Here is a 72,089-nt window from a genome sequence, read left to right as displayed (position 1 = left end):
AATCCTCTGCATTTTCTCACAACACAAACACATTTTTTAAAAACAACACAAAGAATTTACGAAACACGCTGCAATTTCTCACAAAGCAAACCATTTATGAAACGCGCTGCATTTTCTCACAATCCAAACAATTTACGAAACGCACTGCATTTTCTCACAAAGCAAACCATTTACGAAACGCGCTGCATTTTTTCAGAATGCAAACAATTTACGAAACGCGCTGCATTTTCTCACAATCCAAACAATTTACGAAACGCAATGCATTTTCTCACAAAGCAAACAATTTATGAAACGCATTGCACTTTTTCACAACACAAACAATTTACGAAACGCACTGCATTTTCTCACAAAGCAAACCATTTACGTAACGCGCTGCATTTTTTCAGAATGCAAACAATTTACGAAACGCGCTGCATTTTCTCACAATCCAAACAATTTACGAAACGCGATGCATTTTCTCACAAAGCAAACAATTTATGAAACGCATTGCACTTTTTCACAACACAAACAATTTACGAAACGCTCTGCATTTTCTCACAAAGCAAACCATTTACGTAACGCGATGCATTTTCTCACAAAGCAAACAATTTACGGAACGTGCTGCAATTTTTTTTACAAAGCAATTTACGAAACTCGCTGCATTTTCTCACAACGCAATCAATTTGCGAAACGCACTGCATTTTCCCACAATGCAAACAATTTATAAAACGCGCTGCATTTTCTCACAACGCAAACAATTTACGAAACGCGCTGCATTTTCTCACAAAGCAAACAATTTACGGAACGCGATGGATTTTTTTTTACGAAGCAATTTACGAAACTCGCTGCATTTTCTCACAACGCAAACAATTTACGAAACGCGCTGCATTTTTTTTTACGAAGCAATTTACGAAACTCGCTGCATTTTCTCACAACGCAATCAATTTACGAAACTCGCTGCATTTTCTCACAACGCAATCAATTTACGAAACGCTCTGCATTTTCCCACAATGCAAACAATTTAGAAAACGCGCTGCATTTTCTCCCAACGCAAACAATTTACAAAACTTGCTGCATTTTCCCACAACACAAACAATTTACCAAACTTGCTGCATTTTCCCACAACGCAAACAATTTACGAAACGAGTTGCATTTTTTCACAAAGCAAAGAATTTACAAAATGTGCTATATTTTTTCATAATGCAAACAATTTATGAAACACGCTGCATTTTCTCCCAACACAAACAATTTACGAAACGCACTGCATTTTCTCACAACGCAAACAATTTACGAAACTCGCTGCATTTTCTCACAACACTTTGATATGGGTCTGATATAGTGTTAGCTATATATACTATCAGATTATTTTTCATTATTACTACGATAAGATATGTGCAACCAGGATAATATAAGTAGACAAAACAAACTGTTTTGAGAAATGTTTTTTTTTTCTTGCACGTGGTCTTCCTTTTTAATGAATGCCAGTTACTTGTGCGTGAGAACTGTAATCAGGTATTTTGAATCAGTAAAAATGCACGAGTATAGGTGCACCATAACTGTGCACAGGAAGTACAGCATCTGATAGTAAACCACCTCCATCAGCCACTTATCTCCTCCATCTCCTTCTGCTACTTCAGCAACTAATAGTCATCAGTTCCCGTCAACACTTCTCTTTTTGTAACACTTGAACACTATTGAGCATACTAATGGATTTGTGTGTCAAACTGAGGATGTCCGTTCAGATAGGGATCATTGGTCATCATATTGTAACTCACAAGGTAACTTGTTATTTCACTTATTATAAAAACGTGTGCACTCTTGGCCCTACCCTATTATGAGGGAAATAGCTAACACATTACCCACTCATTTCTCAGTTGTCTGCATCTACAACAACACACTCAATAAAATATGTGATTATTAATGGTGGCTGAGATTAAATGAATCACACACGTTTTAAACAACAGGTGGCGCTGTGGCATTATTTTGTGACTCTAGTGTATACAGGTTGACAGCAGCAAGCACAGTATAGCATTGCATCGTATCAAATCATGGTTGCAGAAAGTGTGAATGTTGATTTTGAGGATTTGAATCATTATGTGAGGTAAAAATGTCTTTTCAGTGCACGCCTTTTACATTTGCAGTTAGAGAGCCACTGTACTGAGTGCATGTTTGGCTAGAAATTATATTTGTCAATAGACACTCATGAGCCAGTTGTATTACTGCTTTGACGTGTCTAAAAAAGTTAGCCACCAGTTTTTCTTTTTTCAAGGCTGACCAAAGATTTATGAGATGATGACCATCCTTCGGGGACTTTGATTATACATAGACATCATCTTTTTGGAAGGATACTATATGGTGTATAACTACAGGTTAACTGTGTGTATATATGCTGTCCACCCTAAACACAACTCCTTAACTTTTCTGATTTTAACTGAAATGTAATTATGTGCATCTTCTGTAAAGTTGCTTTGGAACGATAGCTATTGTGAAAAGTGCTAACAAAAAATGTTCAGTTTTGAGTCAGAAATAATAAAAGGGCGATTTTCATTAATTATTAATCAAGAGGAAAAACTCATAACCCATGTAGCACCATAATTTGAGTGAATCGCACACAGCGCGGTGATAAATACTTGCAAAAAATTAATAATAATATTAAATTAGATAATGTGACAAATAAAAGAAAACTAAAATGCATAGGTCACCCCAAAATGAAAGTTCCATCCTATTTACTTGACCCTTATGTTGTTTTAAAAATGTGATTTACAGACATGAAATAAATATTGGAGAATGTTGCTAATAAAAACAGTTTAGGTTACCATTGACTTAAGTGGGCAAACAAATACTGGCATTTCTCACATAATTATGTTTTATGTTCCATAATTTATGCTGTTGTGATGTATGCTGAAACAATATACATATACATACATACATACATACATACATACATACATACATACATACATACATACATACATACATACATACATACATACATACATACATACATACATACATACATACATACAGAGAGAGAGAGAGAGAGAGAGACGTTGTTATACTCTGGATAGACTATGTATATATTTTGGACAAAGATTAGCATTAAATTGAGCTAAACTAATCTCGCCGCTTTCTGACTTTGAGAGTGAAGCTTAATTTTCTCTTTTACTGCAGTGCCATCTAGTGGTCATAGATTATACTGTCAGTTGGCAAATCTGTAAAAATGCTGTAAAAAAAGGATCTCAAAACTGACAGAATACTTAAGAACGTGTTAGTTAAATTTAAAGACTTAATAAATTCTATGTTAGTTCTTGCAGCATTGTTACTGCTGTTATTAACACTTAAAGATCTAAGATTTGACTGTTTCTCATCATGTAGCAAATCATACAGCTCCAAGAGAGAAATGAAAAACACTTTAAGATCAAACTACAACTGTCTAAACCACCTAGATTTCTGAACGACTTAGAGCCCACCTAAAGATGACATAACCAACCAGAACAACTTAGCAACCACATAGAAACACTGTAACCAATCACAGTTAAATCACCTATAACACCTTAGCAACCTCTTTTGCCAAAACAACACCCTAGCAACCATCTAAAATGTTCTAATAATAACTTAATAACCCATAACACACTAGCAACCACATTTTGTTGGGCTACGCTGTTCAGGAAAATCTGAAAATCATGTTTTTTATTGTTAGTTTGTTTGTTTAAATAGATATAGTGCTCAAATAGTCAGTTAAACAAAGTAATGTTGTGACCCAATTTTATTTGCTGCAATATTTTTAAACAAATCTTATGATATAATTTGCTATATTATTATTATTATTATTATTATTATTATTATTATTATTATTATTATTATTATTATTATTATTATAACTATTATTATTATTAGTTATTTTATCATAATCTGTTCTAATCAATGGATCAACAGTCAATATTGTGTTTTTAGTGGACGAAACACTCATTTCTCTTCATATACACCAGACACTTTACTAGTAGCACTCTGTTGCAAGAACTCAATAGGGATAATAATATATATATATATATATATATATATATATATATATATATATATATATATATATATATATATAGAATTTTTTATTTATTTATTTTTTTTAAATAATGTTTAACAGAGCAAGGTAATTTTCACAGTATGTCTGGTAATGTTTTTTCTTCTGGAGAAAGTCTTATTTGTTTTATTTTGGCTAGAATAAAAGCAGTTTTTAATTTTTTTAAACCATTTTAAGGTCAAAATTATTAGCCCCTTTCTATGGTCTACAGAACAAACCATCATTATACAATAACTTGCCTAAGTTAACCTAATGAACCTAGTTAAGCCTTTAAATGTCACTTTAAACTGTATAGAAGTGTCTTGAAAATATCTAGTAAAATGTTATTTACTGTTATTATGGCAAAGATAAAATAAATTAGTTATTAGAAATGAGTTATTAAAGCTAATATGGTTAGAAATGTGTTGAAAAAAATCCTCACAGGGTCCGCTAATAATTCATGTATATATATATATATATATATATATATATATATATATATATATATATATATATATATATATATATATATATATATATATATATATATAGGTGCATTTAAACAAAACATATATATTAAACATATATATTTATTAAAATAATATTTAGGCCCCCGAACATCTTCAGAAATATAAAAACACTACATTTATATTCAAGTGAAATATTGGGAAAGAAAATTACAAACTACAGAATTTTAACAAACTTTATAAAATTTTAGTTTCACTTGAATTTGACTCTTTTTTTTTTTTTAATTCATTAAATATTTTTCCTTGTTGTCCTAAATAGGTTAACTAGGCAGGTTAGGTTAGTTAGGCAAGTTATTGTATAAGGATGGTTTGTTCTTTAGACAACAGAAAGACATAGCTTAAAAGGGCTAAAAAAAATTTTAAAATATATTAAAAAAGGGAAAAAAATCAAAGGGGGCTAATAATTCTGACTTCAACTGTACACACACATATCTATATATATATATATATATATATATATATATATATATATATATATATATATATATATATATATATATATATATTTTTTTTTTTTTTTTTTTTTTTTTCTCCCTAATATATGATTTTGGGTATACTAATTTTAGACAAAATTGTTTGTAAGTTATTTTGTTACATTAGCTCCAAATTTGGCTGTAGTACTGACTAATCCAATGTATATGTATGAATATGATATTGTGAAGCTCTCTATTAAGACTATTAATCGAAATGAGATTTGTTATATACAAATTATAAATATTACATATATATATATATATATATATATATATATATATATATATATATATATATATATATATTATTTATTTATTTATTTATTTTTTATGCTATATATCTATATATTGCTGCTCTTTGGTGATTTGAAGTGCTTCTTTTATCCCATTTGTAAGTCCCTTTGGATAAGAGCATCTGCTAAATAAATTAATGTAAATGAAATGTTAACAAAATTCAGTGACAAATCTATCTTATTATCGGCTGCTGTTATGAAGCGGACAGGAGACAGAGGTAAGGAAACGTTAGGGTGTTTATTAAATGACAACAAGGAGCACATGAAGGATAGCCAGGAGGATCAGGAATGATGTTGGGGTCTTTTCCTCCGTGGCTGGGTAACAGGAATACACGAGGATGGACAGCACACACCAGATACAGCTGACAGAGGATGACACAGACTTGGAAGGACTGGAAGACAGGACGATTCGGGTGGACCAGGAAGACTAGGAGGAATACAAAGAGAACAGGTAAGTAAAGCGTTTGTTTTAGCTGAGGATGACTACGCTGAGTGGTCGCTCAGTTGTCCGCTTTCGTCGAGACGAGCCCGGACAATGAGCGACTGGAGTGCTGTGCTTTTATCTGGTGCTCGTGAATGTGATGCAGCTGTGTGCTCATTAGAAGTCAGGTGATGGTGATCTTCGTGAGTGGGGATCGTGAGAGCCTGACCAATCCGTGACAGTACCCCCCTCCCCAGGGCCCGCTCCTGAGGGCCGACACCTCCGACGCCGTGGTGGTCTCCCTCTGCCTCTAGGCGCTGGGAACTCAGGGTGGCTCTCATGAACTCCACCATGAGACTAGGATCGAGAATATCAGCTCTGGGAACCCATGTCCTTTCTTCGGGGCCGTACCCTTCCCAGTCCACCAGGTACTCCAACTGGCCACCACGACGTCGGGAACGCAAGATCTCCTTCACTGCGTAGACGGCTCCTTCTTCTAGGAGCAGTGGAGGAGGGGGTTCCTCTTCGTGGTCAGGCTCTGTGGAGGGAAGAACAGGATCGTGATAGGGTTTCAGGAGTGATACGTGGAATGTAGGGTGAATACGGTAGTGAGAGGGTAATTGTAGTTTGTAGGTGACGGGGTTAACCTGTTCCACGATGGTGAAGGGACCAACAAATCGGGGACTTAACTTGCGAGAGGGCAGTCGCATGCGTATGTCCCGGGTGGATAGCCACACCTTTTGTCCGGGTGTGTATCTGGGTTCTTCAGACCTTCTTCTATCGGCGGTTACCTTGCTTCGACGGACTGCCCTCTGCAGATGTTGATGAGCCTCGTCCCAGACTCTCTCGCTCTCCCGGAACCAGTGATCCACTGCGGGGACATCAGATGGTTCGCCATCCCAGGGAAAGAGCGGTGGTTGGAAGCCCAGGACGCACTGGAATGGCGTGAGTCCGGTGGAGGGTTGCCGCAGTGAATTTTGGGCATATTCTGCCCAGCCCAAATACTGGCTCCAGGAGCTCTGGTGACCACTGCAGAAGGTCCTCAGGAACCGTCCCACCTCCTGAATCTTCCTCTCTGTCTGCCCGTTGGTTTGGGGATGATATCCAGAAGAGAGGCTGACGGCCACACCTAGGCGCTTGAAGAAGGCTTTCCATAGACGTGAGATGAACTGTGGACCTCTGTCCGACACAATATCTTCTGGAATACCAAATGACCTGAAGACTTGATTAAAGATATTGTCGGCTGTTTCAAAGGCTGTGGGAAGACCTTTCAGAGGGATTAGTTTGACAAACTTTGAGAATCTATCTACGATGACTAGAATACAGGTATTACCTTCTGACGAGGGGAGGTCAGTGATAAAGTCCACTCCTAGGTGTGACCAGGGACGGTTCGGAATCGGCAAGGGATGGAGCTTTCCAGCGGGTAGATGACGTGGGCTCTTGGATTGGGCACAGTCCTTACAGCCCTGAACATATTGCCTCACATCCCTTGCCATGTTTGGCCACCAGAATCGTTGGGATACTAGCGAGAGAGTATTGTTGATCCCTGGATGTCCAGTGCCTAGCGAGGTATGTAAGGAGTGGATCAGATCTACCCGGTGTTCAGGTGGTATGAACTGCCGATGAGGAGGGCATCCCGGCGGAGCAGGGGCTTCCGGAGTGGCAACGACTGGAGGAGCGTTCCAGGTGATCGGACAAATGGAGATGTGTTCGGGAAGAATCTTCGTTGGGAGTTCTTCATGATCGTGATGCTCGTGTAAACGAGAGAGAGCGTCTGCTCTTAGATTCTTGGGTCCTGGACGATAGGAAATGGAGAAATCAAAACGTGAGAAGAAAAGTGACCATCTGGCTTGACGTGGACATAGTCTCTTGGCCTCTTTGATATATTGGAGGTTTTTGTGATCTGTGATCACCTGGAACGGATGTTTGGCTCCCTCCAACCAGTGACGCCACTCCTCCAAGGCTAGCTTGATTGCTAGAAGCTCCCTGTCTCCTATGCTGTAATTCTGCTCCGCCGGGCTCAACTTCCGAGAGAAATAGGCACAGGGATGCAGTCGGGGCGGTGTATCATGATGTTGGGATAATACTGCCCCGACGCCGGTGGTGGATGCGTCCACTTCCACCACGAAAGGAAGATTTGGGTCAGGATGAGTCAGGAGTGGGGCCCTTGTGAACTCCTTCTTAAGAAGGCGGAAGGCTGCGGCTGCTTCTTTGGTCCACTCCAGTCCTTTGGGTTTACCCTTGAGGAGATTAGTGAGAGGTGATGTAATCCTGCTGTAGTCCTTGATAAACCGTCTATAAAAGTTAGCAAACCCAAGAAACCTCTGGAGCTCCTTAATGGAAGTGGGTTCTGACCAGGATAGAACAGCCTCAATTTTCTTCCCATCCATACGTATACCGGTTTGGTCAATGATGTATCCCAAGAAATGAATCGACTTCTGGTGGAATGAGCATTTCTCCGCTTTGAGGTAGAGGTGATGTTCTCTCAATGTGTGTAGGACCTCCGCAACGTGTTGGCGATGTTCGGCCTCACTCCGGGAGTAAATGAGGATGTCATCTATGTACACTATTACAAAGTGGTGAAGAAACTCCCGGAGGACTTCATGAATGAAGTTTTGGAATACGGAGGGGGCGTTGACCAGACCGTAAGGCATGACCTCATATTCATAGTGGCCAGTAGGGGTCACGAATGCTGTCTTCCATTGGTCCCCCTCACGTATTCTTATCAGATTATACGCGCTGCGGAGGTCCAATTTAGTGAAGACTTTAGCTTCTCGGAGCTGTTCCAAAGCGGCTGGTACCAGAGGAAGGGGATATCGGTATTTTACTGTACCGTTATTTAGGACCCTGTAGTCGATGCATGGACGCAGCCCTCCGTCCTTCTTGGCCACAAAGAAGAAGCTTGAGGCGGCTGGTGATTTTGAGTGACGTATGTACCCCTGACTCAGAGCCTCCCTTATGTAATCTTCCATTGCCTGATTCTCTGGAAGCGAGAGCGGGTAGATCCTACCTCTTGGCAACTGGGCATCTGGAACTAGGTCGATCGCGCAGTCCCATGGCCGATGCGGCGGTAGCTGGGAAGCTCTCTTGGGGCAGAAGACATCATGAAAGGAGCTGTACTCCTTAGGAATGTGGATAGACTGCTTCTCAGGAGGACTCTCGACCGATGTTGTAAACAAAGAAATGGGGTTCCGACCTTGAAGAGGGAGATTTGGAAAACAGGTAGGTGTACATCCAGATCCCCATTTCTTTATCTCTCCTGTGCCCCAAGAGATGATGGGATCGTGCTTCACCAGCCACGGGCGCCCTAGAATGATGTCCATATTTGCACCCTCCAGAACCAGAAATTGAATCCTCTCTTGATGTAACAACCCCACTTGAAGAAGGATGTCTTCGCATTGTCGATGGATACGGGTCGAAGATCGAGTGCACTGGGTTATCGGTTGTATCTGGTATATATGCGAGGACGCCTCTGTACGTAGGTGGAGTTGACGACAGAGGGATTGGGAGATGAAGTTCCCTGCTGACCCGGAGTCGATGAGGGCTGTGACAAGGAGAGAAATAGAGGCAGTAGTTATTTGTACGGTGGTAGTAAGTGGTTTACATTGTTCAATATTCGTACTGAATACACTCACTGAAGTCCGAATGGGACGAAGGGGACACTCCATACGGGTGTGTCCACTGACACCGCAGTATAGACACAGACCCCGGGTCAGCCTCCTCTGTCGTTCCGCTGATGTCAGTCTTCCAGACTCTATTATCATGGGTTCTGGTTCTGGAGAGGCTGTTGACTCAGGCGATTGGAGGAGTGCAGACGAGGGGGTGATGGTGTCCTGTTGATAGGAACGGAGACGATCGGAACATCGGAGAGAATGTTGGATGAATCTCTCCAGACCCATAGTATCATCTAATGTGGCCAGCTGGATTCGGAGAGTGGGTTCCAAGCCGAGCCGGTACGTGGTCAACAACGATCTCTCATTCCATCCACTTGCAGCTGCTAGAGTGCGAAACCGGAGAGCATATTCCTGTGTAGATAGAGTACCTTGCTTTAGATGATACAGCTGCTCTCCAGCGGCTACTTCCCCATCAGAACGTCCAAACACCTCTTTGAAATACTCCGTGAAGGTAGTGATGGAATTCATGACCGGCCCGGCTTGGTTCCAGATCGTCTCAGCCCATTTAAGTGCAGGCCCAGAGAGTAGTGATACGATGTAGGCGATCTTTGACTTATCTGTGGGATATAGAGAAGGTTGCATTTCGAATATGAGGGAACATTGTAACAGAAAACCATTGCACTCCCCCGCTCCGCCTGAGTAGGGCGCTGGTCGGGCCATGGGACTGGAAGGAAGGGCCGAAGAAGAAACTGTGGAGGCGGAAGTGCTCGGTGCTGGTGGTGCGTTGGAAAGTGGAGCTGGTGGCTGTAGAATCCGCTTCAACTGGTCCACCAGCTCTTGAAAGTGATCGGGGGTGCTCATGTTGTCGTCGTTATTGGTCCGGGCTTCTGTTATGAAGCGGACAGGAGACAGAGGTAAGGAAACGTTAGGGTGTTTATTAAATGACAACAAGGAGCACATGAAGGATAGCCAGGAGGATCAGGAATGATGTTGGGGTCTTTTCCTCCGTGGCTGGGTAACAGGAATACACGAGGATGGACAGCACACACCAGATACAGCTGACAGAGGATGACACAGACTTGGAAGGACTGGAAGACAGGACGATTCGGGTGGACCAGGAAGACTAGGAGGAATACAAAGAGAACAGGTAAGTAAAGCGTTTGTTTTAGCTGAGGATGACTACGCTGAGTGGTCGCTCAGTTGTCCGCTTTCGTCGAGACGAGCCCGGACAATGAGCGACTGGAGTGCTGTGCTTTTATCTGGTGCTCGTGAATGTGATGCAGCTGTGTGCTCATTAGAAGTCAGGTGATGGTGATCTTCGTGAGTGGGGATCGTGAGAGCCTGACCAATCCGTGACAGCTGCATGTCAACACCTATAGTTACAACATTCATTTGAAGTGTTAAATTGCTTTCAAAGGGTCATTTTGATCCCAGGATAGACATCAGTGTTAATATCCCAACTATGAACTGTTATCCCATTACTTCTGAGACAGTCTGAATGTTTGTAACAGAAATAATGATGATAAAAAGACAGAAGCTGTTTGATAACCGTTCATCATGACGACTGCTCTCTATGAGTCAAACACAGACTTGAAAGTACTGCTGTGACTGTCAAAGCTTTAATCAACATATGCAAATCATGACAATTTCAAGCTATGATTGTGTGTTTGAATTAAGATTGAGATCTTTAACCAGCAACTGTGCAGCTTTACTAAAAACGTCAAAACAACTAGCCAGAAAATCCTTACAGTGACCCAAATACACCATAGACAGCCAAAACATCCTAACAAAGTAAAAATAAGCAGAATAGCCAGAGTACCATTGAAAACACCCAGAAACCCCATAACAACCAGCCAAAGCACTGTAGCAACAACACAGAAACATCACATCAACCAGACAGAAGACCCTATAGCAACCACCTAAAGACATCGCAACAATCAGTCAGAACACCATAGCAACAATCTAGAAATGTCATAACCAGAAAACACACTATAGCCACCAACAAAAAATGCCATAAGGTCCAGAACCTAGCAACCAACTTACAATTAAATAAGCAGCCAGAACACCCTAGAAACAACACAAACAATCATAACATCACATGGGACCACATAAAAAAGCATATAACAACTAGCTAGAACACTAAGCACATATTACAAATAAATAATGCACAATAAGCCAGACCACTTCAGCAACTGAATGATATTAGTAAAAATTGGCACTGCAATACTTTTTTGCTGTATATATTGCAATATGAAATATATTTGATCAGATGGCTTGGGGTGATTTTGTACTGCATAAATCATTACACTCTAAATATACTGAGTTATTGTAACCCAGTGTTGGGTCAAAATGGACACACTCAAACATAAGCTCAAAAAAATCTTACATTTAAAAATTTTATCATTTAAATTTAATTGAAAATATAGAAATTTACCCAATGTTGGGTTTGTCCATATTTGACCCAATGTTGGGTGAGCCAACCCAGCAAATTTCAGAGTATATGAAACTAACGAATTAAACGAATTTAATTTAACCATAATCTGGTGTAAGAAAAAAATTCTGGGAAGTCTTAACAGTAAAACGTAAAATGACATTTCACAGTATTTATTATATAAATGAAATGCATCTTTTTTTAAAAAAAAAGCTTCTATTTTACCCCTTTAACAAGATAGTGTCTGTAAAGTTTTAGCTCAAACTACCAATCAGATTGTTTACAATGCAGAATATGCCCATTTTGTAGCCTGTGTCTTTAAATTCAAATGAGCTGGTTCTCCCTGCCCATCATTCCTACGTGCGTGTCTGCTTCTCCTGCATTAGGTCAGATAAACAGCAGTCAGTGACAGAGGCAGACACAGATAAAGCAGAAATACAGCTCATTATTCAAAAATACCAAGTACAGTTAACAATTTCCTATAGAATCTACTGTAACTTACTGGCAGCAGTTTGCCAGTAACTTACTGTAAATCAATTACAGCAAAAAAACTGTATTTACATTTACATCACTATTTATCTTGCTGTATATATGTATTTAGAATAATGTATATATTTACTGTAAATATACAATAATTTTCACTGTGCAGCTTTAAGATACAGTAGCATACTGCATACCTGTCCTACAGAAAAATACAGTTCATATTACAGTTAAATACTGTTTTACTCAAAACGTTAACTGTGTATGTTTATTTGATGTATTTGTGGTGGATTTTATTCAAGCCTTTCTGAAACGGTGAGTCACATACAAATACGATTTCAAAGTTCACAGACACACACGCATTTGCACACTATGTGGCTGTGGTGATTCCAGCTGGTCCGAACACAGCGATTTTACAGTCGTTGCTTTATTACAAACATGCTAAATTTTCAAAAATGTTTAAAATTCATAAAACTCACACTTGATGTGCAGCTGATCACAGAGAGTTGGAACAGATCTTTTAATCACAGTTTCTTTGCAAATCCTGTTCTGTGGACATGTTTATACGCGTTAATATGGACACATGTAAATACTCACCTGTCAATCAATTCAGTGGGCGGGGAAAACAAAAGCTGTTTCCTGTGCCTGAATGCTTTAATGATGTTTAACAGAAAAACATGCAAATTTTAAACTGGACATCCACAAATCTTTGCAATTCATTACAAGAATTAAATACATTCTAAAGTGTGCCTCCACGTAACCTATAGCAGTGGTCCTGGCCCACAAGGGGGCCTCAGCAAGCTCTGTGGGGGGGCGTCACGTCATATTTAATTTATTTCTTAGCAGCGGACAATTAAGAGAGCAATCATGTTGCCTTAGTTCATTTTATCACCTAGCTGACCAAAAATAGACAAATTTGTAATACGTCTTTCACAAAAAAGTCTCACTGATTTGCCTCGCAGAAATCCTCACACTGATTGATAAAGCATAACAAATAATAAAATAAAGTATTTAATTGTAATAGCCTATATAATTTTTTCTCTTATTCACCAGTGTGAATACTGATATTTTGTTATTGAATTTCAAATAGGGCCAATTTAAAGGCCAAAGGCTTACATTTCTCAGTTACAAACAACCAACTGATGTTATGCTTTTATACTTTACATTAGGCTATTATTTGTGCATAAACATATCTAGATATAGTAATAAACATACCGTTTGTTTGAAAACAACATTTTTGTCATCATTACTGCAAACTTATGTGAGCAATAATATCATTAAATGTGGAGGGGGGCCTTACAATATTTTCCGGAGGAAAAGGGGGTCTCAGGCAAAAAAAGGTTGGGAACCACTGACCTATAGCATCCCTTACATGACACAGAAGATCCTGTGACTACTATTGATGTGCACATTGCAGTGTCGATGCTGAAATTATATATTGTGCAGCCCTATTAGCAACTACCTAAATATATATGTAAATAATGCATATTTGTATACTTGCTTACCCCCAGGGCCGTTTAAATCAAAGTTGATATTTAGCCCATGTTGGTGTTTTGTAACATCTATTTTTTACAAGGTGGGTTGTTAGCCCAATACTCAACCCCCAACCTGGAGGACCAGGACATTCACACATACACTACGGACAATTTAGCATACCCAATTCACCTATAGCGCATGTCTTTGGACTGTGGGGGAAACCGGAACACCCAGAGGAAACCCAAGCAAACACGGTGAGAACATGCAAACTACACACAGAAATCCCAACTGACCTAGCCGGAGCTCGAACCAGCAACCTTCTTGCTGTGAGGTGACAGTGCTACCCACTGTGCCACCATACTGCCTGATGCGCATTTATATAACACATTTTATAGTGCATTGCAATACACCCAAAGTACTTTACAATTGTGCGAGGGGGTTTCACCACACCACCAATGTGCAGCATCCACCAGGAATTACTATAACAACTACCCAGAACACCATAGTAACTGCATAACCTCTTTATAAATACACTCATACCTGCACCTTTGAGAAAATGTAGAAAAATAAATCTGTTCTAATATGTTACATTAATCTTGTCAGTTCTGGGCAGAATCAGAAGGATGCGGAGGGTTCAAGGTCATACTACAGATGACACAAATCTAAGACCATAAATAAGAATCAATAGTCCGCTGACACTGGGCACCTCCTTCTCCAAGCAACCGTTGTGGTTACAGGGACAGATTGGGAATAATCTCAGGGAACAACAGCTCCTTGCAGATTTTTGTAATCCCAGGATGAAGCCCCCCGGGGGAGGATTTATCCAACTCTTCTCTATACCTTACACACAAAGACCCTGCAGTTGAGCTCTTTTACACTCACTTGAGCTTCTGGACTGAGGAAAAAAAGAACAATGGTGTGCCTTTTCCTGTAGTTTTGGCTTTGGTATTAGCAGGAGATTGCATTGTATCCTCTTATTGACTTATTGACTAAGTCACTGATAATTTACACAATGCGCAAAATGTTTTCAGGAAAAGACAGCCATGATTGGTGTGCCATCTGTTTAGTGTAACCTCTGCCATATAACAGCTGATTACAATTAAAGCCAAAACCCAATGCGAGGTAGAAACATCCTCTGACCCTTGCTAAGAATGCTATTCAAATTAATTTTCTAAATGTAGACATTACTGTGTTTAGATGAACACGACAAATATGCTGAATTACTATTTAGCAGAAAACATTATTGATACATTTGTACGAAATTTCAAGACTCCGCAGAAGATTCTGAACGAATGTAAAGATTTGCCAAACATTATAATGCTGAAGGCTGGTATAAAACTTGTTACACTGTAAAAAAATGTTTAAAAAATCTGTAAATTAGCATGTAAATTAAATTTTCTGTATTTTGTGATTCATGTTTTTTCCCCTTTGTTAAACTGCAGAGTTGATTTTCAACATTAAAAGTTGACAGCATGAGGGCGCATGTGCGGAAAGTATGGATGGAGTAGTCGTGTTTTGTTGAGCTGCTCTCCGATAACATTGAATTTTAAATATAACTCTATCTTTCGCGTCTTTGTTTTATTAAAAAGTCGACAACTCAGAGATAAAGGTTCCATAATGCAATTCATAACCATGAATAAACCAGAAAACACCTGCGAGTCACAAAATACGGAAACTGTTGAATGAATTGATATTTTTTACAGTGCAATTAAAATTGTAGTGAACATCACATGGGCGACACGGTAAGGTCGCTAGTTCGAGCCCCGGCTGGGTCAGTTGGCATTTCTGTGTAAAGTTTGCATGTTCTCCCAGTGTTTACGTGGGCTTCTTCTGGGTGCTCAAGGTCCAAATACATTCGCTATAGGTGAATTGAAAAAGCTAAATTGGCCGTAGTGTATGTGTGTGAATGAGAGTGTATGGGTGTTTCCCAGTGATGATTTGCAGCTTGAAGGGCATCCACTGCGTAAAACATATGCTGGATAAGTTGGCAGTTCATTCCGCTGTGGTGACCTCTCATGAATAAAGGGGCTAAGCCAAAGGAAAATTAATAAATGAATGAATGAATATTGCGATATAAAAATATATTTAATCAGACAGCTTGGGTTGATTTTGTAGGGCAGAGCATCTGCATAAGTTATCACACTCTAAACAAATACTAGGTTGTTGTAACCTAATGTTGAATCAAAGAAATTGATAGAATGAATGAATGAACATCACATTCAACATTACCTGCAAAGACATGAACACAACATATGGGAAAGTGATTTACTTATATTTTTGTACACATTAACCCTCTGGTTAACTTACAGGACAAAAATGACCTAAGCACCATTTTACCTGCATAAGAAAAAACTTTAAACAATGTTTTCTAATCAAGTTTGGTGACTTTTCCTAAAATAACCCCAATATTTGAAGAAATTAATAACTTTATATTTTCCTGAAAGCTGTACAAATTTAGGGATGTCCTTCGGGTTGACACAAAAACTACTAGTACACAGTGGGACACACCCTCCTCACCCAAACACAATAATAATCTCCCTCTATAATTTTTATGAATTCTGTCTATTTATGTTTTAGCATAAAAAATACCCTTTACTTTAGTCAAAAAAGAGTATTTCCCACTGATTAAACATTGATGAAATACTCCACACTAATGAGAGAAAACCTAAACAGTTTTGGTGAGAAAGATGAGGTTGTTTCTTCATGCAAAATAGATTTGAGGAAATGAAATTGAATTTAGCTGCTTTATTTTAAAGGTTTGGTGAAGGTGGGTTATTTTTCACCCAAAGGAGAATGGTGTGTGCAGAATTCTAGGACAACACAAGGGCTAACAAAGATTAAAATATAAATTAATAGCTTTATAAAAAGCTCTATAAAAAAATATTTGTATTTTGCAATGTTTATGCTCTATCATATGTTTTTTCTTTACTGAATACGGAGACTGGTGTCCTAAATATACAGTTTATAAGACGTTATTTACTTTAACATTTTAAAAGCCTGTTTGAAATAATATAGAGAAAACAGACAGTCTGGGACATCATCAAAAAGCACCATGAATAAATTATTTGATAATATAATTGATAATTTCAAAACATGTCATTTAGTAAAATTTCCAAAAACACTTTTATTGATTGTGGAAAAATTAAGATTTTAAAAAAAAAACATGGTTAACTAGCTCACTGTTTGAGATATACTGCATCTGACCAGTTGATTGTCTCCATTATAAGCTGAAGCTGAAGTTTCATCATGCAGCATTGTGCAAATTCTCTGTTACATTAAATTACCGCGCCACTGTTTAGGTCACAATTTTAGCATTTTAAAGACCTCACCCTAAACTTGTGTGAGATGAGGTATTTTTCTCCTTCTGTTGAATACAAAATCAAAAAGAAATTTTGAAAAATGCTGGGAACTGAAAATGGCAACTATTTACTTCCACGGCAGGAATAAATAAGCCAGTTGTTAACATCAAATTAGAACATTATTCAAAATCTCTCTCTTTGCTTTCAGCAGAAGAAAAGCTCATGCTAGTTTGCAATAATTGCAGGTTAAGTAAATCGTGACATAATTAAAATTTTGGGTGAACTATATCCTATCAATTATATTTTATATAAGTGAGGAATGTTTCTATAAATGGGTCTGCATTGAGAGTCAATAGCTAGAGTTTCCCTTTTAACAAGGAGACAAGAAATGTATTGTGGATTGCATTTGTGACTAATAGCTTTCCACTGTTTCTGGACAGAGAGTCTCCCATCCCTATATCACAAGTTTAAGGGGCCATTAAAGGGATTCTCCACCCTGATACTATAATTTACATCTATGTTGACAAACAGAACAATTCATGAGGATTGCTCCAAGCAGTACATCAAAAGCAGAGTCACAAGCTATGGCAGGGAATAGCAGAATGAAATGCTAAATACTTTTTATGCTGTCATTTACTCAATTTTAATGGTGTACAGACTAACATTGAAAGCAATATCACGTATAACAAATGTCATTCAGTGTAGCAAATCAGCATTATTCGATCTAACATACTGTTATGTTAAAATGAAACAAAAAGGCAACTTATTCTGACTTTTACTTATTAAAATATAGCCATGGTTATTAACCTCCTCATTAGTGCATCCGCCTTCCATACTATAGCCAGTTTGAGCCTCACTCAGTGTGGATGATACCCTGAGAAATTAATAATAAAAATCTGAAAACTAGCATCAGACTTTGTAAAACAAACAAAAAATAAGAAAATAAAATGAGATGAGGTTAACAAAAAATCTTATTGTTAATACATTTAGAAACTGAGAAGTTTTAACAAATAATATATATTTTTTATCATATCCTCAATGACAACAACCTCAAATCCATATGCAGCTCCGTGGCCTTTTTTTAATTATTTTTTATTCTTTTTAAGTTTTTTATTGCACAGTCCATCGGGATTATACATACAACAACACAATATAAAGGGTGAACATAAAAAGGTACAGCAATGGTAACAATGGTAAAATAAATAAATCAATAAAATCCACAAAGCATAATGTACAGCATTTCTACATCCAATGATTTTAAGAATTAACAGGGGAATCAAAATACTATTATTATAATTGAAACATATCTCAGATTTTTTGCTTTTAAAATATTTCACAGTGAATAAAGAAATCAAAATCGATCCAAAAAATTGTTAATGTGGGAGATGACTTAGCAAATTTCTGTTTGTGTATGTGAAATTTTGCTGATAAAATAAAGAGATTCAAATATATTTAAGACGTTTGTTAGATTTGTTTTGATAAAAAAAAAAATATATTTTTTAATATACAATAATAACTAAGTTTTGTCATTTTAAAAATATATTTTGCTAAATCCTTTCAGAAACTGTTTACAACGTTGCATTCAAAAACATTTAGGCTCTCTTTATTAGCATTACAGAAACCACAGATGTCCTTCATTTCAATGTACTTTGATAATAATGATTTTACTGGGTAAATTGTATGTAATATTTTAAAATGAATTTCCTTAATTTTATTGTTGAGTATTCGAAGGTAGTTAACCAGGCTCTTTTCCGATTAATATTAACTGTAATATTAATTATAATATTAATTGAGTTCCAAATTATCTTTTTTAATACTTACTACAACTTGTCCGTCTCAAAAGTAGGCCTACACTATTATTTCAGGGAGCCAATTATGAGCAGCATGTCGAAACTGCAATACTGCATGTCACCGAGTGGCAGATCCTGCCCCTTCAATCTCATCTGTGTGGGCAAAGGAGAGCGTGCACGCGCATTTCTCCGGCAGGGGCGACAGTCGCGCGCTCTCGTGAGTTCGCCATAGAAAACAAAGCTATCCGTGCGCTTCCATTACAGCTAGTGGGGCAAACCTTGCACACAGCTCTCTCTCTGCATGCACGCTGAAGATGGGTTTGCAGCTCGTCTGAGGGGCCTTTCAAAGCAGGGCCTGTTGCGAGGACAGCCAGCCAGCTGAAGTCAGCGAAACGTTTCGTTTTTTCGGCCGGACTGCTTTTGTTTCTTAGCCGCGGCTAGCAGCACAGCCACAATCATTGTCATTTCTGCTGCGAGCTGACGAAGGAAAACACATCGCCATGTTGTTAACGGAGGGGGCTCAGTGAAGAAGGTAAAACCGTGAGCTTGTGGGGGAGATAATCTCGTCGTTTGAGCCGAACCCGAGTCCTCAGCCGCCGCCGCTGCCCGACTGACTGACTGACATGGCGGAGCAGAGCTACTCCTGGTGAGTGGCAGCAAATATACCCATCCACACACTAAAGGCTAACATTTAACTAGCTTTAGAACAGATATAACCACTGTCAGCGTCTGAAAGGTGAGATTTTTTGGCCTCTGTTTTGCTGTTAAACGGCAGCGTTACGCTCCGGTAAAGGTTCGGTTCGTATCTAACGTTAACATTAACCTAGCTCCCGAATATACAGGTTTGGTGTTTTAATCTCAACCGTCGTTGGACGAGTCATTCATTTTGGGTTTTATATCACCAATAAATGATCTAAATAGTACACGTTTCTCGTCGTGTGTGTGTGTTTATTTGGAATGCGATTGATTCAGTGGTGACACAAAGGGAAATGCAGTGTGCTAACACGATCAGCTCACTGTAAAACGCTGTTAAATCAATATAATCTCATTGACTTGATCACTATTTTATCTTTCTCGTCAGAATTAAGGGTGTAGTAGCCTGTGATAATAGATCGGGTCGTGGTGGTGCTTTAGCTCATTAGCTCGTCTAATCCTGACTTTAAGGAAGAGAGCTGTGTGTATATGTAAGAAATTCGTTGTGTTTCTAAAACACAGGAAGCTGACTAACTAGACAACCTTTTTAGGCCGTCATGGACAATCGTGAACGTTAAAATTATGATGCGTATACGATGCACTCTAGCTAGGCAGCTCGATAGGTTTTGAAACGCAGCCGTTTTGTGTAAACATGATATTCAGGTCGCTGAAAACTGTGATTTCCCCATTTCCTCATTTTTCTTTATATGTGACGATTCTGTCTAGGTTTAGATGTACGAGATATGCTTCGTTCTTCAGGTCTTGCAGGCCAGTAGTTGTATAGCTGAAGAACTTTTGGTGGTCTATACATTTCTTGGAGCACTAAGTCAGAGTTTTGGGCCAACACTGACATGTTATCTGTTTATTATGATCTTGGTTATTTAGATTTAATTTATTTTGTATGTAAAATAATGAAAACGTTAAGTCATTAATATTGTAAAGAACATTTTTAGCAAAATAGTTTATTATGCAGTCTTAAAACATGAACGTTTTATACATTCATTATACATTTATACATTAATTTTCCGCCATAGTGTTTAAATGTTCAAAATATTCAATCTTTAATTATCTTTTTTTTCTTTAACATAAATTTCTTTAACATTAAATGGTATATTTAAAAAAATAATTATGGATTTATTAAATGAATAGTCATCTGCAAATAAGTTAAGCATTTCTCCATTATAAACGGCATTTATGTGTGTAATGTGTAAATAAAACTATTCAGAACTTTTTTCTTGCACTGTAAAATCTAAAAACTTAAGGTAACTCAAACCATTTCAGGAAACCGATTGCAACAAACCATTTAAGTTCAAAAACTAATCCAAATGAGTACTGTGAACTTAATCCATTTGAGTAAAAGAAGCAATGAGTACTGTAAAACTTAAGGGCAACTCAAACCATTTGAGGAAACCGATTGCTATAAACCATATGAGTAAAAAAAGAATCTATATGAGTACTGTGAACTTACTCCATTTAAGTTGAAGTAATAAGGTATTAACTCATTACCTTCAACACTGAGTTCAAAACAAGTAGAATTAACTTTCAGTAAATTGAGTTAACTGCACTCATTTCATTTGATAAAGTTGACTGTTGGGTTTTACAGTGTGTTTGCAAAGTATATGCATCATTAAGAAGATCTTTACTTGACACTTTAATTTAATGCATCCTTAATAATAAAAGTATTTTTTGTGGTTTTTTTTCCAAATTTACTGATTCTGTATGAATGTTACAAAAATCTTTCGATTTCCGATAAATGTCGTATTTTCTATTCATTAAATTCAGAAGTAATGTAAACAACTGTCACATTGACAATAATAAAAATAAAAAAAAAATTTGAGGAGCAAATTAGCATATGAGCAATCCCAGCGGTATTAATGTGACATTTACAGTAAAATCTCAAAACATAAATTCACAGGTAAAGTATATGTTAACATTATATTCAAGCATCTGTTTATATTTCCAAAAACAACTAACCACAGAGTTATGCGGTCATAAAAATATCAGTCTGTAAACATATTTTAGATTTTAAATGAGGAAAAAAACATGTTGTGGATGTGACCAAAAAAGTCTGAGTTTACAGAATACAACATACTTTGTAGAAATTCTGTGAATTAAACTGCACAACCCAAACGAACCAATGCTAATCAAAAGATAAGAGTTGGCTCACTATAGCCAATAAACATGATTGATTTTATTTTGCATTTGTGAGGAAAAGGCTTCGTTATGGATGTGACGCAGATGTGAAATTGCCACTTGTGTGACTTTGGTTATAACAATTTGAAAACATTGATAGAGACATTTGAGTATTTTTTACAATACTTCAATATACAAGGCCACACAAAAAGACTTAGAAAGGGTTTTACTATTTTGGTGGAAATATATTTTCTTTCATTGCAAGGTTGACATTTACATGGAATTGCTCATATGAGACTGATTTTTGCATGATCATGTTAAGACTGGTTTAACAACGTTGAAAATTCAGCTTTGACAACAGAAATAGATAAAATAAATAAAAAAAAAAGCGAAATTGTAAGAATATCTCACAAAATTGCTGTTTTTATCAAATGAATACACTCTTGGTGAGCAGATGTCTTTAAACACATCAACAAAAGGTTACCAAAATGTGTGTATTCATCTTTTTCCATTTAAAATGCATTGTATGAAATATTAACAATTTAAAATGCTATATTTAAAATGATTTTCTCCGTTGTATGTGTCTAATGGTGAGGTCTGTAGATTTGTAGCTGGTAGAAGATGCATTTTGTAAGTTTCATCAGAAAGATTTCCCTCATCTAGTTATCTAAGGCCTGGTCGATGAAAAGGATTTTCCAGGAAGTCTGACGGGTGTGTAGGTGTTCATAACGTCTGCATCTTTAATGCTTTGGCTGGCACTATTGAATGACTTTTGTTTGCCTGAAGAATTGTGGTATTGTTGAGTTTAAGTTGCCGGCTAGCAAACCGCTATGATTTGCCTGTAATTATGTATTTAGCAGCTCTTGAGTAAAGTGATGAGACAAATCTGCACACTTGACTTTATCTGTGATCTGTCACACTGACTTTTACGTGTTACACCACCTAATGTTTGCAGAAAGCAATCTTTATTCGATTAAAGCATATCATCACATAACTAAAATTCTCCGTATCAGACTGTTATTGGTGTTAAATGGCTGACCTCATGTGCCATATGTGACCATGTGTTGTTGACCGTAATCCATTTAAAAGAACAATGGCAGCTAAGCAAGGCCTTTTGTAATCTTTATAGGCTATTGTTTTTATTATGGAACTTTTAATATTTAAATCACATTAGACCAGCATATGTGAAAGTGCATTTGTCATATAATTCAGTTGATCTTTATAAATATGGTTGTCCTTTAAGCCTCATTGTAAAAATGCTGGGTTTCACACAATCCATTTGTGTTGGGACAACATGAAGGATTTAAGTTAACTTTAGTTTTTACAAATTTAATTGGATTGAACACTTAAGTTATCCTAAAAAGAAATTCTCAAGAATTGTTGATTCAGCTCAATTTAAATAAGTAGTTTGACAAACTGTAAACTAGGCATGGGCTGGTATAAGTGTCTGACGAATTGATAACCTTGGATAGAAATATCACATTTTTACTGTATCACAGTATTGTTTACTGCTGTAAATGACTTTTTTTTAAATGTCTTTGTACAAAACAACTTTTTCCCTGTTTGTCAAAATATATAAAATTTTAGCAAACATTTTCTTGTATATAATGTATATTATAATATTTTGGAACAGTAAACATGTCAGGCTACATACAATAAACCATTGACTTCTATCTTCATTAGCTTCAAAAACACAGATTTCCTTTCAACACATAAAAAACCCCGCTACATATACTTTAGAAATGGTATAACAAAACATTTTTGCGGTTTTTAATACATTGACTTTTCCAAACCATGATAAACCTTGACAGCGATTATTGTCCTGTGAATGCTGTTTTGCATAACTAAAATGTTTACTACACGTATACATAAATAATACGTAGCTAAACAAATATCCTAGACTGGCTAATTCACAAATGACAGATCCTCCAAAAACTCTAGTATAATGCCATTGCAGTAAATCATTTACTGTAGCTTAACTTAATCTTTAAAAGATGGTTATCGTCTGATGTTTTAACACCTCATGACTAATCAAGGAGTGCTAATGTTAGTGCGTACACGATGCACAGAACACCAGTCAAAAAGCGTAATTTAACCAAAAAAGGCCTTGGATTTGTATATTTTGGTTTGACACATTGCGTTGAAAACTGGCTGAACCTTGATAACGGAGCTTTTGTTCACGCACCTTGAGCAGCTGAAGATACTGTAGAAGATGACTTGGTGGCACTCACCCACGAAACACTGGAATTCCAGATCAAATAGCATTTGATGGTAAATTTCATTTTATCATCTTTCTTTGATGTCTTGTATCTCTTTCCCCAAACTTTTTTCCCAGGTGCTTGTGTACTGTAGTGTCAGAAGTGTAAGGTTGCGCAGTGACACCTTGTGTACCAGGGTATTTCTGTTTTTCATTAAGCACCATCAAATGTCAGAGAGTGATTTTGCTGCAGTGAAAAATCACTTGGGTGTGAATGTTGAAAATCATCTCAAAACACTGGTGATTAGCGTGAGAAATAAACGTCCCGTGTGCAAAAAGCTTAAGGGCATTTTCACGGTTTTGGTTCAATTAAGAACTAACTCTAGTGTGATTTTTATTTTGTCAGTGCAGTTCCTTTAAATCGGTGTGAACTAGGCCTGTGCAATATTATTGTAGACAAATGCAGGATGTGATGCAATATTTAAAAAAAAATGTTCTAACCAACATACTTCGTTATTTCAGGGAAAAGAGAGCATCGTTACAACTTCTTAAAATTAACAGCCATGTTTTGCTGTTTCAAACGTTTTTACAATGTAAATGGAAACCTGAAAACATCAAGAGCAATCAGGTAAACAAAAACACTTGAAACAGAGTGTTGTTACTTTGTTTCTGTCAGTTTCTTAACATGTCCACTCTGCTTGGTTTCGGAGATGCTTTTTGACATGCAACTACATTTCCTGATGTGCTGAAAACGGCACATAGAGATACTTCTGTATTAAATGCCTTATTTCTTGCAAACCATTGCAACATGTACGTTTAAAGTACTTTGTATGTCATTTGGATATATAGTGCAGCCCTAGTGTGAACACTGATGTCCAAACTTTGGTCTCAGACTGGTGAACAGATGGGTCTCAGTCTGCTTCCAAATGTACTTGTGGTTTGACTGAAATATGGACAGAGCTAAGACCAAAGCCACTAAATGAACCAGAAACAAGACACTATTTCACAAGAATGGCAATTAAAAGAACAGAAATCGAAGCCATATCTGTTTTTTTGCTTCATATATAATCTTAAGATTGACAATTACAGGTGTTTGTGTGTAACAGGAATTCTTGCGCTGTTTTGATTGTATCACACATTTTATAAGCTCTTCACAAGTTCTCAGCTGATTAAATACCATCACAAGGACATAAAAACAAGCATGTGGTCCACCACACAGCAATGTTTTGAATGTCTGTTAAAAATATCCACCATAAAATGTTTTGGATTGAGTTCAGTCTTAATCTTAATGACAAGGTGAATATATTTTTTTCTAGTGAACCAAGAGATTATGACATTTAAAATTATATAAATAAAATAATATCCAGTATATGAAACAATAAACCAAACAAAATCCAGGTCTGCTGCTTGGTTGTATATTTTGACATCAGAGATCTCAAGATGTGCTTATTTGCAAGGAAATCGCTCATGCAGTATGAATTGATCTACTGACATGTGGAATGAGTACAGCTTTTTTGCTTTTGCACTTTGTCTAGTTGCTAGCTTACTGGCTAAATGTTAACCATGGTTGCAATTGGAGTGAGTAACAAACCTTTTTTGTTGCCCATCAGCAACAATTAATGGTAGGGTTTTCCACTTAATGGATTTAAAATCTGTTGATGTGAAGAGACTTTCTGCATTAGTGTTTTCTATTTGCACATTTTCTGTAGTATAATGAAATGTTTGTGTGCATTTTTCCTTATGAAACCCAATATGGGTGCAGACTAACTTGAAAGCGAACTTGCTAGCCTGCTAATCCAGCGTCATAGTACAGGCTCAAGCTGTCTCATTAAATGTCAGTCGGAACCTTTTAGATGTTGCTCACCACAGTGGTCGGCAGATGAGTAAATTTACCAACCACAGCACTGTATGTATGCATACCAGCATTTGACAGCTTTAGTAAGTGAAATTGTCAAAAGCCTAAGTCATAATGACAACTTGCATCCTTTCAATGTCTTTTTAAAAAATGTTGGTACTAGGCTTGTGCCGGTATTCGGTAATGCGATAAATCACGGTAATGAATATGCACGATATTGTTATCGCGGGCACTTCAAAATACCTTGAAAAATAATAGATCCGAATTTATATTCTTAGAACGCGCCCTAGCTTATTTTCCATCAACCGCTTGAAGAAACACTGCGTATATGCTGCGCAGAACTGATGCGCACTCTGATGTAAACAATCCCCACATGTAGAAGCCTTGTGTGCGCGCCGCCGCTGCCACTGCACTAAAATCCTCACACGCAGGGGCGTACTTGTCATCTGGCAGACCGGGCACTTTTCCGGTGGGCCGACGTACTTTTTGGGCCGAGCTGATCATCGTCTTATGATTTGATCGGCCCATAAAAGGCTTAGCAGCCTATCGTTTTTTTCTGCGTTATTGATTGACGCTGCTGTGATCTGTGACTCTCTGAAAGTAGATGCTTTTTTTCCCGGACAGACAGACCGGGCCGGCCCATGTGACACTCTGCACCCCATTGGCTCATTTCGGTATTGACATTGGGCTGGCCCAATCACAAACTCCTATTTTGGACTCGTGTGAGCGTGCGTCGTCTGTGTGTATTTGTCAAAATAGTCGAGAGTCAGAGAGAAGAAACGCAAGGGAGGCGCAGAGAAATCGCGGGAAATACACCGGCGTTTCATTTAGCGATTCTGAAAAGTTCTCTGTTCATTCTAGTACACGGCTAAAACGCAAATCACGTGACCACACACTCTCTGCCCAGAGCTGCAGCCACTAGTTCAGCGGGTAAGCATAAACCCCAGGTGAGAGTTTAGTGCATGTCAGACAGTTCATCTGCTGGGTGATCTCATCTCACTATAGTTGTTAAACGTGATATTGAATTCATCTTGTTGTCTCTATCTAACATTTCTTATGTCTTTTGAATCACTTGTTCTCAGTTAACTGTTTTGGCTGAGTGCAAAGCTAATATATTAATTTATGTAACCACATACACTGATTCTGCACATTGACTGATTGCTTACCTTTATCGTTTCAATTTAATGTACGTTATACTGTTATAATGGCCATTATTGGTTATTAAAACTGATATTCTGCAAAAGAGACAGGGTAAATCAAATATCAAAATGAAACAAATTTGACTTATATTATGTTTTCAATGTTTAGATAGTGAAACAGCAAGCAGGATGAGGTGAAAGGTTATAATGTAACACTGTTCCCTTTGAAGATTTACCCATGCATTAGCAGGCAGTTTTTGTTATGTTTATTATTGAATAAGCTAAATTGGCTGTAGTGTATGAGTGTGTGTGAATGAGTGTGTATGGGTGATTTCCAATATTGGGTTGTGGCTGGAAAGGCATCTGCTGCATAAAACATGCTGGAATAGTTGGCAGTTCATTCCACGATTGCTGATCGAAGACGGTTTCCCTTTGCACATTCACTTTGATATAATTGCTCAAGTTTACTTTTATATTGTGTATTGTTTTATTTATATTTATTTGTATTTAAATGTTTGAAGTACTTTTAGTTAATTAAAAAGTTATTAAAGTTACTAAGTTGACGAAACTGAAGTTTTTTGTGTTTTTACCTGTTTCTCTAGTAAAATTACAATATCGTGATAATACCGTATACCGTGATAAAAGCTCAATCAATTAATCGCAGCATGAAAATGTGATACCGGCACATGCCTAGTTGGTACATATTTAATGATTTAAATTTGATTAAGCTAATGATTTGTTTCAATATTGTATAAATAATATAATGTTGTATTAAATTTGGATAAAGAGTTGTAATCAGGGAATTAATACCAACTTTCTGCTAAAGCTTTTAACTCAAATCAACAGTTGAATAAGTAACCAGCTAATTAAAATTACTTATGTGTACTATTCAATTTTGTTTTCCTAAGTATTATTTTTAAACTTTATTCATGTTATTTCATGTTGCTTTACCATATGAAGAGAGCGCGATCATAGTTTACATTAAACCGAGGTGCTACAGTGATCCACCAGGCCACATTACAAAAAAGTGTCTAAACCAGGGGTGCCCAAACCTTTTCTTATGAAGGGCCAAAAAACAGACTTGATTGAGGCTAGTGGGCTGAAGGTAAATATCGTTTGCATGGGTAAATTTTTTATTTATTTAATAATATTTTAAAAAAGCTAGGAAACATTGCTTAATATTACCTAATACTGAACCTATTACAGTAAAAACAAAAACAATGTCATTTATAACAGACTGGAGTTACTCCAGTTTTTGCCTTGATTTGCACTCTGATGTCTTCTGCATAGTCCTCTATATGTAGAGGGACAGTATTTACAAAATCAGATTCATTTACAACATTTAATTGAAACTAGGGCTGGACAATAATTCAATATCAATATATATCGATATATCGCGGTAGATGGTGATATGTAACCCATTTCTCGTATTTTGATATAAATTTGCACACATATATATATATATATATATATATATATATATATATATATATATATATATATATATACATTTGTATAATGACTTGCATATTATTACATATTATACATATAAACTTGATGCATGCATACTCCTACATACTCGCGCACGTACATATAATCTTAATTCTCTCATAAACACCCAACTTAACACTCGCATTATACACAAACTCGCTGCATGCTGGCATATAGCACTCGCGCAAACATACAAAATAAAATTCACAAACATATTTATCAGGAATCAGGTTATTGCAAAGCTGATGAAATAGAAAGAATGTAATTTAATAGAGATTATTAAATCTGTTAAATAATGAAAATGTGTTATAAAATATTAGTCTATATAAATAGACTATATAAAATATATATGAAATATTTTGTTAAACCTTTAATTACGTAATTATACACTTCAGCTCAACAGATCAAACCTTCAGCTTGTGTGTGTGTGTGTATATAAACACATATGTAAACACAAATATTTTTTTTGTACAGTTTTTATTAAAAAAAAAAAAAAAAAAAAAAAGGTTATAAGAGCCTGGATGTTATTATAGACTTTGCAAATTCAGTTTGCAGACATTTGTGGGTATAGACATCCATCGTGTGCGGTCTTGCCAGTTTTTTCCTGGCTTTGTAATATTGTCCATATCGATATCAGAATTATATCGTATCGATCGAAATTATCATATAATAATGATATAATTATCATTATCATATCGTCCAGCCCCTAATTGAAACATTAAATTCAGTTAGCTTTTTTTCAGTAGCAATAAACAAACAACAAAAAACAAAAAAAGTTTATGTTAGATGGGATGGTGGGCCAAGTGAAAGGTTACAATGCGTCAACTTTGGCCCGCCGGTCCTACTTTAGGCATCTCTGGTCTAAAACTGTATTTAATGTTGGATTTTTGTTAGAAAATCTTTCATATCCATAGGAACAAAGCTAAGCTTATTACGATTCAGATGGTAGGCATGTGTTTTCGCACCAGCTGAATACTGCACACACAGTCAAGGAAACAATATTTTTAACCAAGTCTTTTGCATGGTCAACTGTAGTCTTGCGAAAGTGAAGAAGCCAGAATACTGAGGATGCAGTCAGCAAGTAGAGTCATCTCTCTCCTAACAAGAGTAGTGTTGTTTGCTGGCTTTTCCTCCTCTCTTTCTGTACTTTTATGAGTTTTTCAGGAATATTTACATTAATATCTGAACAATTGAAATTCAGTTTATGAAATACAGTTAATGAGACATCTGGCCAATGAGTAATATTCTCTAAAGTATCATTTGGACCAAATGGACCAAACCACAGGTGTGAAAGCACCATAATTTACTCGCCCTCTAGCTGTCCAAGATAGAGGTTAATTGTTTTGGTTGCCTTAATACATTAAAGATGTTTAGCTGTATCTTTTATTCTATTACAAGTAAATCATGAAATGCAAATCTTACAGCCACCAGCCCCTATTCCACACAGTACAGTCATTTCACTTTTTCCATATGTTTTTGACAAGTGCCTCTAGTCTTTACTTCTAAATGTTCTACTGAATAAAAATAATCATTTATATTCATTGACCAGGGTAAATTTAAAAGAAATGGAAATATTTTGCTTAAACTCTCTTAAACTGACCAAATCTTTTTTTTTTTTTTGAGTAGGGATGTTTACTGAGAACCGTATTTTTTGGACAACGATAAGCTTCAGGGCAAACAGTACTTGTGCTGCTTTGTCTTTGTATCGAGGATATCAGTGTTAATAGTTTTGGTGTTAAAAGTGAACTTGAAGCTGCTGCTTATTTTGCATTCCTGAATGATGTCATTATGGGGCTGATATTTGTTCAACGTATGCGTGAGATCCTTCTATATGCACGGGCTGTGTTTATGCGCAACACAATCGGTCACGGCGACAAACGGTCAAAAGTGTGGCCTTGCTTAATAAAGCTAAGCGACACCAGTGTAAAATGCAGACCTCCCACCTCTGACTGAAACTCTGGGAGTTTCCCGCATTTTCATTGTAGTTCCCTGACACTCGCAAATAAGATATAATATGCCAGAAGTCATAAAGGCAAGAGAGAGAATGAGCAAAAGGAAAGAGTGCTACTATAATATTGCATTTTTGCCTTAAATTACTGGAATAGCACAGTTAAAAAAGTCATCCATCCCTCCCTCTCTTTCTCATAGACCTGGTTCCACTTTGCTAGTGTCATTTTTGGGAGTCCATATGTCAGTAGGGATGCTGTGAGGCTTACAGTGTAATGACCACATATCTTGCTCTCTTTTTCAGGAATATGCCATCAAACTGTTTCACTCCTATTAACTTTCTGTTAGATAAAGATATCCCAGCCTGATCTCATGAGGAAATGTAAATATTTTACTTTTTGTCAGAGTTCAGTCGTATGAAAATGTACGATTTTAAAAAAGGAGGTGTGGCACCTAACAGCATCCCTATCCCCTATCGTTACTGGGTGATGAGCAAATCTTACTAGATCATACGAATTAGCCACTAAATCAAGTTACGAATTGCTGTGAGATTGCGTTGGATATCCAGGTATCAATAGTTGTACATGAACTTACCATTTGAAGGGCCTTGTGTTTATTTAGCCAATACATATAAGTCCTTTGGAAAGATTGCTGTCGTCAAATGAAAATACAAGGTCTTGAAGAATTTGGCTGAAAAGTTTGGGCAATAAACTGTTAAATGTAATTTTAAAAAGACGATTCAATAACACCTTACAATAGACCCTTTTTACAAGACAATGAAGCCCTTGACCGTTATCAGCATCTAAATTCTAAAACTACATTTTTAAGTCTCTAATTCTGTTTTTTGCATTTTGATTAAAACAAAACATGAACATGTATAAAGCGTTATTTAGTACCATATCAACCTTTCATCAAATTACAAAAAAAATGAGTTAACGATTATGTGAAGTGAATCCCATTCTGATTCTATCATCTATGGGTTAGAAAAATCTAATATTGCGAACTTATTACAATTTTTCTGCTATAAATATTGGGATATGAAAACATGGTTTGAAAAGTTCTATTTGGCGGATTTCTGGAAAGACTAACAGTAATTGAGTGCAAAAATGTAATAATCACAATGCAAAAAATACTTTTCTTCCTTTGCTTTGTCCTGTTTCTAGTCCTGAAAACACGATCATGGATTTTTCTTTTTAAAGGGCACCTATGGTGAAAAATCTACTTTTCAAGCTGTTTGGACAGAAATGTGTGTAAGTATAGTGTATAAACTGTCATATTGGGGTGAAATAAACACACCCAGTCCTTTTTTTTTTTTTTTCAAGTTTAACAACATAAAAACGGTGGACCAATTGGAGCGGTTTTCAGATCGACCGCAACTTGACGTAGGAGTGCGGTCCCCCCGCCCACCAATATTGATTGACAGCTGCGCGCATTAACATGTCCGGTAGTCACGTGTATAATCATATCAACAAGAGAGGATGAGCGCAAAGCAGCCGGGAATAAAAGGTGTGTTCAGTTCGCTAGAGTCATCAATCATCATCAAACATGATCAAGAGTGAGTTTTACAAGTTTAAAATGTTTTAAAACAGAGCATGTGTGTAATGAATTACAGCGATTCACTTCACCAGCACAGCCGCGTGTCAGAACAATTATAAAGGAAGATGCTTCAATCGCGGTTTGTGGACGTTAAATCAGGTTTATTTTGTACATTAACATAAGATATCCATACAGCAGTGGATATTACCAGTATCATGTCACATATGCGTGCAAAACTAGTGCAAATCTTAACGCGCTGTCTCTCAGTGTGTGTGTGTTTGTGTCTGCGCTATGTGTGTGTGTGCGCGTGAACTTTGTAATTACATTGTGTGTGACTCGTTGCAAATCCACAAAAAAATGCATCAAATACTGATTGTTAAAGTTTTACTGTAGTATTTCTCACACACGTTACGTGAGATCTGCTTCCTGAGGCAGCCGAGGGCGGCGATTGCTGACAGGCACGTGGGAACGGTGGGCGGAGAGGACTAGCCTTAAAGGCCAAGTAGTTGGAGGAGGGTGGGATGTCTCAAAATGTGTAGTAATTAATGTAATATTGAACAAAAGTGGCATCATTAGTAATAGAATGAATAAAACATTTAACAAAACATTCCATGTAACTCAAGTGATGCACTCTATTTACTGTGTCTCTGTACTATATGCACCTACTTCTGTCTGCTTACAGGTATTTTTAACCTGCTGTCAAGTAAACATGCTATATAACAGTAATAAAATCACTTGAAGTTTTCAACATATTTTCACATCTTCTCTTCACGTCTTATCTTTTTACATCTAATTATAGAGAAGAGTATAAATAACACTATTGATGAGAACCAGTAACGATAAGCAATTTACTATCAATAAAATCTAAATGATGCCTATCCTTGTTTTTGAGTAAACAAGAATTTTTGGTCCAGAGCTAGCAATATATTCAGTCTAAAATTAATTTCCAGGTATTTAGTAATAAGTCTGTAGCCTGTTTAATGTAACATAAATATTAAAATAGAAGCTTACTGTTGTCATTTTTTTTTCCCCTCGATTGTTTATTTGACATGCTGACAAAAGTTATAGTGTAACTTTAACTAGCGGTAGTCAAATGGCAAAAGATATGGACTGACAGCTGTTGAGTGGTTTAAAGCCTCAAGCAAAGCACTTAACCTTAGATTACTCCAGGCTGACTGGGGCTGCTGCTGTTAGTCTACTGTAGATTGGATGCAAAAAAAATGGATGTGAAATCGTTGCTTGCATGAATATAAAAACATCATTCAGTTCAGTGTTTAAGGAAATTTATAATACTACTGATGACAAAAACACTGCCTTTTTGATAATTAGAGGCTTATTAAGCGGTCCATTTCTTAGAACTTGGATTGTTGTTATTGAATCGCTCTCCGGGGTGTCGGGTTTTGAGTATACATTAGATTAGTCAGTAGCAAAGCCAAAACTGGAGCTAATAACAAGTAAAAAAAAAAACCTAAGATCACAGTCTAAAAATAAGTACACCTAGATTAATATGTTGAGGGAACATTTTAAGTGGAATTTTAATGTACAGGAAAAATCAAGAGATGTATAGAAAAAATACAAATCAAGTAATTTTTTTTTGCAGTAACTTGAATTGAAATGCATTCATTTATATTGCTAGACCTAAAAATGTTTTGTTAAATGGCACCAAAATTATTGTCTGTAATCACTGAGAAATGGATACAAATCTTCATTTCAAAAGGGAGGGTACTCGTTTATGCTGAGCAATAAATATTGCAATGTGTGAATTTTTATTTATTTATTTCCCCCCTTAAAGGGCACCTATGTTACCCCTTTTTTCAGATTTATTATTAATCTTTTGTGTCTCCAGAATGTGTGTAAAGTTTCACCGTAAAACACCCATCAGGTTTTTTATTATTCCTTTTATAAGATTCTATTTTATACATTTTTGCAGTGGGTGGTGGTTTTGCTGTACTGCGCCTTTAAGGCTAGTCCTCCCCGCCCACCGTTTCTACGTGCCTTTCTGCGTGCCTTAATCTCCTCCCTCGGCTGCGTCAGACAACAAACAGACATAAAGGAAGCAGATCTCACGTAGCGTTTGTGAGAAATACTACAGTAAGAACTTTACCAATGAGTATTTGATGCATTTGTTGTGTTAAGTTACAATGATGAGTCACACACAATGTCGATACAAAGTTCACGCGCACACACATACCCAGCACGGACCCGATACGCACATACATACAAGCAGCGCGCGTTTAGCTTTGCACTCTTTTTGCACGCATATGTGACATGATACAGGTTAATCTCCACTGCTGTATGAATATATGTTGTGTTAATGTACAAAATAAACCTGATTTAACGTCTACAAACCGGGATTGAAGCGTCGTCTTCTATAATTGTTCTGACACGCGGCTGTGCTCATAAAGTAAAGCTGAAGTGAATCGCTGTACTTCAATACACATGTGCTCTGTTTTAAAACATTTTAAACTTGTAAAACTCACTCTTGATCATGTTTGATGATGATTGATGACTCTAGCAAACTGAACAGACCTTTTATTCCCAGTTGCTTTGCGCTCGTCCTTTCTTGTTGATATGATTATACACGTGATTACCAGGACATGTTACTCAGCTGTCAATAAATTCGGTGGGCGTCGGGACCGCACTCCTACATCAAGTTGTGGTCGGTCTGAAAACCGCTCCAATTGGTCCACCATTTTTACATTGTTAAATTTAAAAAAAAGGACTCTGTGTGTTTATATCACCCCAATATGACTGCCTATACACTATACCTACACATATTTTTGTCCAAACAGCTTGAAAAGTAGATTTTACACCATAGGTGCCCTTTAATATCGTTCAGCCCTATTATAAATGCAACATTTAACTGTTGTCCTTTTAAATGGAATATAGCTATTCAGGAAGTGTCATATTACTGAATTGCATTTATAGAGCAAACAAAATAAATGTAAAAAAAAAAAAAAACTATAAATGCAGTGTCAAATACAGGATCTGTTGTGTGTGGAACACCAGAGCCATTTATACTTCCTCACTTTTGTTACAGCCTATTAGATTATTGGTGCTACTGACAGTTTAGCTGACAGTTTTGTCAGCACGAATCACATCATTTTCATGAATTTGCTGAAAGAGCCTCAAGGGAAACTTGGAGGGTGTGCTAGGCCTTAGTGCTGTTTGTACCTAACTAACACCTAATATTGTATTCAAATGTGTGTAAATCTTAAGCTGTTGGTGGTTTTATGTCATTGTGAAGGATGAAAGAGGTAGTGAAATCGGGAGAGGGTAATGTCTGCTTTTAAAAAGCTTGTCACACGATGCCACTTTTGCCAATCTACTGGCAATAGGCTGTTAATTCCTTTAGACATACATGCACTAGGAGAGCAATCTGATTTAAAACTGAATGGGATGGACTGCATGTTGAATATGCAGCAAAATGGCTCTTTAAAGAAATGGACTTTAATTATTCTAGGAAATGCCTTTGTCTCTGCTTGTTATTGAAGTACACATTTCTCTTTGTTGCTTGGAATAAGTAGTGTTCGTAGTAATGAAGGACAGTCAGGGGTAGGCATGGTCCAGTATAAGTTTCTTACGGTATGATAGCCTTGGATTAAAAATATCACGGTTTTACGGTATCATGGTATTTAGATTACTGCTCTAAAATAAGTTCTTTTTAAATGTCTGGATAAAAAACAACACCTTTTTCTCATTAAGCACAATTTATTTTATTTTAGGAAACATTTTTTAAAAATTGGCACAGCAAACATGTCAGGCTAAATAATTAAAATAAATAAATAATAACACAAAATAAATAATAACCACATAATAAAAAACAAAACCTTTACATGAAGGAATTTACATAAGTGAAGGAATGGTATAACAGAGAATTTTAGCGGTTTTAAAACCACTGTAAACCTTGAAACCGGTTATTGTCCCATGCCTAGTCAACAGCCTGCAGCATCGCAATTTTTTAAAGAAAGATTATAATCATTATTATTATACCAAGGGTACCAACAGTGTTTTTTTTTTTTTTTTTTGCCATTCAGTATTAAAGCATTTGATTCTGTTTTGAAGAACAGCCCTTGCTCAACTACACAGAAAAATAAATAATGTTCAAGTCATAAATAAGTATTGCATATTTGATTAATTGAAATGCATTTTATTTTATTTTATTTTTTACACCCGTAATTAATCGGAGCTAAAACAAAGTATATAGTAAAATCATACCTAAATCAGTTGACTTTATAAATTTTCAGTTGACTTGAACTAAAATATTTAAAACAAATGTTGTTAATGTTTTTAAAAAGAAAAATATTCTCGGCTTTAATTTTATAGGCATTTAAAAAACTAATAATAATACAAAACAGAACAAACTCCCTAAGGGTGCTTTCACACTTGGTTCAGTTGCCTGGACCGTACCCAAGTCCCCCCTCCTCAACTTTTCGGTTAGTTTGTTCACACTGGTTTTTTTCCCCTTCTGAACCCCGGTACGCTTGCAGCATTGAGCTGCTGCTTTGTGTATGACTGTTGCTACTAGGTGACGAACACGAAAGCAAAGCATCATATTATATATGATAATTTAAGTAATAATTGTATTATGGTTATTTAGGCTTTAAAATATTTGTTCAAAATTAGCTTTTATTTTTGTTGCTGCTTTGCTATTTTTTTTTCCAACACTTTTTTTTTGCCTGAGTTGACTTTGTAGTTGGATCAGCTTTTGCAAAAATGCACTCGTTCTGCCTTCTAGCTCTCTCTCTCTCTCTCTTGTGTATTTATTACTCTCTGTTGCACCGATCAGCTGTTAGATTGAGCGTACAGAACAGCAGCGACAGTGTCCTGAGATCACCATTGAAATGTCTGGCAGGCGTCAAACTCTGAAAGTGTGTCACTGACATGCTTGTGTGCATCTCTCTTTTTAAATGTGTGCAAAAGGCCATTGTATGTTGCCGGTACAAGAATGAAGCCTGGAAGGATTAAGACATGCATTCATGTAAATCTCAGCCCCTGTAATCTATCAGGACACACCCTTAAGCGACGTCTGTTAACGCTTCATTTCAATCACCATCTGTGCTATTTTAAACCATTGATATTTCAATTCCCTGAATAATTGTATAATCATCTAAATAAGCTTAAAGAAACCCAACACTTCCATTTATCCTGTACACACATTTGAGGAATTTCCCTGAATTTAATGACTGAATTAACTTTTTAAAAATGTAACAACCAAATTTAAAAAAAAGTTAATGCTAAGAGTTAAATGAAGAGTAGTTAATGACACATTTAAACTCATATCGGAGTTGTTTTCTTTTTGTGTGTGTGATAAGAATTTAGTATTTTGAGTTGGGTTGCCAGATCTTACTATTGAGAAAAAAAAAAACATAGTTCATGATAAAACATAATCCCTGATCAAGAACCTGTAATCTTAAAAATAAATGTCACCAAAATGTGATCGAGCTTAATATGAAGAGTTGTTAAAGCATTTCAGCTATGCAATTTACGAAGCAGGCTTGGATTTTGCAATAATATAAAATGTATTTTGAAAAAATGTTCTCATATTACATTATATGCTTTAACAAGGGTTTGTGTACGTTATGGCTGGGCAATATGTTGATGTATATACCATATGGGCAAAATAAAAAATCTGTTGTTTCATATTATGCTCCATTTATTTCATGGGTCACAAAATACATTGTTTACAAAAGTACTTTCATTATTTACATTAGTGCAATATTACCCACAAATACAGAGATGCAGACAGAAACATGAATAACAGCATCATGAGAAAGATGCAATCTTACAGTGCAATGCTTACATTTTGCATGCATTTTAATTCGTTATATAAATATAACTACTATACAATAAATATTAACACATTTAAAAACTATATATATATATATATATATATATATATATATATATATATATATATATATATATATATATATATATATATATATATATATATATATATATATATATATATATATATATATATATTAGTTTTTAAATGTGTTAATATTTATTGTATATTTCTACATTTGCCCTGAAGTTCAAAATAAACTGAGAAAAATGATCACATATGAGTGAGTACATTTCTGAGTATATGCTTCAAAAACGGAAAAAAAGTAGCCTTTTACATGTGATAAATATATAAAATATTAATTAATCAAATTTTCGTAAAAGGTTTTTGTCATGTCGCCCAGCCTAGTGCGTTTTAATAAACTTGTTAATTCACAAATGCACTAGTTTGTTTTCATTCACGTAGCATTACTGTAAAACAAATAAATACTAACAACCTTTCAAATCTAGAATGTGAAAACAGCTCGTGTTCAGCACATGTATTAATGGTGTTACTTTTAATGTTGTTATATGCAGAAAACGCAATACAAGAATGATCTTTAAATGACGTTTGATTGCAAGATGCATACTGTATTTTATTTTGGAACTCTCACCACACACACTATTGATGTAAAATAAAACAGAGATGCACATGAAAATGTGAGTGGAGATCTTTTCATTCTGTGTAGCTACTGTATTTCTGGGTGGTTGTTAGGTGGTGATTTACTAGCTTAAATGAAAAGAACCCACCTCAAAATAAGACCTGTAATGTTCTGCTCAGGTCCTTTCTTCAAGTCTATGCAAGCCTTAGCAAAAACCAGTCTATTTAACCTCGGGAATTAAAGATGATAAAGGTGGTTTTAATGGAAACTGATAAATAACCGCATTTAAGTATTATGTATGCATTTTTTTCCACAGTAGACAATTGTGACTATAAAACATTGTGGCAGTCAGGGATCAGTTGAGTGGGTTTAAAGGTTTTTGATGGGCCTTGCAAGACCTGCACACATTCCTCACGCCTTCCTTTGAGCTGAAGACGAGGGTCAACGAGTCACATCCGCATCCACAAAAAGCTCTCCGCTTTGCCTTTCATTCAGTCTGTGTGGGTGTGCATAGGTGTGGAAGATAAGGAAATCTTGGAAGAAGATCTTGATTTCTCTATTTGTTGACTAAGATTGGACCATCAATATTTATTAGTTTTTTTATTTCTACAATTAACTAAAATTATGTTTTTGTCTTGCCATTATTGTCTTTATTAAAAACATTCAGCCTGGTTCAAGTTTAATACCATTGCAGTGCTTAACATTAATGCTTGTACAGTAGAAGTAAGCGTTTTAGATGGTTGAGCAAATAAAGTAATACTTAAGTAGCAGACAAGTAGCTTTAAAAAAAATATTGTGTTCATGAACAAATCGTTCTTTTTGAAGAAAAAAACATATAGGTGAACGAAACACTCTCATTCACACAAGCCATTGACTTGATATTTCTCGTTCACTGCAATTCATCCCTCCGGAGCAGTGCAGTGATATTAACAGCACATGCGCAGCTCAGTGAACCGGCTAGCTCACCTCTGTAAATGTAGTGAATGGCTATGAAGATTGTTGTCATAAAACCAGACAACTGGAACATTGGTCATCATTCAGTGTTCATCGTGCTTGCTTGAGAGTGAGCAGTGTAACCGCTTCATTCAGGGATATGATAATCACATTCCCTACGTCTGTGGGATACCCTTAATGGGAATGCCATTTATTTGTTTAATTTACTAAAACAAAATGATGGCTTTTTGCGGAGGCTACAAATTTACATTTAGTCATTTAGCTGTAACATACAATCGTCGAGGCATTCAGTGATTCAGCAAGAAGAGGAAAAACGTACAAGAAGTGCTAATTGTACAGATGAACTGTTAGTGCTAGAGTAAGAGGGAGTTTTTTTAGAGGGAGAGAGAGTGTTTCTACGGATGGTTTGTCAAGCCCGCTCACCTGTGTGAGGCATACTTCATAGTTGCACAATGTTTTTTTTGATTATTGCATGATTGTAAAAATGTGTCTGGTCAAATTTGCAAAAACTGCTGCAAGTGTCGCTTAAAGTGTCAGAAAGATGAAAGAATGTTTTCTACAGGTGGTTTGTCAAGCCCACTCACCTGTGTGAGGCACACACAGAATTAATCATATTTTGGTGTTTGTGTGTGGTGAGGTGGGGGAGAGAAGAGGGGATCTTGCTTTTGATACTTTTGGATAAATTTGATACTTTCAACTAGGGCCTGGCGATTTGGCCTAAAATTAAAATCTTGATTTTTTTTTTATTTTTTTTTTTGAAAATTTAACTCGATTACAATTAATGAACGATTATTTTATTTACTTATTTTATGTTTTTGCCCTCATAGTTCACTGACAAGTTTGTACAGTAAAAATGCATTTTAAAAAGTTTTATTTTTAAATATGCTTTTTTTGAATGTAGGGTGCATTACTTGATTTTAAAATAATTGAAGTAAACACACACTGTGTATTATCTATGATTATTTATTGAAAATCAACGCTAAACAACTTAAATTAAAACATACATTGACTAAAACGCGACTATCCATGCTGCCCACCCTCGTCACCGCTACCAAATCGACCAATCACAAAGCTTGGGCTAGGCATTGTTGTGATGTGTAGTTGCATTTTTTTTTGAGAGGTGCGTGGGTATAGGAACAAGTGTATACATGTGTGGTTTGCTGAAGTATAATATCAGAATAATATAATAGGTATAAATCATAATATAATAAGTATAAATTAGCCTTAACAGAGAGGGGACACGTGACTCCACACACGGTCAGGAAAGAAATTGAAAAAGTTGACCAGGAAAAATTAGATCGATTCTAGATTCTGAATGTCGATTTTGGTTACTTTTTGTTTAATCGCCCAGCCCTATTTTTAACATCCATCATCCATTTTAAGTCAAGTAGTGAAGATGAAGGTCTTTTCTGAAATTAACTATGAAACACCAGTACACATGCATAATGATCATTTGCATTTTAAACACCGTGTTAAAATTAAAACTCTAGATTATATGCACCCTAAGATTACATACTGTAAATTTAGACACAATTTTAAAGAAACATTTTTACAGGCTTCTATGTTTACATGCTTCTAAATGTTTCTTTTGTACATGTACCTGATGTTGAGAATCATTCAAGAGTCCCCATAAACTGATGCTAGACAGCAATTGATCTCCAAAAATAACCTTTTGTCTCCAACAGTATGTTGATTACAAATCATTAGGCAGCAGTCAACATGCGGTCCCCCTACCCCCAATTCCACTTTTCATATGATAATGATTAGCATCAATGCTTGGTGGCAAAGAAAGAAAATGTAAAACTGGCAAAACTGGTTTGTGGTAGCCTACAATAAAGTTCACCTCAAGCCCCATTCACATCGCCAGTGGCAAAGCAGCACAATCCCATTCATTTCAATGGAGAACGGGCAACTTCTGGTGATGAGGAACTGGGACCATTGCCAACAGAATGTAGGTCTGGCAAGTGATGGAATGTGCGTGACAGAAGTTAAGAAGTGCTCAACTTCATGCAAATGAGAAGTGAATTTTACAAGCGATTAGCACTGGGAGTGAAGTCCGTGAAAAGCACTTTATTTATCTGCTGTACTAGTGGCGTGACGGATTCTTTATTTTGCCACTGCTCCTGCACCAGCCGGTAGTTCCTGCTGTACTCACCTGAGCTTGAATTGTTTCATGAACACAGATGGACTGATGTTTGCATTTTATTTTTTGTTTGTATGGTTTTTTTTCCTCAAATTCATAAATAGGTTCCTCGTTCATTGTTGACATTAAACAATTTACATACTAATTCCCCTCAAATGTTTGTTTTAATGGCAAGAAAACTGATTCATTCAATACATAAGGGACTCAACGTCATTCACAAACATAACTAGGCAAACTGTAGCCCACTAGTGATTTAAACAGCTGTAGGCCAGTGATCTGGTGTTATTTATTGAGTTTTCATCTATGCAAATACAAGTGAGTAAACTTCCACAGGGGTATGTGTGGCATTTGAGGCATTTAAAAGTTAAAAGAATCTAAAATTAAGATTACATTAAAAGTAATATGCCCAGACATGTTGATCATCATTTAAAACAGTTGATCAAATGTATCATTTTTTTCATGTGAATAAAACCGACTTGTCCTTTTATTCTAACGGTTGACATGTAAATATCAAGATTTACAATTCACCACTGTGTGTTTCTGATTATTGCACCTTCTAGTAATGATTTTCTTTATGTAAAGAAAAATAATAAACGCAGCAATAGGCTACTATAATTCCCTTGAAAGTTGAACTCAGTGTTTGATTTTACAGAGTATACCTGACCATGTCTTCGAAAGCACAAGAAAAATGCAAGACACTATGCTCTGAATACATACTATATATAAATAAATGCATATATAATAAATAAATAATAAAAACTGTTACTTGATATTTTGTAACTGATATTTATTTGAGAAATTTCTCACAAATGGAATGAGTTGAGCAGAGAATTTTCATGGTCAAGCCGTTTTGGGGCGAATTTGGTTTTATGAATGAGCATAAGCAGAGCATAGGCTTGAGCTATGAGCTGTTTTACAAGAGCGCTTTAGCATAGACCAGGAGATTGAGCTCACTTACTCTAGTCATAATACAAAGTGTCCTAGTACAAAGTGTAAGTCGCTTTGGATAAAAAGCGTCTACTAATGACTAAATGTAAATGTCCTATTATTCATTGGTCTAGAGCAGTGTTTCCCAACCCTGTTCCTGAAGGCACACCAACAGTACACATTTTCAACGTCTCCCTAATCAAACACAACTGAATCCCCTCATTAGAGCATAAGAAGAGACTCCAAAACCTGAAGTTAATTAGTCAGGTAAGGGAGACATCCAAAATATGTACTGTTGGTGTGCCTCCAGGAAAAGGGTTGGGAAACACTGGTCTAGAGCAAGAAAGTGTTAACCAATCAAAGGGATAACTTGCCCAAAACTGAAAAATCTGTCATCATTTACTCACTTGTTCCAAACCTGTTTTGCTTTCTTTATTCTGTTGAACACAAGAGAAGATATTTTGAAGAAAGCTGGGACAACTGACATCCATAGTAGAAAAAATTACTATGGAAGTCAGTGGTTCCTGGTTTACAACAAAATATCTTCTTTTGTGTTCAGCAGAATAAAGAATTGTCATTTTTGGGTGGACTCTACCTTTAAGGAAAAGCATAGAGCAATGATGTTTAGAGTTGCGTTCATGCCATCATTTTAAACACAACCTCACAGATTGAGATTTATACTTTTGTCATCTAAATCTAGTACCTATATTCATCCCTCCAGAAACCATATCGAACACACCTCTGGGATAAAGGAATTGTTTTTATTTTTTGCATTCTGGATGCAGTTGGGAAGATCTTACAACCAGCAAGAACTGTGAATGTAAATGTTTTGGAAAAAAGATTTGGAGCCTCTCTGAGTCATTGCCATAATTTGCCACTCGCTTACACACCTCAGGCTCCTGAAGGTGATGTGTTCTCATAAGTAGGACAAATCATAAGTGATCATAAGTGATAAAATCAGTATTGATATTTATTGACCGAACACCATTGTCAATATCATAAAAAAAAGATTTGGTATGTAGTTTCGGTATGAAGCGCTATAGTTTTATTAAAACGAGGCTGCTGAGTGCGAGCCTTCGAAGCAGTGCCATTAAGCTTAGGGTGTAAGTTTATCTTTTCCAATGGAGGCGTGAGACTTGCATTTTCCAGCTGCACCTTGTTAAAAAACATCAGAACTTTTCAGAATGCTGAGTGCGAACCGCAATTCATGCAAGTAGAACTAACCAATCTGTTTCACACTGTGTATGGAATATGCAAATTTCAGTTATAACGGCAGACTAATTACCTCAAACAAACACAGCGGTTTTTACTTTTCTCCATAAACTTGCATCGGAGCTGCAGCAGTGGTTTTTCCATTGTCATCCTCTGAAAAAATGGATAAGGGTCGCCCAGTTTCAAGAGACGACAGGAGCACGAGCGCAAAGTTCATTGTAAATGGTCAGGGAATCCACACGCTTTTCACTTCAGGTCAGAATAACAACACATGCAAAAATGAGTGCAGTATAGCAGCAGTGAGGAGATTGTAAATAAAAAAGGGTGTAAGGATGTCGCCAGAGTGACTTTTTGGTTTCTTTTCTTGTGCATCCCAGCCACTAGCACTAGCTCCACTGTCCATGTGTGATCATAGGGAGAACCAGAGGACCAATAATTCTAGGCTAGGAATTGCAACAACCGTGGGAAAGGAAGAAAGCCATGCAAAAGTGGAGACCCAGGTGGTTTTATTATTCCGGAATATGTTTTTCCACCATTCGTTGGTTTTACACTGATGTATATATTACAATTTTGAATTTAAAACCGTTTACAAGTTACAAACTAAAATTAAGTAACAAATTATGTCTTTGATATAGTTGAAGTCATAATTATTAGCCCCCTTTGAAGTTTTCTTTCTTTTTTTAAATATTACCCAAATGATGTTTAACAGAGCAAGGACATTTTTTTAAAAAACATTTTAAGGTCAAAATTTTTAGCCCCCTTAAGCAGTATATATTTTTGATAGTCCACAGGACGAACCATCGGTATACAATAACTTGCCCAATTACCCTAACCTGCCTAGTTAACCTAATTAACCTAGTTAAGCCTTTAAATGTTACTTTAAGCTGTATAGAAGTGTCCTGAAAAATATCTAGTAAAATATTATGTACTGTCATCATGGCAAAACTATTATGTTTAGAAATGTGTTGAAAAAAATCTTCTCCGTTAAACAGAAATTGGGAAAAAAATAAACAGGGGGGCGAATGATTCAGACTTCAACTGTAACTGGAAAGAAATATATAAACATATCAGTTTACAGTATATTGATGCCCAATTTCAAGGCTTTATTGGTGATAATAGTCACGAATGTTGGACCATTATTGCATTTTTAGCTTATAAGTAGAGGAAAGAAACTAGCCGGACAGTAATGTGTGAACTGTTGAGTGGGCAAAATAAAAATAAAAGATGTCAGAATTTTTAGTAAGAGTACTTCTTCTTTTTTGTTTTTATTCTTGCCATAATAAAAAATATAATTGTAAAGCAACCCAAGTTCTGTCGCCATTTAATATTTAAGTTTAATTGGTAAAACTGTCTGAGATGTGAACAAAAGCAAGTAATGCATCATTTAGATAAAAAAAATCTTGAATGGTTATAATATCTTTATAATAAATAATTAATAATAATTAATTAATAATAATTATAATAATTATTAATAAAAATAATTAAAAACAATTATCTTAAATGATATTAATGATCTACCTCTCTGTTTATCCCTCTGATTTTACTGTCTGTTTCTTTTGACCGCCCCCTGTCATTTAAAAGAATATCTCAATGGCAAACGAGTAAAGTATAAAAGCTTCGTCCGTTTCATGAGGTGCGCGCTGTGGCGCCAGGCAAAAGTATAAATCAGCCTTAAGATGTTTTTTTTTTTTTTTTTTTTTTTTGCAGTTCATTGGTGCATCTAACCTGTCTTTGTTCAATTTGAATACATTTATTTTACCACTAATTTTGTGATTTTGCATTTTTTCTTTGTGTATGCGTGTTTGATGTTGTGATATAGGTCTTAAATTTAATACTTAATGGTCTTAAAAAGGTCTTTAAAAGTCTTAAATTTGACATTGATATCTGCAGAAACCCTGTTGTTGTTCAGTATTTACGCTTTACTATTGCACACATTTTGTAACATTTATCAAGTTTGAGTCTCTTTAACACATTATTTTAGAGATCAGATATTTTGTTTAAATATTTTTTTTTGACTATTAAAACTATTTGCCTTCGTAATGTTGGTAAATTAAAATGAAGTGGTTAAATAAAAAAATCCTAATATTTCTAAATGTATTGTTAAAAATATTCAATAATTATCGCTATCGAATGAAATGAAACATGATAGTTTTTTTTTTTTTTTTTTTTTTTGTAGTATCACCCAGCCTGCTCATGAGAGCAAGTGGACATAAGAGTGGCAGGAAAACATGGAGGAATATGTGCTTTCCTCACTTTATTAAAAAAAAATGTCACTAGATGCCTGAAAAATCCTAGATGTACTTCCTTTCTGTGTTTTCACACGATTACATAAGAGTCAAGGCTAGGCCTGTGTATGCCTAGTATTCTGTCTTCAAATCATTTATTTGTCTATTGTCATTTGTGCCTAAGGTCAGCTATCCATCCTACTTTTTGTCGCTCTCATTTTCCTTATACATACTTCATAAAGGCACACAATCAAGTCCGCTTCTTTTGTTGGCACCCTTACATTATTTATCCATCAAACAGACTGTCACTCGCCGGCTGTAATCATGTTTTAAGCGTTTCCTCAGTGCGCACTGTACAGTCTGACCTCTTTCTTTAAAAGCTTGTTATTTACAAAAGGCAAACGCAGGTCTCAAAAGACACTCGGCAGGGCTCCGGCAGGGAGAGAATGCTGTAACACGAGACGTTTCTCATACATGGCTTAGTAACCGCTCCACCAGACTGAGCTTTTATTCATTTTTCAATAGTTGACAGCTTGATGTTGGAAGAGTGTGAAAAGTGCGCACGTTATGACCCAGCAAGGGTTGTACAGGGTGGCAATCTTTGTATCTATTGTATGACACGCTCTTCTTTTGTTGTTTTGTTGTTGTTGCTTCTTATTCCTTTCTTCCCTCTCTTTTATATCTCTGTACAGATGTATCTTTGGCCAACTATGTTTGAACTTAAATGTGTTCTAGAAATAAATAAAGTTGAAAGTTGTTGTGAGAAGGCACTAATTGAAAACCTCTCTTGTGTTTTCAGGGCTTACTCCCTTGTCGACTCCAGCCAGGTGTCAACCTTCCTCATCTCTATCCTCCTCATCGTCTATGGCAGCTTCAGGTCAGTTTTTCTCCTCACCTCGGGCCAGGGATAAGCCAGTGCTGTTTTTGTTTTACTGAATTTTGCATTTATTTATCACATGCCTGTTTTACCTGCGCAAGCATAATACTGTTTGAAGTGTTGTTGAATAAAGTTTTGTAATGAGATGTGGATGTATTTTCATTAGCAAACAGTACCATCTGTTAAACTTGTAACTGACTCATCTTTTTAACGTATTTTGATCATGATAACCATGATGCTACCTAAAAACAGGTGCAGCCTAAAAAGTTTTAGCTTATAAATTAGGCATGGGACGATAACTGTTTAAAGTATACCGCGTGTACAAAAGTCTAGCTTTTAAAAGCGCCAAACTTTACTGTAATATGAAAGAGATTTTTTTTTTAGTACAACAGTTTCTCCAGCAGAAAATCAATATCCAAAGATGCCATTTTAAATTGTGAAGAAATCTGTGTTTTTGAAACTAATGAAGACAGCAGAAGTCGATGATTCATTTGAATTATTTAGCCTGACATGTTTACTGCTCCAAAATATTGAAATTGTTTCTCAAAATAAAATATATTGGCTGCGATCAAAATCGACTACTGCTCAGTAGGTACTGCATTTCAATTTGAATTTGAATTTACTACTCAATCGATAGGCCGAGAAAATATACCTCTTTTCGGGTTGGGACGATAGTCGATGCCATCGCCGATGGCCCATAGACAACACGATGCTGAGCCAGCATCGCCGATCCTGCGCCCCGCCCCCATCGCAAACCCGCTCACGAAAAATACACACTTGGCCCCATTTACACTAATAAGTCTTAGTTTTAAAATGGTATTTTAGAACAAAAATGATCCACATCCACACTGTTTTACCTAGCATTTCTGAACAGCCCTTTGTCGCTGAAAACGCACATCATGTGACCACAGACACAGCCACACAGGCTGTCATGCACTTGTCTCAGCTCCAGAGAGCAGTGCACGTCGGACAGGTCATCAAGGATGTACCGCTGGATCGCGTCTCACTATAGTTGTTAAACGTGATATTTAATTCATCTTGTCTCTATCTAATGTTTTTCAGTCTTTTGAATCTATCAGGTAACGCGTCACGGCGTCAGTACACTGCTTAAATCTTTCGCTTTCACGCTTGTACTTAGTAATTTCAGTGAAAACCTCAGATACTGTTGGTTGTGCACCTTTTTACCGACCAACTTTGTGGATGCCATTATAACGACACAGGTTGGTCTGCCTATTCATGCCAGAGTCCCGCGGAAAAAGTGATTGACAGGTGGTAATTTGTGTGTAACTTATCTTTATTTATGATTTAGTTATGGGTAAAACAAAGACCATGCGGGTCAGGTAGTTGAAAGGGTAGGCTACAAATAATTAATTCGGTATTAATTATTCCTTAATTAATTCATTGCCGCCTACGATGACGATGCCATCATCCATCGTGATGTTTCACATTAGACATCGAACGATGCCAAATTGGTCGACATCGCCCAACCCTAACTTGTATACAGTATGAATGGGAGTAGTATGAATGGAGCTCATGCGTACCATAGATATATATATACTAGATATCGCATACGGACCCTGAGCATCCGTCAATACTCCTGCCACATTTGTACAGTGCTCCCAGGACAAACATCATTCAACCGCACTAGTTAAGACTAAAGCCAATGTGAAGATGCTGGACTTTAGCATTTTGTACGGGTGTAGTAATGAGCAAACAGAGAAAAAAAGCATAAAGGCAGATCATTTCATAGGTAAGATTTCGTTTTTTACAATTTTGTATGTTCCGAACTTTTGTGCTAAAGGCAAAGTAGCACCAACTCACACTAAATACTAGGCTTATGCTAGTTTTGTTAATGAAAACCAGCAAACAATGTAAATGAAAAATGACAACAAGATGCTGCGGTGTTAGAAACTTGTCGGCTTAGTGAATGGTCATTCATAAAGGAGATTTATTTACATACGAATCGCTTCCACTGTTAGAATGAGAAGTGACAGGGAGAGGAGGTGTGTTTCAGAACACGGATTAGATCAAATTTAACAAGAAGGGAGATAATACGTGTATTTCCATGCACACAAACACATGCTTTTGTCACCAATGCCTGTGCGGCTCACTTATCCATTGATTTAGAAAAGTGATGTAAAAATATTTTTCGTAATTTAAAAAAATATTTTGATGCTGACCACCGGGAAAACCCTCGATCATAGATTTATGGATATATGTGTAATATCTCTGGCTCTGGATGGCCAGTCATCCACTGCACCTTGGTCCCACATTCGTTCCAAAGGAGCGCTACACTGTACGGAAATGGCAGCTCTATTGATGCGTTCCTTCCAATAGACAACTAATGTAAATATCTATGCAGGCGTACTACATCTGCCGTTTTATCATGATCACGTGACACACCTGCTTCACTCCCATTCATGAATTCTCTCGCAGTTCATCTTGGCATAGCGTAGCGTCCATCTGATGCGCGCTTCAGAATCTCACCAGAAGTAGTAGGTCATCCAGGTACTTCTCGCCTACTGTTTTTAGACATACTACTCAGCTCGCATATGGTTTTTAGCATACTATATAGTATGGAAGAATGCAAATTTGGATGCAGCCATTGTGTTCTAAGCGGAAAAAAGTTTTTTTTTTTTTTTTTTTTTTTTTTTCCAGACATTTAAAAAGAACATATTTTAGAGCAGTAATCACAATACTCTGAAACCGTGATATTTTTATCCAAGGTTATCATACCGTTAGAATTTTATACTGGCCCATGCCTACCATAAATGCTTAAAAGAATCATTGCTTCTATATTTTAATTGCGACTTCAACATATTTAGTACATTTGTTTCTAATGAAGGTCTTATGAGAGTAAAATCAAAATTATTATGCCACAACACTGCTTTATTTGATGTCAGTGTTAAATATGTCAGTGCTGTTTACACTGGTTAAAATCATGCATGTGGCTTTGTGCTGGAGAAGTCATGGTGCTGATCAGTGGTTGCGTAAACAGCTGGTCAGTGTAGTAAACATATTTACTGTAAGCTCACGCTGTGTTTCTTTTCTTTGTGAGCTGTTCTGAAGAATGGTCTGCAGTAAAAAATTAGAACTAGTGTTTTTTTTTTTTTTTCTCCATTCACTGCAGGCACGTTTGCCATGTTATATTTTTCATTTGCAGAGTAATGATAATGCTTATTGTTTAGTCAAATTGGTAGTGCAGCCTCTAAAAAATGAAGCTCCACAGACAGAAAACAAAAATGTGACCTTTTATTTGCAAACTAGAGCCTTGCAAAGGTCAAGTTCTTTAGCTGACTGATGCATTAGGTGGTGTTGAAATAGGATAAATTAAATACTCAACTGATCAGTAACCTTTTAACAGAAATGTATGACTGTTGTCTTGGAGTGATATAAGCTGTAGGATGATCTTTTCTTTTTAGAGAAGTAGAATTTGTTAAATTATGATATATATATATATAGAGCGCTCCGCATGAATGATCTCTTAGTGTTTTCTATAGGATGATTTACAATTTGTGCATATACATTAGATTAGTCAGTACCACAGTCCAAAATTAGTACATCTAAATTATAAGATGCACAAATATTATAATATAATTTTAAGAAACTGAAAAAATCAAGAGAAACAAAATTATAAAAAATTATTAAAAATTTCGATTTTTGTTTGTTTGTTTTGCAAATACTCTTATGAATTTGAATGTTTTGTCTTTCTATTCCTAAATATGCTAGATGACCAAACTCGTATTTTAATAAATATGACTGTTTTTTTTAAGTGCACCAACAATTATTGGTTATATTCACTGAGGAATTAATAAAAATATTCATTTTCAAAAGAGGGTGTACTAGGGCTCTGCGATTATGGCAAAAATGCAGTCTCGATAATTATTTTCCATATTGAATAACAATATATATTTCAATATAAGTTGTTAATGCTTCCAGATTTAGAAGAGGATCCCAGTAATGACTGAAGCCACAAAAATTAGAGGGTCCATTAAATGGCATTACATGTTTTCGGCCGATAAATTTTCAGTGGCTGAAAATTCAGTACATCTCTATCAACACACTTCTTTCTAGATTCCCATTGCACAATTGTTGTGTAATTGGCTCTTAGATCAATATAGAGTTTAAAAAGTCCAGAGCTTATTATTTTTATTGATATCGCAATTCAATATAATATTGTTTAACGGCCCAGCCCAAGGGTGTACTCATTTATTAGGTGTGTGTATATATGTATTTGTCTGCTGATATATATATATATGAATGAATGAATGAATGAATGAATGATAAAATACACGCACACATGCGTAAGTAAGTTTGGAGTCCATAAGTGATAAGTGGCTAGTCAGTGATGCTCTATTTGAATCAGATGTAAGAGTTAAGACATTTACCAAAATTGATAAAATAAATAAATGAACGCTGTTTTATTAATAAAGGAATCTTGAAATAAGACATCTCAACTGAAATATTAAACCGCATAACTGTTTTAGTGTTTTTTCTTTGTTTGCTTTTAATACTTTATATCCAAAACATTGTGGCCTTGTTTAGCTAAAGACTTTTGAACAATACTGAAAAACTATTAATCCTAGTCTCTGAAAGTTAGATGCTGATAAAACAGTACCGCATACTAAAAACGCCAGCACTTCTGCTACTTTCATCGTTTTGTTTAATTGAAATAAAATGCCATCTGTAACTGTCGTCAACTTCAGTGCATTAACCTGTTCCTTGGTTCTGCCTGCTGTTGGCTCCCAGAGAGGTTCTGGTTTGTGGCTAACCACTGTCTCTCCATGCAGGTCATTAAACATGGACTGCGAGAACCAGGAGAAGGACAAGGATGGAAACCCCACCGCCAGTGGCGCGTTCAACAACGCCAACTCTAACAACAGTGAGTCCTGAACAACAGTCACACAAAAAATCCAACAAAAAAAAAGTATAATTCTGTTTTATTGACCACACCTAGAAATGTTAGGAGATGTGCATTATGGGATATGGTTTACTACTGCAATAATAAGCCCTTCTGGTTGCATTTACATTAGAGCGTTTCATTTTAATGCAGAATCCTCATCCATACTGGTATTTTCACCGTGTTTCAGAAAATATCTCCATCCACACTGCATGATTGAAAATGCATGAGAAGCTAAAAGTAGATATACAGTTATAATATATAATTGTAGCCTGTATACAATTAATAATAAATGAATTATTATTCATAAATAACTAGTATTATATTGCACTGAAAGAAAGTCAGATTTTATGAGGGGCCTGAGTGGACAAATGTCAAACGAACGCAGAGAGACCGAGTGCACAAGAGAGACCAAATGTGCGCGAGGTGGACGGAGCATGCGAGCAAGAGAGGCCGAGTGCTGGTGACCAAGAGGGACTGAGAGACTATTAACATACTATTATAAATTTCTATTACTAATACTACTATGCTTACTAATTTGTTTCCATGGGTTCTATTTATTATAAAAATGACACGTGTTTTGTTAATACAATTGTAACATTTGTGAAGTTTTATAATTTGCACTTTATTTAAGATAATTTGAGCTGTTTTGTGTCTTTAAAATGCTGTTTATTACACTGATGTGTCCTTGTTCTATTAAAAAAATACTGAACATGATCATGTAAATAAAATGAAAAAAACTGATTAATATCTTGAAAAAGTATTAAACTTTGAGCAGATATGTTGAGCTCCCTTAAATATGGCCACTATTATATTTTAATATGTAATAATCATTAGGCCTGAAATATAACAAACTGATGTATTATCTTTTCTTTAAATGGGTTTAATCAAAGACTATAGAATACTATAAAGGGACTTTTGGTTTTATTTAGAGTAAAAAAAAAAGGTCTCTCGGCCACCAGCACTAGATCTACCTCACATGCATTTGTCTCTCTCGCATGCACTCGGTCTCACTTGCTAAACAACTCTTAATATTTGTATAATGGATAATAATAATAGTAATACCTTTTATTTATAGGTGTCTTTCAAAACACTCAAGGACACTTTGCAATATGTCACAAGCACATCATAAAAATACAAAGTAACTGAATATTAGACCAGAAAATCATTAAAAGCAATCCTGGACAGAAAAGTTTTTACCTGAGAGAAAATTGGAAATCGAGTCCACCTGATGAATGTGCAGTGGCAAGGAGTTCCAGAACTTTGGTGCTGTTCAACTAAACACACTGCCACCAAATGACTTCATCTTAATAAAATTTGGAGTGAGCGCAAAGGAGTGAAACAATGAAGAAGATCAGAGCGATAGTTAGATGCCAGATTATGAAGAGCTTTGTATGTTAAAAGAAGAATTTTTTATTGTACACTAGTGAACAGGAAGCCAGTGCAGGTGAAAGAGCATCGGAGTTATGTGATCGGAAGCATGTGAGCGGGTGATTATCCTAGCTTCTGAGTTCTGAATTAACTGTAATCTATGAAGTTGCTTATGGATAGAGGCTTGACGAATCAGTGATTCACAAGAGCAGCAACACAGCATTTCATATATTGCCACAATCATGTATTTATTGCCTTTGTGTTTGTTCAGTTTAATAGTTTCTTTTTTAACAACATCCTTTTTAGAAGAAATAATACAATAAATAATTAAATGTGTTTTAGGTTTAAGCAAAATAGTAATAAAATAATATTATTTCAAATAACTATTCTCTTTTGTCTTTACCATGGTGGTACATAAAATCTTTCTAGTTATTCTGCATGATGCTGATATTTAGGTTTAAGTTCAGTTTAAAGGCTTAATTATGTTAATGAGCCTATGAATGTATATAATACATACATAAACAAATAGGGCTGTGCGATTGGATAGGTGTGTCCCAAATCGCATACTTATGCACTATTCTACGCCATTTTGTAGTATAAATAGTGCAAGTAGTGTGTTTATACAGAAAACTCTGAAAATAGTAAGTTCACTTTAATTACACGGATGATGCACTCATTCAACCCGTAAAATAAAGTGTAGAATGTTGGACACTTCAACGACCGCAGTTTTGCTCATGTAGCTGAAGGGGCGGAGCTATCGGGCGCACATGTTGGATAGCTTATTTATTTTGGATTGTGAAAGCGAAATTCTCCTACGAGAGGGATTATAGCGCTTCCTGATGGGGAATGCGGTAATACTCACGGCAGGTAGTATTTGGTACTTTGTTAATTTATTTCAGTAATTTGGCAACCGTCGAACGTCATCTGGGAAATAGTTGAATTTGAACGGTTGAAACCATTAGTGTTCCATTTGGGATGAAAATATATACATATACTATACTGTTTAGAGTGTAAGTGCATAAGTATATAGTGCATAAGTGTATAGTGTACCATTTGGGACGCAGCTATTGAAATCGTATCGAAATGGCGATTTGGATGTGCGCAATCTCTAAATTTATTAGCACTATTTTCCGCAGTATGGTGTTTCAACCAATCGTAACGCAGCGCACCTAAACAGAGCGTGAAAACAGGAGACTGAAAAGCCTGCATATACAGGGATGATGAGTTCAGCACAGGAGCACTTGGTGCCAAAAAGTCAACATCTGTGGTATGGGATTAAAGTTACTTTGGATACAGAAAGGCTGATATATGGCAGAACTAGGTGATTTGTAAGTCATTGCATCTAAAAGCGCGTGGAAATCGTGAGCGCGGCACTTCCTTCAGCATTTTCAATGTGCTTTGTGGTCGCTCCTTTGTTGTTGCTCTGTGACCATCTCAGAGGATGACAACCTAACAAAACATTGCTGCAGTTTCGATACAAGTTTTATGCATGGAGAGAATTAAAAAGCACTTGGTCTTCGGGTGTCTTGCGTTTGTCTGAAGTAACCGAAAAGTGTATATTCCATGCAAAGTATGAAGCTAATCAGTCAGTTCTTGTTATGTGACTCGCGGTGCAGCATTCTGAAAAGTTCAATTTAAAGTTTGTCTGAAAAGAGATGTATTCAGTTGCGTGCACCTGGCATACGCATGCGTGTGCCGCTCTCAAAATTCCATTTTTCCGTTCCGCCTCCATTGGAAATAATGGACTTGTGCATGCAAAAGACGCGATATATGAACTGCCTATTTTAGCATCACATCTACGCATGACAAAATAAATTTGAACACACACACAACTACTTCTGATTTTTGGTCAAGCAGAACATCGGAACCTAGCTTGAGTTTGACAGTGCGTGTGCTCACACACACACATTTGTTTTGCCACAGGTTTGTTCTAGACAATTTGTTACAGCTTTACTAGGTGATTTTTATTTTATGTCTGTTTTAGAGACATGTTACAGGCCTTTGATAAAGATCTAATTGTTTATCTTTTGAAATATGTTTCAAATGTATACTGTAAACACAGATTGAGTCTGTCTGTGACAAAATTGTGATTGAAATCGCAGTATTGTTCAAGAAAATCGTGATAGGTTTCTTTTACCCATATCACACAGCCCTAATACAAATGGAAAAGAGAATAGTTTACTCTAAAGATAAAGGACTTGTTACTGAGTGAATGCATATGAATTAGCATTGCTGATACCATTTCAGAAATAAATAACAGAAAACTTTGTGGTTTAGTTTTAAATCCATAATGCTTATTCCTAATCTTCAACATTTCCAAAAGTCTTTGTTTTTAGAGGGTTCAGACACTGTGTATGTGAAGTAAAGCACAGCAAAAGCTTTCCATGTTAAAGTGAAAGCACACTTGTGTAAACATAGCCTGTGAATGATCTCATGTGAACTTGTTTGCGCAGGTATTCAGACCATAGACTCCACACAGGCGCTGTTTTTGCCAATCGGAGCCTCCGTGTCTCTGCTCGTCATGTTTTTCTTTTTTGACTCGGTTCAGGTGGTCTTCACCATATGCACTGCAGGTATGTGTGCATACAAACACACCAGTGACCTTCCACCACTCCTTTCTCACACACTGACCTAGTTCATCATCACTGGAGTAATATTTACACGATTGTTTGTTTTGTCTTGTGTTGTTTGTTTTGTCTCTATTTGTTCTTCGTAGTTCTAGCGACCATTGCGTTTGCGTTCCTGCTGCTGCCCATGTGCCAGTATCTGACCAGACCCTGCTCCCCACAGAACAAGTAAGAGGTTACTCGCTTATCAGAGTCGTTTACGGTTCACTGCAGTTCATATGTCAGCAAACTGTGTTTTCAGATTAGACTAGATTAAAAAAATTGTGTTACGTACACTGAAGCAGTTAATTATGGCTCTCATTAGCATGTGTGACTGATTATTTTTTTTTAGTTCTTTATTTTATATATATTTTTAAAATCATTTATTTATTTTTGTGATTTCACAATGAATTTGTTAATATTAAGGGAAAATTAAATGTGGATATAATGATAACATAATAATAACAATAATATGTAATACAGTGATCCCTCGTTATTCGCGGAAGTTGTGTTCTAAAAATAACGCGCGATGGGCGAAATCCGCATAGTCATCAGCTTTATTTTTACTATTATTATAGATGTTTGAAGGCTGTAAAACCCCTCTCTACACGCTTTATACACTTTTCTTAGACAGGAATAAACATTTTGACACTTCTCTCTTTTTTTAAACTCTCAAAGTTTCATTAAAAAAATAGGTCCAGTATTATAGAATGAAACCAAAAATTAAAGCCTGTTGTCAGGTGCAAACATTCATCGCTGTCAGCAAAAGGTTCATAAAGCTTTTTAGCATTTGCGTGGATAATCTTGACATCCAGTTCTTTTTTCTGCAGTCACTGATCCACAAAGCTAAAGCAGACTCCATCCTTAAGATGGTCGCACACAGATGCGCCACACACACGATAGTTGGAAGTAACACACTGTATGCGCATATTCACATGTTATTTCAAATGAAGTTATTCATTTACATTTACATTTAGTCATTTAGCAGACGCTTTTATCCAAAGCGACTTACAAATGAGGACAAGGAAGCAATTTACACAACTATAAGAGCAGCAGTGAACAAGTGCTATAGACAAGTTTCAGGTATTCAGATGAACAGTGTCCTGAGTCGTAGCTGGGCACTGCAGACAGCCACCGACTTGCAGCCCAGATGTACGTACTCTGATATAAACCTATGTTTACAATTCTTAAATGCACTATTGAGTTGGCGTGGCACATCCAGTGTGTGACCCCCTTTACGTTGGTCTTGCTGCAGATCGTTACATCCCTTTTTGCATCCTTGTTGCAACTCGCACTGCTAGCAATCGAAGATTTATGTTAATTTGTTAAGCTGAACACATTCTTTAATGTACAGGAGACAGTGGAGATTAACAATCGTCTACAGCCAACCAGGACGCAGAACTAAAAAAAATAGCATGTCAAATAGCACTTGAAAAAATCCACAAAACTGCAAGGCCACGAAAGGTGAACTGCGCTATAGCGATGGACCACTGTATTTACGGTTTATTATTATTATTATTATTATTATTAATAATAACAGTTCTAATAGTAAATTATAGTAAATAAAAAATCTATAGTATATATTATTTATTGTAATTTGTTTCCATTTTAGTTTTATTATTATTGAAATGAATTGTTCATACAATATAAACAGTTTATTCAGTTATTAAAGTAAATAAGGATGTTCCATGCATTTCTATTATTCTTGGTTTTATGCATAGTAAGTATAATAATGATCATAATATTGTCTTTGTATACATTTAGTTGTTTTTAGTTTTAATGTTACCACCATAAAAACAAAGTTTAACATGTAGATGTGTTGTTTGTTACTTAAATTGAATCTAGATGCCAGATAAAATTGCTCCGATCAGATTGTTGTTTGTTTTTTCTAAATGGTGAATGTCCACTTTTAAAAAATCCTTTCCAGGTCTAAACAAAACGAGCCCCAGTTAATCTTAAAGTGCTCTTACGAGTGTAGACACAATTTATTTAAAAATGCAATTGCTTGACGTTGTGGCACAGTACAATTTATTAACGCTTAGATACTCTTTGCCTGATTTATTGCATCAAATGATCTTTTTAAATACATTGTGAAATCAGATAATGCCCCTATTTGTTCCTAGAGATTTGCCTCGCAGCTTCACTCAATCTCACAATGTAATCTAGAATCTCTTCTGTTGGCTTTTGGTAGAATGATCCTCTTGTGCATTAATGGACGACAGTGTTCTAATTGGCATGCCAGGGTGTGAAAAAGAGCTGAGTGTATTCAGCGTCTCTCTTTTGTCTTCAGGATCTCGTTCGGCTGCTGTGGCCGCTTCACGTTGGCGGAGCTGCTGTCGTTTTCACTCTCTGTCATGCTGGTTCTCATCTGGGTGCTGACGGGCCACTGGCTGCTCATGGACGGTGCGTCAGCATGCTTTTACTCTCTGTTTGTGTTCGTGTGGAGGTGGAGAATGTAAACACGTCCTCTGCTTTAACTCGTGCTGTTTTTTTTTTTTTTTCCTCTGTGGAGTGAAATCTTGTGTTTTTGTCTCCCGCAGCTCTTGCCATGGGTCTCTGCGTGGCAATGATTGCGTTTGTGAGGCTGCCGAGTCTGAAGGTGTCATGTTTACTGCTGTCAGGCCTGCTCATCTATGATGTTTTCTGGGTGAGTAATTAATGTAGCCAGTCTTACTGGTTTCTCGGGATGGGCGTCAAGTCTTTTTAACTCTCTATGAGTTGTGTGTCAGTGAGCGCATATGAACTTCCAGGTTTAGACACGTTTGTGCTTTACAAACCTGTTTGTGTATTCTAGTAATTATGAGATTCATCAAAATAATTAAATAACGTTCAAATAATCCAAAATGGGATTTATTAATATTTGCCTGTTTATTTAATAGGGACAATGCACTTGACATGTTATACAAAGACAACCGATGTTGCGTACATGGGGAATATAGCATGCAGCCCTCGTCCCTGGTTAGGCTTCAAATTAAAAAAAGAAAGAAATGAAAAAGCAAAACACAATACAACATGTACAATACATACAGTGCCACAATCCTAAAATATAAGTCATATATATTTTTGAGGAAATAAATGCTTAAATGAAATTCATCATGTTTTTTGTTTTGGCCAAATTTGATTAAAAAAATCACAACTTCATACTTATAATGCACAAAAACTCAGCTTTCTTCGAGGGATAGTCCACCAAAAGAGTAAAGTTCTGTCATTGTTTACACACTCTCAGGTTGTACCAATCCCGTAAAAATGTCTTTGTTCTGCTGAACACAAAGGAAGTTGTTTGGAAGAGTGTTAGCAGCCAAACTGATCCATCTTTGGCAGTAAATGGGTAGTATGATCTGTCTGGTTACTGACATCACTTTCACTTTTTTAGTCTACATAAACATCACACCTTCCTTACTATAGCTCATTTTTCAATTGTGTATGTCACAGTAAATTAGCACTACTTTTTGTAGGCAACTCAAAGTTAGTTTTGTAGACACACAATTCCTACCTGCACATTAAAGTTCCTGTTTTTCCCTTGGATATTTATTGAAAAAAGAAATATGGTAATGACTACATTAGATAATCTTTTAGTCTAATAATATTTATGTATTTATTTATTTATTTATTTTTAAATGTATGTAGGAATTATTACAAGCCTGCAGTTTGCAGTGTGCAATAATGTTGAAATCTTGTTGGGAAAAAAACAACTTATAAGATGTATAGAAATGTCACACGAGACCGAGTGACTTCTTTAAAAATCGGCATGAGAAAGTGGTTGAAAATATGATATTGTGATAAAATTGAGGTTGTTGTGCAAACCTAGCTGTCAGCAGTGCATCAGCTACATGTTATGTAACTTGATGTAAAATATAAAAGATCTAAAAAAAAACTCCAACAACTAAAATGATAAAATGGATAGTTTGAAATTTAGATTTGATGTAAAATATGCACAATAAAGCCTCACTATCAGCTTTTAACAATTACATTTCTACTGCTTAGTAGAAAACTCTTCCTTGTCGTCACGAGACACTTCCTGTTCTGTATGTTCACATTCTTCTGGGTTTTTTCACTCACACAAAAATAATGTAAAGCAATCACGATCAGCACGTTTATCATGTGGTGCATACTGCCACACCCAGCTAGTGCCATACAACATGCAAATGCAGCTTAAGAGATTGATAGAGAAGCATTCAAGGAATTCTGACTGCTTCCTTATAAACTCTTTAAGTAGCGGTTCAACAGATTCTTATTTACATAGACAAACACACCTGGAGGAATATGTTGTTAGAAGGAAAGTTCACCCAAGAATAACAATTCTCACCTTTTCTCCCTCTCGGGTGGTTTTTCTGTTAAAAACAAAAGTATTTTTAAAGAATGTTGGGAAAACTGGTAGCCATTGACTTCCATAGTAGAAAAATATAATAGTTTCAAAGTCAGAGCCAACTGGTTTCCTACATTTTTATGTAGGATATGTTTCTTTTGTTCTCAGAACAGGAAAGAAACTCAAACAGGTTTAAAGCAAGTGGATGATGATTAAATGATGACCGAATATTAACTTTTGCGGTAAATAATAATAACTTTTTAAGTGTCCCCTCATAATACATCAATTCATTTTTAATTGCAAACCTGAAATCTTATCCGCTGCTGACTGCTTAATATAGGTTAGTTTAAATAAATAAATAAAATATATTTTAATAGCCTATATCAGGGGGGCCCAAACTTTTTTGTATGTAGGGCCAAAAAAATCAAATCTCATTGATAGCCAAGGGTAAATATAGCAAACTATTTTACATTTAAGTTGCCATGGGTAATTTCCTAATTTATTTAATAATATTTCGTAATAAATAGAAAACATGAATCGTATTAATTAATGCAGTATAGCTTTTAATTATAACTTATTGCAATAAACACACACACACATTTATAACACAGTGGAATTCAATGCTGAATAGATTAGATTAGATTCAATTTATTGTCATCACACATGTACAAGTACAAGGCAACGAATACACAAGTCAAGCAGAATCTACCTTTGCCTTGATTTGCTCACCAAACTCTCTGCATTGTCCTCTATCCATCAGTTGTGCATTTTAAACTAAACTATGCCATTTAAATTGAAACATTTAATTTCAGTTAGGTTTTTTGTAGCTTAACAATAAACAAACAAATAAAAGGTTACATTAAAATTGAAATGACAGTACCTTAACCATCCCCATCATTCTCCCTCTCTTCTCAGATTGGATGGTGGGCCAAATCGAAGGTTACCATGGGCCAACTTTGGCCTGTGGGCCCTAATTTGGGCGTCTCTGGCCTATATAAATAAATATGGGCCTAATATAGTTTTAAATGAAATCAATCTGCTATTTTCTGAAAAATGTGTATGTCTGTGTTTATTACTCCATTGAATTAAACATGTATGTATATTTCATGTATTTGAACCAGTGCACTGAAAAAAAATAGGCTATAGGCCACCTTAAAAATTAAATAAGCTATTAATAAAGGATATAAATGAAAGATAAATAACCTTTAAGTGTCCCCTCATAATACATCAATTCATTTTTAATTGCAATACTGAAATGTGTTTCCCGTCTCACCCGCTGCTGACTGTCGAGTGCTCTTTCGTCAGCGTCAAAAATCACTCCCAAACACGCTTACACAAGCCTGACTTCACTCTCTCTCAGCGTCTTAAAACAGCAGGGCAAGCTGCTCTGTCCAACTGACTCATCTCCATCCCTCTTCTCCTGTAGGTCTTCTTCTCCGCCTACATCTTCAACAGCAACGTGATGGTGAAAGTGGCCACGCAGCCTGCAGACAATCCACTGGACGTGCTGTCACGCAAACTTCACCTGGGGCCTGGCATGGGCCGGGACGTCCCCCGTCTCTCGCTGCCAGGCAAACTGGTGTTTCCCAGCTCCACCGGCAGCCACTTCTCCATGCTGGGCATCGGCGATATCGTCATGCCAGGCCTGCTGCTGTGTTTCGTGCTGCGATATGACAACTATAAAAAACAGGCCAACGGCGAAGTGCCCGGCCCTGCCAACATGTCCGGCCGCATGCAGAGGGTTTCCTACTTCCACTGCACCCTCATCGGTTACTTTGTTGGTGCGTATTACAACAAAGTAGTTTAAACACACTTTTGATCTGTTTAGCAAACTGTTTGTCGTCGTTCTGTGTATTGTTCTGTCTTTCAGTTGTTTTGCCGTTGTGTCTGTTTATGTTTGCTTTTCTGTTTAACATTCCGTCAGTCATTCTGTCTATAACGTTCTATTTTTCTTATATATCGCTGTGTTTATTTATAGTTCTAACGTTCTCTGGTGCTATGTCTGTCTGACGATTTCTGACAGTCTATCGGTTTGTCGTTCTGTCCTATACAGAGTGCTGATGTTCTGACATGTTCTGTCTGACATCAAGCAACGTTCTGTCAACTGTCTGCTCATTTATAATAGGCTATGTTTACACTGTTGGCAAATGTGGCCCAAATCAGATTTTTTTTGCCCATGATTTTGACTGTGGGGATCTGTTTTTGTCTTGACAGTGTGAACAGCGCAAACTGCATGGAATCTGATCTTTTTGGCTGCATTTACACTGCAGATCTTGATGGTCAATTCCGATTTTGTGACTGTATCCATTTTTTTGATGACCTGCTTACATCGTCTTTTAAAAGTGACTTGTATCCGATTGTCTGCAGTTACACTGCACATGGCAAAAGGCGCAATGACCAGGAAAAAGAGAGCGAACGCTGACTAATCGTTGATAATAAAAGAGCGCCCTTTTCTCCATTCCTGTATTTGATCTGTTTGCAGGTTTCATTTCTTTTTTTTTAAATTCTTTTTGACACGTTGTTTTACTATAGTTTATGACAGAAAAGTTCTTATTTTAAACCAGTAGGCATCTTAATGTAATGTCCATGGTGTGATTTATGCACGTGATGTATGCAACAGTTTTATATTAGATTATATTGGTTACATTGCGCTCTCTCTCTCTCTCTCATTAACATGCTTAAATACTTGTGCTATATGACAATATAAAAGCTTTTTTAGTCCTCGTGTATGAGATTTAAGGTTTGCGACTCTGCTGAAGTCTGTTCTGATATGAAAGTGTCAGAGTTGACATAATTCGCTATGGTTTTAATGATGCGCGACTCGCATTGACAGGTGAAAATCTGATCTACCTGCTTACACTGCAGACACGAGGTCACTGATCTGATTCATATCAGATAAATTTCCACATATGAGCAAGGCCTGAATCTGAACTGAGTAAAGCCCATGTGATTTTTATTTTATTTTTATGTTTTCCTGCTTACATGTACATGGACCATATCCGATCTGTGCCACATGAGAAAAAAAAATCAGAATTGAGTCACTTGAATCATGCAGTGTAGGTGCAGCCTTTCTTCAGATTTGTGCCACTTTCATATGTAATATTTCATCAAACACAGATCCAACCAACTCTGTCCTCACAGTTCAGTTTGTGGCTGCTCATCAACCCTTGATGAGTTACACCGGTGGTCAGAAAGATGCACACCGCGGTGATCTTAAATCACAATGGTCTGTGTTTTCAATTACAAGAGACTTATTTTAGGTTTCAAATGGAGAAATACACATCAGTAGTAGCAGAACAACCCTTTACAGTTCATCATATTAAACCTAATCTGACAATATGCTTGCTTCATACAGTTTACACATTGCGCGCATAATTAGAGATTTTGTGTTGACCATAGCTCCTACTTTTGTACATGCGGGTCAGTTTAGGACCATGATCTGTTCACACTGCAAATATGATACTGGCCACGTTTATAACAACAATGTGAACAGCTATGTAAAAAAAATCTGATCTGAGAAAATAACAGATTTGAGCACAAAGCCTTGCGGTGTGAATGTAGCAATGATGTCTGTTCACTTTTGTCCGTCAATCTATATTTCTATTATTATGTTTGATATTCTGTCTAGGGATGTTTCGATTCCAGTACTTAAAGTGGAAACAATGCTACAAAACATTGTCATCTGTATCAACGAATTCTTGTTTTCTGTTACCTTTTTTTTTTTCTTTTTAAATGAGACCTATAGTTGTGCCCGCTGGTCGCTAACTTTGCTTAACGATGTAAACCGGAAATAATCAGATAGTTTTGCAGTTAGTGTGTTAGCACACAGCACCCAAATTCAACTCCTGGCTTCTCCTTGCGGTAAAGTCTAGATGGGATACACGGTGGGTCGGAAGTGCAATATGCACATCAATATAGCAGCATTATAATAGTTATAATAGTTAATTTTTTACAGTACTGTGATGGTTGGGCTTAGGGTAGGGGTAGATGTTAAAAAATATAATTTATTGGGTAATTTAATAGATTACATAAATAATACTTCTGTACAACTACTGTTTTTACATTACTGTGATGGTTGGTTTTGAGGTTAGGGTGGGGTTAGACGTTAATAAAATACAATCAATCCGAAATTAAATAAATTATAAATCATTTTTATTAACTTCCGGCCACAACCATAACTGATCTAGCAACAACCCTCCTTTGCTAATCCTCCATCCTCTTTCCGCTACCCATGCTTTCCTGCCCATTGTGTACACTGTCCCATCAATAAAACTTAAATATAAAGCAGATCAGATAATAAAAATACTACTGCTGGGAAGGGAAAAAGATATCAGAGCATCTCTTGTTCTATCATTCCATCTGTCTATCATTCTGTCATTGTGTTCTCTGACCTGTCTGAAGTTCAGTCATTCCGTTTGACCTATCATTCTATCATATCGTTCTGACTTCTGTGTGCCTGCCCTCTTATTTGCCTGTCTCTATAAATTTGTCTGTTGTTCTCTTTGTATGTAATGTTTGGTCTGTCCATCTAGGAAGAAATATTTGAGAAAAGTGAATGGGCAAAATGATGATTGAATAATTATCATATACTGCCTTAACTATATGTTAAATAGTACTTGTTAAACTGTGGTTTTTATTGTTTTATTATTTTTTTCTTGATGTTTACTTGTCCAATAAGCGCTTGAGAACACTAGTTAGTTTTATATGCAGTATGTGTTTTTGTTGATCCAGTCACAAAATTACTATGCCAATTACAGATGGAAATGTGATCTGAAGTGATTAATGCATTTCCAGTTTCAGTCACTTCTAGAGGTAGTTGAAAGCACTTTCAAAGCCGCTTTACTCTCTGTATCAGTTTACCTTGTCTCCTTTTACATTATGTAAATTGTTTTTGCAATACAAGTTCAAACATCAAGAGACAAGATACATGCACCCGCCGTTAAACCCTCTCCTCAAAGAAAAGTGGAAAGTGGTTGAAAATGGACGTAGACTAAAACTGGTGTAACCAGGAATGCGTCTCCACTGCATGTAATCCGAGCTAGCAAAATGCGTCTGAATAACAGACGTGAACGGTCACAATCATGTGCTACCTGTGTAATAACGTGATGTATATTAACTTGGACTGTAGATTCAAGTTACACGTTTGATCTTCCCTCTTTCTGCCTCAGGTCTGTTGACTGCAACCGTGGCCTCTCGTATTCACCGCGCAGCCCAGCCTGCTCTCCTGTACCTGGTGCCCTTCACCCTGCTGCCTCTGCTCACCATGGCCTACCTGAAGGTACGTTTGTTTGCGCCAACACCTGAAAGTCCAGAGAGACCTGTATGCCTCATTTCTAGGAATATCACAACAGTGTCAAGTTAATTTCGAAGAATCTATTGTTTAGAAACTCTACATCGGGTCATTGTCCGGTTATTTGATAAGGCTGTATCCATAACACTGTGCTGCATTGTTAATGTGCTAGCACTAACACTCACACACGCCTCTGTGCGTCTCCGCATTCTTCGATTGTGCACCGGTCTCTCTTTCACTATGGCAGATGTTTTGTTCTGCATGTGTTGTAATATAATCCGATCAGTTCAGTGGTGTGGTTGTCATGGCAACAGCCTCCCTTTTCCATAGAAACGGTTGATTATGGGGACATTTATGGAAGTTGAAATGCAGTATATACATGGAGCTTGAGCACAATTAAGGCATCGTTGTTCTAATGTTGATGATTACATAAACATAATTACATCCTGTATGTTTATTTAGCATGAACTGCTTATGCTCTATCAGATGTATAGGATGCTGTTTTAATCCACCAGAGGCCAAGGGTTGTTGGTTTACTACACTTCTTCTTTCTAGGTATGCTGTAGTACTTGTTGGTCATGTGATAACCATCAGCAAGATACAAATCTGTCAGAGCGCATTGTATGTTCCTAAAAATAGAAAAGCATGTTTAGAGCACACTCATTTGGTCTCAGACAGCAATGGTGTGTTTGGCGTAATGTGTTCAGCTTGACTTAGGCATTGTTTTGAACTCTTTCCCTGCCAGTGTTTAAACAAAGAAAAAAGACAGCTCTTAGAATATTTTCCTGATAATAATAATAATAATATATAAGCTTATCATATATCAAAATAAAGAACCAAACCTCTACTTTTAAACAAAATGAATTTTAGTCTATCTTCACAGGTTTGTTTTATCACCACTTGAATGCAGATAAGTTTAAAAATACAACACGCACATACATATATATAGTGTATATACACACACATACAGAGTAAAGCACTAATAATAAAGGACAAAGCCAATGGAAAGTAATAATGAGATTGACAAGTGTGTTGTTTGTGTGTAGATGGGTGTGACATTAAAGAATTTAAAGTATTATGTAAGCAGCGACTAAAGCTTATGTCCTTTTTACCAGCACTTCTGTGCAATTTGACTATCATATGACCATACAGTGGTTTTCGAAGCATTCACTCATTCATTCATATATTTAAGTCCAAACCTAAAGATAAAAACATTTTTTTGAGAGAGAAAGGACCAAACAATTAAAACCATGCTCTGTGCTGGACATGCTTCTAGTATGTGTGTCCATGTGATAGTATTTTTAGCAGGTGAGAACTTAAGGTAATCAAATGTGTAAAGGAGTGTTATTGCATTGTGGCATCTTGTAAAATCATGTTTTGTTTTTAGTTCTTTCACATGTCATTGGTTAGTGCTATGCTAATCTTTCAGTGCAGTTTCACCAGTGTGCACCAAGGTTTAAACAACCTGCAGTAACAGAGTAACCGCACCAGTAATTCCTGAAAATGTAGTAGTAAAAAAGGTTATTAATAAACACACATGCTTGCTGGCAATATGAAGGCAAACGTTGTTTATATATTAAGTGTTGGCTCAAATTCTGACTCAACCATAAGAATGTGGCGTTTTGGGACCAAAATTTCTGGTCGTCTTTTATCTAGTTTTGGGAAGCCTGGAGGGGTGTGAACCAGCACTGGTCTCACGGTTCGGTTTAGTTGCGATTATCATGTCATCGATTCGGTTCAATTCGATATCTCAGTGCATCACGGTGCAATGACGATGCTTTCCATACACAATTATATTTTTTTCTTCACAGCACAAAAATTCTTAAATAAAAACATTTATTTATATTTATACAGTATATTATTTGTACCTTTAATATTACTTGCTCAAAGAACGACATTCTTTTTGAATGTTTCAAACTAGGGCTGTTCAATTAATCAAAAATTCGGTTTCGATTTCGACTTCTAACGATTATGAAAAAACATTAAACGAGATAAACTATTATTGCATCATATACCACCCCCTTTCCAGTTGGACACATTTGTTGCTCTGCAAAGCTCAGTTTCACTTGAACATTACTAAAAGCTTGTACTGTAATGTAACGTTAGCAGCACGTGATGTGCGTCATTCATTGATGTACATTCGAATCATTGATGTTTTTAAAAGCACGAAAGAGCGCATGCTGTTGCGTGTGTGCGCTCAGCCTCAGAGATGAGTGGAGCACACACATCTAAATCATCTTAATGTGAGTGCTTTAATGGTCAAATAGGAGTCAAAATGTGGTGTTTAGTGATTATTCATATTAACCCTCATTTGTGTAATAAACAAACGAGTTGAGAATCAAAAGACATGTGAAAGAGAAACCATTAATCAGAACCGCACTATTCTTAAAGTGACAGCGCACAATATTCCTGCCGCCGACTGTTTTTATCATTAATCAAACAACCAAAGCAGAAAGTCACTCACTGCTCTTGACTGAAGGACTTTTATAGCCAAGTTTTTTTTCTTACAGTGAAGATGCTTAAAGCACAGTTTGTTTCATATTTTATTCTATTGTATTTATTTCCCTTTCCTTATTTACAGGGAGGAAAATAACTGTATATATACATACAATGTATATAATACAACACATATAATGGAGAGAAGATTTATTTAACCCATTTATAAACGCAATAAATTTAATAACTGATTTCTTTTATCTTTGCTATGATGACAGCACATAATATTTTACTAGATATTTTTCAAGATACTAGTATTCAGATAGATTAAAGTGCGAGTCAAAGGCTTAATTAGAGCAATTAGGCAAGTAATTGTATAACAGTGTCTACTGCAGACAATCAAATATATATATTGCTTAAGGGGGCTAATAATATTGACCCTTAAATAGGTTTCAAAATATTTAAACCTGCTTTTATTTTAGCCAAAATAAAACAAAGAAGAGTTTCTCCAGAAGAAAAAAAATATATAACAGGAAAAACTATGAAAAAATCCTTGCTCTGTTAAACATCATTTGGGAAATATTTATTTAAAAAAAAATTCACAGGAGGTTGAATAATTTTGACTTTCTGATAATCGTTTTGAATAATCGTGATTACAATTATGACCAAAATAATCGTGATTATGATTTTTCCCAAAATCGAGCAGCCCTATTTCAAACAAAACTCAAATACAATCACAGAAGACAAGATGAGCATTTACAGCAAATAAACTAATGTAAATATTATTCCACTTGCTTTTTAAGCGTTATTGAGCGTGTTCTTACATCCCTATGTTTGGTCATTGTGTTCACACATTCAACAGAAAGGGCTGCGATTGGCTCTAAAACTGTCAGCGCTGTTCACCGACGAGTAAGGCCAGACAGAATCTGCAGTCTTTTTTAGCTATTTCCTCTGAGAATTTTGTTAAAAATCTGCGGATTTATGCGGAATGATTTATGAGTATTACAACTAAACTTAATATATTAAAAAATTCAATATTTTTTACTTTTATTTAATGTTTACAATGCAAATCCAATGCAGATTCACTTACTCGGTAAACAAAGCAAGTTTCTCATATAATACATCTACTCAAAGATAATAATTGAATAAATAATTGAATAATATAATAATTGAATAAATATAAATTGACACACATTTACCCAAGTAAATATATAGTCTCAATGATGGGCTAAAAATCTTGTCAGGATCCACAAGTATCACTTTAATAGCGATAGAGGAGAGGAAAAGTTACCTTACAAACATGTCAGCAGCTCAAAGGTCCCAAGTGAGAGAGCTTTAATTTTCTCCCTAGTAGTAAAATAGTGTCTCCTGGTTCTGCTGTACTTTAATGTCAGTGAAAGACTGTGAATTGTGCACAGTTGTCTGCTTTTTAAGTAGTTGGAGCATTTTATTTACTCGCCCTCGCCTCATTGAATAGTATTCTACTGCGACATAGCGCATATGAGAATAATGACCTCATGTCGCAGTAGAATACTTAATAACAGTACGTATTAACTGGTGATGATTGCGGTAGAAAACTATTTGTAATTAATAAATTAATGAACTGATACCAAATTGTCCACGTCTGCATCGTGGTGTATTGAAGAAACCATTATTTTTGACACCCCTAGAAGCCTGTGTGCAATTTGTATCCTCAGTTTGCTGTTGTTAGCCTGTCTGGTTGCAGTAGCTCATCTGCTTCAAGGTTTAGTGTTTTTTGTCTCCTGCAAACTTCAGTAAGTTGGTTATTTGAGGGACCATTTTCTTTCTATCAGCTGAAGCAATCTGCTCATTTTCCTCAGTCATCTGGTATCAACAAGCCAGTTTCACCCTCTTTTTGAGGTCATTTTTTCTGTAACCTCTAGAGATAGATGATAGAGCTGTTAGTGAAAGTTCCAGTAGATCAGCAGGTTCTGAAATTCACAAACCAGCCCATCTAGCACCAACAAAGGCACATTCAAATCACCCATTTTTCCATTCTGAAGCTCGTTCTGATATTTAGCAGATTGTCCTACCACATCTACATGCCTAATTGCATTGAGTTGCTGTCATAAGCTCAAGTGAACTGGCTGTAATTCTGTCCGTGTCTCCACAGGGGGACCTGCGGCGCATGTGGTCCGAGCCCTTCCACGCCAAATCCAGCAGCTCCCGCTTCCTGGAGGTATGATGCTGCTCCGGCCAGCCTCCCGAACTTACCAGAGAAAGAGAGAAAGAGAGAGGTCGGAAGAGAGGAACCGCACTCGTCTTCTCATCATCCCTCATTCCTTTTGTCATCCTCCAGCCAGCGGATGAACAGCCGTACGCGGACTTCACTGCCAGATGGATTCATGCGCTCCACACGTCTCCATAGCTCTCCTTTCCTCTTTTCTTCCTGTTCATTCCATCCTTATCTCTCCGTCTCTCTCAGTCTCTCTTTCTTCTATCCCATCATCCTTTTTTTCCTGTTTTACTGAACTAAGCCACACTTTTCCAGATCTGGACGTGACCGGAGCCCGTTTGAGCTCCACGTGTGTCTCCATTTGTGCCGTCTGGCTCCATTATGGATTTACAGACTGCGATTTCTTGATTATTTACTGATCTAAACGAAACTGTGGACCAGGAACGTAGATTCTGCCACAGCTTGGGATGACGATGACCCTATATAAGGGACCAGCACACAGTAGAGGACAGCGTTGTTTCCCCCCCCCTCCCCCCCCTTTCCTTCCTTCATTCTCTTTTCCTCTTTCCCTGACCAATCCCCACCCGCGTCCTTTCCTTCCCTCTCTAACAAGCCCTTCCTTCGCAGAAACATGTATTTTATTTAGAAAGATTTTATTCTTGGCATATACAGAAATGATGCATTATAAATTGTGAGGGCATACAGCTCTTTGTATATATGTGTACACATGTATTAGGGGTTATCATGTCGAGGTGCGAGTGTGCGCGAGATTGTGTGTGCGAACGTGAGTGCGTGTGCGAAAATGCATTTAAATGGAACTGTTTTTCGTTGCTTTTAGATCTCGTAAACGAAACAAAATGGAAATATTTTTCTTCCTACACCTTTCTTCACCCTTCCCTCCCCAAAACCCCCCCCACAAATGGGCCTAACAGCTCTGCCTAGGTCACTTTTACTGCAAAATGGACCGTTTGCGCAACTCGGCCTTTGAAGCGAAGGGTGTGCGTGTGTTTACGTTTGTGTTTATGTATGAATGTATGCCGTCTCCTCCTCGGGCGCTGCATGGACCACTGAAGATGAGCTCTGTCGCGCTCCTGGAGGGACTCTTAAAGGATTGTACTAATTTAAACGGGCCGAGTTTTGTTTTCCACTAGTATTTCAAGCATTAATGTTTTTGTTTTCCTTCATTTGTAGTCATTCCTTCAACACAATTGGCTCTGATGAAACTGGAATCGAGGTGCGAGTTCTGTGTGATTGAGTGTAATGTTGTAGAAATAATGCATTTTGCTGGCTCAGTCTGTTTGCTTTTTTTTCTTCTTCTTTTTTTTTTTTTTTACCAGTTGTTACCGTTTTTTTAATCTGTCAGTCGTCTGGCCTTGCATGTCAATTGTACAGCGTGTCGTTCTTCAAAGCTGCGTTTTTTTTCAGGGCAGCCTCGCTCTGAAACTCTTAAACGCAGACACGTGGTCGTGGACGAAGAGTTGCACAAGAGGATTGATAAACGGACAGGGGTCTCGAGTCCTCTCGGACCCCCACGGCCGGCGTGGACCTCGCGCAAACATTGGCAGTGCGTTGTCTGAATATTCAGTATGAACGTTTGCCTGGCAGTGGGACACATGGTTAACCAGAGCATCACGGACATCATTTTACCCACAACAGCCCTCCTCACTGTCCCTCTGCCACCCTTACAGACATTACCTGGAAAAAAGAGAACAATTTAAACTGACCATCATGGTGATCACATTGAAAATAAACTCAGTTCGTTTTTTTAATGGAAATTTTGCTTTTTTTCTGTTTTTTTTTTGTCGGTTTGTTTTTGTTTTATCCCTTTGTTTGTATTTTTTCTTCACTTTCCCCTAAATGCTGTGGATTTTCATTTTGTACTTTGGTCTTTTTTTTTCCCCCCATCGTCCTCCCTGCCTGCAGAGGGTGCTAAGCTCTGTTAGGCCATCAACATTAACAGCCAAAAGGGTTCTGTATAAAAATTTGAATAAATAAATTAAAAAGTGTAGTGAAATGTGGATCCATATGAGCTGTACTGAGAACATTTCAGCTCTCATAACCTTCCCTTTCTTCTTAGTCAGGATTCTGCTGTAAATAAACATGACTCTAACTGTATTTCCAAGTCTCTCATTTCAGAGTGTAGAAACGTGAGCTACATCACAGCTCAGAGGGAAACATCACCTCTACTATATTATATCATTAAATATTTGTGCGTTATTTTTTTGTTTTTTTTACCAGGGTTCCCACGAGTCGTAGAATTTCTGGTGTAATTTGAAGAGGTCTGTTCCGGATATTGTTTTTCCGGGATTTATTGTGTATTTATACATTTATTATTGTTTTTAGGAACATTTCAGTTGTGCAATGTCAGAAAATTTTGTTTATT

The 72,089-nt window shown here is 36.5% G+C and overlaps 1 protein-coding gene across 1 annotated transcript; it reads left to right on the top strand.

Annotated features, from left to right (window-relative positions):
* Positions 1-19,039: 19,039 nt before the first annotated feature.
* Positions 19,040-71,821, top strand: sppl3 (signal peptide peptidase 3). Its single transcript, XM_056466728.1, has 10 exons — positions 19,040-19,486; positions 46,523-46,600; positions 51,391-51,482; positions 55,325-55,444; positions 55,588-55,666; positions 57,768-57,880; positions 58,018-58,124; positions 61,210-61,564; positions 64,952-65,061; positions 69,644-71,821. Exons 1-10 carry the CDS (start codon positions 19,464-19,466, stop codon positions 69,713-69,715), a joined length of 1,149 nt encoding a protein of 382 aa, XP_056322703.1. The 5' UTR covers positions 19,040-19,463; the 3' UTR covers positions 69,716-71,821.
* The last annotated feature ends 268 nt before the right edge of the window (positions 71,822-72,089 follow it).

This window comes from Danio aesculapii, chromosome 10 (assembly GCF_903798145.1).
Source record: "Danio aesculapii chromosome 10, fDanAes4.1, whole genome shotgun sequence".
NCBI classification, from domain to species: domain Eukaryota; kingdom Metazoa; phylum Chordata; class Actinopteri; order Cypriniformes; family Danionidae; genus Danio; species Danio aesculapii.
Note: the sequence above shows the minus strand (reverse complement) of the source record. Positions and strands in the feature narration are given on the sequence as shown.

Bases quoted from the DNA above. Each gene is read 5' to 3' on its own strand.
- sppl3 (XM_056466728.1), top strand. From the start codon at position 19,464: ATGGCGGAGCAGAGCTACTCCTG. The intron at 46,601-51,390 runs GTCAGTTTTTCT...CTCTCCATGCAG, and splicing joins ATCGTCTATGGCAGCTTCAG to GTCATTAAACATGGACTGCG. The intron at 65,062-69,643 runs GTACGTTTGTTT...GTGTCTCCACAG, and splicing joins TCACCATGGCCTACCTGAAG to GGGGACCTGCGGCGCATGTG.